Below are 72,089 nucleotides of genomic sequence, written 5' to 3' on the forward strand. Positions count from 1 at the left end.
GTAGCTCTGCTTATGAAGCACAAATCGAAATAATTATTTTGTTAGGGTCTTGGGTGACTGACAGGCTGTCACATTGCAGAACAAACTTCTCACCATTGAGATGAAGTAAGACCCAGAAAAGATTCTAAATATTGTGATGCCTTGTGCCTTAGCTCATTAGAGCTGCCACAATAGATGGGTTTATTTATTTATTTATCATTCATTCATTTGTTTATTTTTGAGACAGTGTCTCTGTATGTCTCTTGGTTGCCCTTGAACTCATGAACCTTGCCTCAGTGTCCTGAATGTTGGGTGTACAGGTATGCACCATATTGCCTGGCAAGGTAATTTATAAATAACGGAAACTTATTGCTCATAGTTCTGGAGCCCAGGAGGTTCGAGAGCAATGTTCTTCCAGATTCAGAGTCTGATGTGGGCTTATTCTATGCTTCTAAGATGGCACTATATCCCCACAGGGTAGAAGGGATGAAAAAGTGCCCTCAAGCCTCCTTTATAAGAGCACTAATCCAATTCATGAAGGTTTTACCCTCATGATCTAGTCACATCCCAAAGGCCCCACCTCCTAAATGTTTGGTTGAGGATTAGGCATAAATGCATGAATTTTGAGGCAATATTGTTATTCAGACCATAGTACCTTGTAAGAACACATATTAAGATTTTAAACAAACACAAACAACACAGTAACAAAACCTTTGAAACATCATGCAAAAGTCCACTGGGCAATAGTGAAACCACCACTGTTAGAGGAGTTGTTAACCCTTTTGTCTACTGTACATATTCTAAGCTTTGGCTATGTTAAGCAAAAATCATGTCTTGAGAAACCCAGCTCTTGTTAAAACTCCATGTACATGAAATTTGGAATTCTAGGCAGGCCTGCTCCTGTCATATGGGAGCGCAAATGGAGTCTGACAAAACTTTGGTCTAAAATTTAAATACTGCTAAATGCACTGTACTCTATTCTCCTTCCATATTATGGACTTTGCAATTATTGGCGTGAACTACTATCACAGGTGACAGTAGTGCTGGAAACCTAAGAAAAGATCAGCTCAAGGGCACTTTGAAATTTGTGTGAAATGAGTTCTAAAGTGCTCAAAGACAGATTGACACAAAACTTTATAGAGAATACACAGAAAATGAGATTGGCATGCATTTTTCTGTAAACATATAATCTCAGAAAAAAAACAACCTTTGGTCCCTCTCTCTGTCTTCATTCTTTTCCTTTTCTTTTTCTTCCTTCCTCCCTTCCCTCCCTCCCTCCCTCCCCATCCCCCCTTCTCTCCCTTCCTTCCTTCCTTCCCTCCTTCCTTCCTCTCTTTCTTTCTTCATTGCTTCAGTTTAAATTATAAAGCTACATTTAAAAATTAAAGAAGTACATACATCAAATATTAACGGTAATAATCTGAGGATGCTGGTATTCTGGGTTTTTAAAGTGTTTTTCTTCTTTATAATCTATATTTTCCAAAATCACTCAACAGACATTTAATCAGTTTTAGACAACAAATTATAGAAAATGCTATGATTCTTATTTTGTTTAAAAATTTAAAAAAATGTTATTTTATTTTTCAAAACTCAAAAGTTTAAACTTACTTAAAGGTCTTGGCATTTGTGTATGCCATGCATAAGTGACTACAGATTATGGTGGTTTGATACAACATGGAAGGTGGCCTGGGGAGAGAGTCCAGGGAAAGCCTTCTAAAGAAGTAACATTTTCACTGAGTCCTGAGGAAAAAGAAGCCAGCCAGTAAAGAGCAGGGACAGAGCATTTGAGGCAGAGCAAACAGCAAAGTTGAGTGCCTTGTGGGTGGACATGCGCTCAGAGTGAGGACCACACAGATGGTTCCTGTGGCTGATGTGTAGTGGTGGGGGATGGAAAGTAGAAGGTATCAGTCAGCCTTGACATGACTTAGATTCTCAATGGCAGGGCTTAAATGTCAGCAAGTAAATATTTTAGGCTTTCTGGGTCATACAGACTCATGGTAATTATTCATTTTGCTATTGTGGTAAGAAGCAGCCACAACCAATATGTGAGCTAAAGAGTGTGGTCATGCATCAATAAACTTTATTTCTTGATCTGTTCTTTGAATTTCATGTAATAATTTTCATGTGTTACAAAACCTTCTTTGGAATTTTTTCAATCATTTAAAAATGGAAACTTTATTCTTGGGTCATGAGCTATACAAAAACAGGCCATGGGCCATGGGCTCTAGTTTGCTGAGTAAAGATTTTTCCTAAGAGCAATAGGAATTTGTTAAGGATTCTAAGGGAGATTGGGAGAGGAGTTTGTTGTTTTAATTTTTTTTCTGTAAAGTCACTTTGGAACTATATGGAGAGAGAATACAAGGGGCTGAGAATGAGGATGGAGGCCTCTGGGATTGGGGACAGTGGTCTAAGTGCAGGACAATGGTGTGCTTCTGTGGATGGTGGCAGGGTCCTCTGATCAGAGGCCAGACAGCTGCCTCTATGAAAAGGATCTAATGAGGCCTCCAATCCGACAATGGATGGCCTGTGCTGCGTCCTTCCATCATGTCCTCTGAAGGAAAGTACAAATCTCTACCTTCCCTCTAGCATCCCTATTTGCAGCTTTAAAGATGGCTGGAATTCTTGCCATTTTAGTCCTGTATCCCAGAGCTGGCATTGTCCCCAGAAGCTCCTGTTACCTGGGAGATTAATGTCTTCCTAAGCTGAAAGAACCAAATTCTTTCTTAACTATAATTTGTCAGATAATTTCACTATAGTACTTTGAAGAGAGAAAGAAACCAAGGAATGATGCATTTCAGGTGGGCGGAGAAGGGAAGATCAACACAAAGATGACTGTGGCATGTATAATATAGAGAAAAGCTACAGATACTGACAGTTAGGGCTGAGGTCTAAACCCCTAGCACCTCAGAAAGTAATTGTATTGGAGATTGGAGCATAGACAGACACATAGGGAAGACTGTATGAACATACAGGGAAGATGCAGCCATCTCCCAGTGTATTAGTCCATTTTCTGTCACTGTTACAAAATACTTAAGTCTGGATACTTTTAAATGAAAGGAGATTTATTTAGTTTATTGGGCTCATAGTTCTGGAGGTTCAACAGCATGGCACTGGCTTCTGCTTGGTTCTGGTAAGGCCTCATAAAAGATGGTGGCACAATAATGGGACTGTGTTGGGAGGAGAGGTCACAAGGTGAGACAGGAGCCAGGGAGTAAGTGGAATCTCACAAAGATACTACGTTACTTACTTCTATTGTCACTGCCTCAATGATCTAATGGTCTCCCACTATACACCATTTGTGAAAGGTCCCATCGCCTCTTAATATTGCCACACTGAGGACCATGCTTCCAGCGCTTGGATCCTTGGGAGACACGCTCAAACCTTATCCAAACCATAGCAACCAGTTAAGTGGGAGGCTTTAGGAAAAACCGGTTGGACTTCTAGCCTTCAGAATTTGAGCAAATGCATTTCTATTGTTTAAATCACCTGGTCTGTGGTATTGTGTCATGGCCGACTGATAAATACACCAACCAAAGGCATGAGCAGGGGGCTGCTTATTATGTAGTGATTCTCTGGGCCAGAGCTGGTTGCCATTATAATTTTACTGAGTTTAATGGCTAGGGTACTGTAACAATTTTTATGACTAAAGATGCATTTTCTTTATCCCTGTGACTACAGGGAAAATGGAAGTGAGTACCAAGTGCAGTGGACTGACAACTAGAGAAAGCATCCTTAACATATTCAAGTCAAGTGAGTCAGAAAGGCCTGGCTTAATTGTCCGTTTGTCAGGCTCTGCAGAATTGTTGGAATGACACTGCTATTCTTTGTCAAAAGAAATGCATGTTGTGACCTCCTTTTGCCTGTTAGAGATGATTCCAGAGCACAACTCCATTCTTCTGTTTTTAATCCACCAGGGTGGCATTATTGATAATAAATTAGAAAGAACTTCGGCATCAGCTCTTGAAAGCTGATACAAGCTGGTTCCAGCACATCACTGTCTTTCTCAGCTATAAACAGACTGAGATACACACATTTATATTACAGTGGGGATTTAATTGGTTAAAAATTACAGTAAAGTAGTTTGTTGGGAAAGTCTTTGTGGGACAAAGCGAGGGTATTAATTAGTCAGCAGGTGCACATAAATAGGAAGCACAGGTGTGTTCGTGTTCTCAGTGGATGGCCCAGTGCAGCTCAGTCACTGCAGGTTTTAAAGGTGGAGGGAAGGCAGTCTCGTGATCGAATCCTGATACATGTCACAGTTTCTCTACTATTGCTCGTGTTGGCTTATTATTTAAATCTTGAGTTAGAGGCTTTTTCTCTCCTTTCTCAAATCGTTTTTGTGTCTAATTAGCAACATTGAGAGGGGGCAGTGGTGAAAAATTAGCAAACATTGATAGAGCAACCAACATGGTATCATTGAAGTGTTCTCAAAATTATTCTTGAAATGGGACCAAAGTTACATAACCAAAACTTGGAATGTGGAACCCAGAAGATAACCTTTAATGCTTGAAAGGACAAGGTGTGAAGAAAGCAAAAAGTTCAAATAGTAACCAGATTATATTAAAGATATAGTACTTATAACCTTTAATGTGATGAAAATAAAAATAGGTTCCAAAAGCTGTCAGAGAAATCCTGGGATGAAAGGAGTACCGGAAGTCATTATGAAAAACTAGTTAATTTTAAGTTAATAGCAAACTCTTTGAAGCACAAGTGCCAATCATATTCTCTACAGGTAATATCTTTAGGTGAAACTGTCAAAAATCCAGCAGAATTCATTCCAATGTATTTTTAAACTTGTGTGCAAATTGAGTTTCTACAAATGCATGTTTCAATAGGTCAACTAGTAGAACTTAGTGGTGGACCAATGGTGGGCACTAGGAGAGAGGGGGCAGCTCTCTATGTAGCACGTCAGAGATGCATTGTCCATAGAGGACTTAAAACCAGGAAAAAAACTGGTGAGGGATAAATCATCCTGCTTTTTATCATCACCATGTGCTGGCAATTCTAAACCATGCCTGTGATGAAATACTCCTTGAAGAAAACCTGTTATTGGTTTTAAGCTCCAAAGTAATATTTATGACAACTACTGCATTTCAATAATATATATATATAGCTAGCTACAAATTCATGTATATTTATTAGTTGTCATCCAATAAACATTTTATTCCATATGGAAGTTAATTTGAAAATTTCCAACTATTCACTCAGCCCCAACATGTATGGAGTTAGTTACACATGGTTGTTTCTGGAATAAGTTCATAAGTGCATGGAGCTCTAGTTCAGTTCTGGCAATGCTTATGTCTCCAATCCCTGGGATACCATACATTCCTGCATTGACACAGTAGATTTAAAATAAACAAGTTGTAAATACCCAATATACACAGTATATATATTGAATATATATCATATATTGGATATGGTAGAGATTATAGTATAGAGATTACAAAGATGAAGAAAAAGAACTTAAATTATGTCCATTCTTCAATTTTTATGACCACTTTTGTGTTTAGATTGACCCAAACATTGTGTGCACATATGAATAGAAGAAATAAAAAAAAAAGTTAAATAGCCAAAGGACAGGAGATAAGGAAGCACAGAGGTGTTCTTCTAGACCAGTTGCTGAACAGCACGTGCATGCATAGACACACATTTTGGTAAGACAGCATTTTTCATTCCTCTTGTCAGTAGTATTATGCAATGTGAGCCCTGTTCGTCTCTAATTCACATATGAGCCCCAGGAGGAATCAGTTTATCTCATCACTGAAAATATTTGTTATAGTCTGCTTTCTCTCTCTCTCTCTCTCTCTCTATATATATATATATATATATATATGGAGTCCCTTACTTATAACTAATAAAAGAAATGAATAAAAATAAAATGTCACTGCTATTGTATTTCAAATTTGCCTACTTAATCTGCTAGCATTTTTTTTTTCGGCTTCTTTTTTTTATTGTTTTATTCATATGTGCATACAATGCTTGGGTCATTTCTCCCCCCTGCCCAAACCCCCTCCCTTACCACCCACTCCGCCCCCTCCCGCTCCCCTCACCCCCTCAATACCCGGCAGAAACTATTTTGCCCTTATCTCTAATTTTGTTAAAGAGAGAGTATAAGCAATAATAGGAAGGAACAAGGGTTTTTAGCATATGTTTTTGAATGAAAATCACTTTTCATGTCCTGGATGAGGACAGGCAACTGTGCAAAACTGGACTCAACTATGGGAAAAAAAAATTAGCTGTGCTCAAAAGCTGTTTCTATAACAAATTTTAAAAATTGCGTATTTAGGCCTGGCGTAGTGGCTCAAGTGATAGAGTGCCTGCCTAGCAAGTCTGAGGCCCTGGGTTTAAACCCCAATACCACCAATTTTTTTTTTTTTTTTGCATATTCAGAAAGCTTAAAATTGGGTTTTGATTTAAAACTTTTATTGTCCTTTCTTTTGAAGAAGTGTGTTTTGAGGCAGGTTGTTTGGGTTCCTAACTTAAGGTGCTTTACTTTAATGACATATGGAATTTTTATTGTTTTTTTCTAAAAATTAAACCTACTGGAGGTTGTTGGTATCATTTTGACGCTACATCTTAAGAAAAAATTAACTCCTCCATGTGTCAGACTATTTTTTAACGGTGGAAGATGGGAGCTTTTCCTGTAAGTTTCAGGAAGTATAATTTCTATTTCTCTACTCTCTTTCCCCAAGTAATCTTTGAATGTACATTTAGAAGTTCAGGACTAAATGAAGTGCTTTTTTTTTTTTTTTAAAAAGGAGGTATCTTATAGAACAGGTCATGAACCATGTATCTATTTTCTAAGCCAAAGGCAAACTATCAGATCATAGTTATATGGCATGTCGATCTGATCAGATATGCCTTTTCTGCCTTCAGGTTACCAACTTCTCTATCTTTGATGTTACTAATGGTAATGGGGTAGAAAACTGCTCAGGTCTTAGAGCAACCTGATGGAGTTGTTCAAGTAAGACTGATAACTGATGTGAATGTTTAAGGAACCATTCACTCTATAGATTGTGTGATTGTACTTCATTTGGGTGGGAGAGTTAGAGAAGTTATCAGAAATGTACTTGAGAACAAAGACAAGTTCTTAATTTTCCAAGTTTAAAAACTACAGGTCCAAGTGCAAGGCAGAGAGTTCCAATAGACTTTTATGTCTACTTTAAGAGTTGTTCTTATTCCCTCTAACTTCCTCAGACAAGAAAAATACCTCCCATGCTGGGCCAGGAGTGAGAAGAGAGTAGGGAAATGAAAGAGTGGGAATGACATATTTTGAATATTTTTTTTTTCTATTTGGAGATCTGAAGGTTGAGCATTCACGGTTAAGAACTTAGGAACTGTGAGAACTCTGGCAAGAGCTCCTCTACCTCCCGCCCATGGTGCTCACAAAATGACTGCCATATGCAAAAATGGTAGCAAGCAGATTCTAAGTTGGGGAAGCCACCCCAGGTTCCTTGATTCCTGGGGTGCATGGGATGATATTTGGAAATTTCTGGGGCACTTAGTTAGCTCCAGTGGAGTGGGAGCTCAGTTCAAACCTTATTCTTGATTCATTTATTTTATTTTTTTATTGTCATGCTGGGTTGGGGGTACATTGAGGCATTTATAAAGATTTTTACGATGTATCAAATACATCATACTTGAATTTACCTCCTCCACTGCCAATTCTTGATTCGTGCTTCATAAAGTTTATACAATAAGGGCCTGGGATATGGTTAGTGATAGAGTACCTGCCTAGCAAGTTCAAAGCACTGAGTTCAAACCCAGTATGCCAAAATAAGTAAATAAATAAATAAATGCATGAATGTTACACAATAAGTAGCTGATGAAACTGTGATGAAGGCCTGTCTTCTAATTCATTCTCCAGGACTCAGATGACACATGTGAACTTTTAGTGGCTCTAGAAGAGTTAGCTAAGACAAACCATAGAGAAATTGTTGGAAAAATGAAATCTGTTTATTTTTGATGTAATGAACCCTCACCGAGCACACAGTGTCAGCAGATTGCTGTTTATTTATCATGGACATACCACTGTTACCTGAGGGCTTTGTGGAAAGTTCATCGTGTTTTGGGCTGCTACCATACAATATTGCTGATGTGCAAAGAAGTACAAGCTTAAAACACTCTTTTTCAAGTTGTAGAAGAACAAAACTTAAAACAGTTATGTAATTCGTGGGTTTATAATTTCAAATGGGATGGGGGTATTTGTAATTTTTTTTTCTCATTGGTTTCCCACACATATAGAGACTCTGAGCACTGTCTAAGGTAATGTTCTGTGTTGATGGAAGTGGCAACATCCACACTGGGTAGCCTAGCAACTACCTTCTGCATGTGACTGTGAAGCCTTGAAATGTGGCTAGTGGGACTGAAGAACTGAAATTTAATCGAATCAATTTAGTTTGAATAGTCATGTGACTAGTGGTCTGTCATAATTGAGCAATGTAGCTCTAAACTCTTTATTTTTTTTTTCTTTATTTATTTTTCCTTCCAAAGTCTATGTAGAAAATAATAATTTGTGAAATAGCCATAATAGTAATAAAATGTACAAAATTTTTTTACGAAATGTGTTCTACCACTCAGCTAATATTGGCTTTCTTCGTTATAATTTCATATACCAATGCTTTGACTCCCTGGTAATTCATGCATTCTTTGAGGGAAGTTATTGCAAATTATGTTCTTTGCATACTTCAAACATCTGCCACAGGACCATGTGGCCAAGTGTAGGCATCAGTAAGTATTCATTGCATCATAATGTGTTTACAAAATGCAAATGTATACATACATATGTAATGTATACTGTATAGTTGATCTTCATTATTTATAGATTCTGTATTTGTGAAATTTTCTACTTGTGAAAATTTATTTGTATCTCCAAAATCAATACCAAATTGCTTTTTTCAGTCATGCAGTAAGAAAGTTAAGTTGACTGTTGTGCATGTTCCCAGCTGAGGTCAAAAAAGGTAACCCTCTGCCTTTCCGTTTCAGGTCTCATATCTAAACAAGTGTGTTTACACTGTATGCACGGTTTATTTATGCCACATTTTTCGCATTTTTGGGCTCTTTGGTGATCTTAATGTTTAAAATGGCTCCAAACATAGTGCTGATTGCTGTCTAGTGTTCCAAAGCCCAAAAATGTGCCTTACAGAGAAAATACTTGTGTTAGATAAGCTTCATTCAGATATAAGTTATAGTGCTGCTGGCTTTGAGTTCAATGTCAATGCATCAACAAAATATATTAAGTAAGGAGTCTTTAAACAAGTAACCTTATAAAACAAGGTTCTGTATTGATGGAGTAACAAGATATGAGAAGAGGCAGGCAGGAATGTAACCCTGTGTTTCCCCTTCCCTGCTAATTTAGGATTTGTATGCAGAGATTTTATAGACTATCAATACTATGAATAGTAAGACTCTATAGCATTTGCATACACACACATACATAATCTGGGCATATGAAACAAGTTTATTACTTTCCAAGCCCACTGTGCACATTATTGTGAGGTAATAACAGTCCAGCAGGTGATTTGTAATAACACTGAGAAGAAGAAGTTCTTATAGAAGACATGTCACAACTTCATTTGGCCTTGAGGTCACTGCTATTAATTTCATTTGTATTTTCCTCCGCACTCCTTAGGTTCTCACCCTGCACACTTGTTTTCCCCCCATTAGGCTTTGTGTTGATGAACAAGTTGAAAGAGCACCTGATAGTGAGTACTGAATACAGAGGCCTGGCCAGCCTGCATGGTTTAGGTTCATCCTAGTGGGGTTTGTGGCAAAGGTAAACTTACCTCAAAGGTATATCTTTTTGTCAACATGGTACTTATTGGTTTAACATCCCCTGGGGGAAGTAGGATTTACCCGGTCTTACTTTAGTCATCTGGTTTTGATGGACAATCAGGACCCTGCAGTCTTAGCAGCTGGGTAGCAAGGTTCCCTAGAATAAGTCATATTCTCATTTCCTCCCCAGAACACCTCATTTGTGAAAGGAATGAAGGCAACAGTCATGACTGACTTTAGTATTTGTGAATCCTTCATCCATGAACTCAGATTCTGAGGATCAAAACAAGGAAATTTTGTCTGTAACAAGTTATAGAGCCATAGCAGAGAACAAAGTAGGTATTTTCCCACCACAGTGGTGATGTGCGTTAAATGCACTTGAAATTTGGAGAGAAGCTTGCTGCTTTTTTGGTCAACTCCAAAGTCACTGCTATCCTCAAGTAAATCAAACTTTAAAAATGACTTTCATTTGAATAAACATGATATTTATCAGCAGTGAAGAATTTCTAGAAGACCAACCAATGCTCTCTCTCTGTATAAACTCAGAGCCTCATGCATGCTAGGCAAGCTCTGTGCCACCTGAGCCATAGTCCCAACCCTTCTGCTTTCAGTTGTTTTTCAGATAGGGTCTCATGCTAACTTTGCCCTGGCCAGCCTTAGACAACGATCCTCCTACCTCTGCTCCTGATGAGCTGGGATTATTGATGTGTACCACCACTCCCAGCTGAACCCATTCTCTTGATTGCAAACATTAAAACCCATATTGTCTGCCCCACAGCCCACAATTATCAACACCTACCCAGTATCAATGCTTATATTTGAGCAATTTCAAAGTGAACTAATTTTAGTGTCTATCTCTCATGTTAGATGCTAACTGCATCTTACCCTTACTATTCATTTGCCTGGAAATTGACAATCTGTCATTGCATTTGTGTTTACTAACCATATTTCATTTATTAGGGACTTTTTTTCTTGTAAAAGTGCATATACATATTTTTGTGACCTTGTTTTTTATTTTAGAAAGGCATCTGCTACTTTAAGTCTGGATATAATTTCAAAAGTTAGTTGTCAAATTTTGTTAACAGCCTTCACTCACCCTTCTGTTTCTCTTTCTCCCCCAACACTCCTGAAGGTGGGTAAGCACTGAGCCAGAATCTTCAAGTGGAAAATTGTGGGTCATTCAGCCAAATTTTCCTGGGTAGAGGTGGACTTAACTGTGAAGTGAACAGAGCCTAAGTTTATAGCCCCCTACAGACCCGCACTGTTTGCAAGAGAGTGAAAAATTCCTTAACAATGTGTTTATGTATATTACATGAATATGTGAGTCTGAAAATTTATAATTTCATATTATTTTCCTTAAAAAGTCCCCCTCCTATGGTCTAAGCTTAAAATCTCACAAAACTTGGGTCAACTTGCACCCCTGTGTCCCCTTAGACCTGCAGGCAGCCCTCTCCTGGTTTGGGAAAGCAAGGCTGGTTCTACATTCTGTTTGTGTTGCTTCATTCTTATGATCTGGGTTAGGTTGGCAGGCCTATCTTGTTCAGATAGGGACTGGTACTAGTTGTTAATACTGTTTTAATTTTTTCTGTGTATTTGGGTTATCTAGAGAAATTGAAAAGACAAGTTTATCTATCTATCTCATCTGTATCTGTATCACACACAAATATATATCATATATAGGATATATACATGTTAGAGAGAGAGAGAGAGAGAATTAGGAATCGGCTGACCATGTGATTATAGAGTTGGCAAATCCAAGATCTGGAGCGCAATGTTGATGTTGATATTGCAGTTCAAGTCCAAAGGCTGGCAGGCAGGAGAATTCCCTTTTGCCTGAGGGAAGAACAGCCTTTTGTTCTACTCAGACCTTCAAAAGCATGGAACACTCACATTGTGGAGGGCAATCTGCTTTACTCAGTCTGCTGGTTTTAATATTAATTCTCCAAAAACTTCCTCATAGAAACACCCAGAATAGTGTTTGGCCAGATATCTGAGCATCCTGTGGCCCAGTTATGTTGACACGTTAAATTAATCATCATACTTTGTCAACTGAATTAGACATTATTTCCATGACCTGTTTATAGCTGGGTTCATAATGACCCATTTTTTAAAACAAAAAACGTATACAATTTACATTTTATTTTAGCAAGAATGTAAAGTTATTGTGTGTCCTATACACAAAGGGTAGATAACAGAGGGGGGACTCGTCTGGTCTTTGAGGAATTTGTCATCTGCTCATTGAAACTGCTCAATGATTCAAAGTCAAGGCAATGATCTGGTTCAGCTCAATGTGTAGATCCCAAGGGGTCTTGCAGGGAGGCACAGTATGTTTCATATAGTCAGACATACTCAGGAAAACTCCTGATGACTTTTAAAGTTAAACTAAAAACCAAACCAACTTAGCAGCTGACTTGGTGGACACCAGGAAAGAGAGATCTGTCTGGCATGAATAATATCTGTTCAGATGGCCTAAGCACAGCATGAGGCCTGGTTGACTGAAGGGGTGGGGTCGTGCCGGGGCTGCAGAGGCAGCTGAAAAAAGGGAAGGTGGGTCATGGACAGTAAGAAATATTCAGTGTAGTTACTGTGAGGTTTTAAACTAAGACATGATATTTGCTAGACCTTCTAACTGAACTAAAGGGAATCACAGCTTTGTAGAATAGACAGAACTTTTATGGCAGTAATTTTGCTCTTTGAAAGACCTAAGATAGTTCTTCCATACAATGTTAGCCTATGTCTGTCTTTGAGAACTATGATTTTTTTTCCCCGAGGCTAATTGGAAGTTTACCACATATAAAATTAGCCATTTTGGCTTTAAAATGCTTATAGTGTCATGCTTCCTGTTGTCATTAATAACTGCGAATTTAAATGTTTAACACACTTTTCCATGTCAGTGGTTTCAAACTCTGTTTCAAGGATATCACTAGGAAGGGGAAGGAAAGTACTTTATCCAACAAGTTGAATTTCTGTCTAAAGAGTTATTTGAAGACAAGACCATAAATTAAAATTCATAGTTGCAGAGAAAATAAAAGCTAGATTAATTAAATTTAGAAAAGTATGCACATGCTTGTGTGTTGGGTAGAGAGGAAGGGAAGGAGACATAGGTGACACAAAGAGGTCCTTTGGTTGAAACATTTAGACACAGAATATTATCTATTGTATCTGTAAAGCACAGCATGAAACCCAGTTATACATTTTATAAGTGATACAGAAACTCAACAAGACACAAGCTAGCCATCAAATTTGTGGGATTAGAGCAGAAGTTTAAGAAGCAGATTTTTTTTTTCATTTCTTATCAGTAATATGTTCTAGAATACCCAAAGCAAAATTTGGATCAGCTTTATTATTTAGTCTACAATTTAGTTTTAAATGTTATTTTGTCAATTATTTAGTCTAGAAAACTATACATCTTAAAATAATTAGTACAATTTATCTCATGCTTTCAGATAAGTCAGGTTCTTGCAAAACAAGACTATGAGGCATTGACAGAGATTCTGGGTTAGAAATTCCTAGCTTTCATCCAAACCCCACTATTCTTTCATTTCTGTAAAAAATGTGATTTTTGATGATGACTAGAAATCCACTAGTACCTGACTGACTCAGGTACCTTATCCCCTCCCCAAATTCTTTTCTTTTTTTTTCATCTTAACTAGTGGTTGTCAACCAGGGATTGTTTTACCTCCTAGAAAATATTTGGCAATATCTGGGGACATTTTTGTTTGTTATGACAGGGGGATTGCTATTGGCATCTGGTGAGAAGAGGTAGGGATGCTGCTTAGTAGCCTATAATGCAGGAAAATTCTCACCAAAGAATTATCTGACTCCAAATGGCAATAGTTTAAGGTTGAGAAACTTGGGTCTAAATGGCTCTGTCAATGCCCATTGTATACTAGGTGTCTGGTCAGTGGTCCATTTTTTAATGCATTCTTTTGCTGTGAAAAGCAAAAGACATGCACACAAGTATTTAGTTTCAAATTATGGTGCTGAACCTCTTGTAAGTACTCTCAAATTAATAAAATCAAATTGCTCCAGTGCTTGCAGGATGCATTCCCCCGCCCCCTCAAAGAGAATACTGGTCAAGGAATTTCAAGGTAGTGAGAATGGCAGATTCCTAAATCCAACATTAAAAGACAATTTGCTGCCTTATACCCTTTGTCTATTGCCCTTTAGCTGGGATTGTTGACAATTCTTATCTAATACTCAGTAAGAAACGATCACTCAGATTCTTCGAAAAGCAGAGGCTTGTTTATGTAAAACTCCACCACCTGCTTCAGTGCAAAGGATAGCACCAGCAAGCCTCCTCCTTACAGGATTCAAGAGGAACCTTTGACTAGTTGGATAAGAATCAACTTAGAAAGTAACACATATGTACATGGAAGCAATACTAGGAATCTCCCTATATAGCTATCCTTACCTCAACTAGCAAAAACCCCTGGTCCTCCTTATTATTGTTTATACTCTCTCTTCAACAAAATTAGAGATAAGGGCAAAACAGTTCCTGCTTGGAAGTGAGGGGGTGGGGGAGAAAGGGTGGGGGGAAGGGAGGGGGCAGGGGAAGGGGGTAGTAATGACCCAATCATTGTATGCACATATGAATAAAGGAAATAAAAAAAAAAGGGGGAACCTTTGTGTTTTGCCCTCCCAGCAGCAGAGAATTAAGTCAGTGTCAGTGGCATTGGTGTTTGATAAGTATTGTTGAGATATAAACTTTTTAACATAGTAAAGGGGTTGAGATTTTTATTTTTGATTATTATGCGCAATAATTGAAACTTATATTTCTTCTGAGAACTGTTTGTTTAACTTCAAGGTTGTTTGACCTTGTTCTGACATCATGTGCATCCTCTTATCTGCCTCACGATGAGAATATTTCATCAGCTTTTGCAAAATATTTTGGCTACAATGAAAGCTGATCTGTCTCTCTTTGTTCAAATGGACTGGGAAACAAACTCACGTGAAAATATCAAGGACAGAAAGGAAGCCCACATGAATCGGGGTTTGCTTTTGATGCACAAGTTCTATTGGTGTAGGTCACTGTTTAATCTCAGAAGGCAGGTTAAATGTGTTTGCCTGTCAATGGTGCAATTTACAGATCTGTTCCTGAGTTTTCTCAGTGTGCTTTGGAGTTGCAGTTCCTGAAAAGTTATAAAAGAGGGCAACACCCAGCCTTCCAAGTAGGTACAGTATGTACAGTAGGCCTTATATCCTTTTCCGTCTGGGCTAGAGTGTAATGTGATCTCACTGTAATCAGCAGCCTTGGTACTATAGAGAATGAATGTCCAGAGATCATCACTGGGTCCTTTGATAAAGAGGGCCGACCAAGAAGAGAGAAATGCCAGTTGGCCTGAGTAATCATGTAATCAGAGAAAGCACATGGCCAATGGGAGACTTAGCCACTGGCACGAAAGGCAGAGTCCACTCAGGTAACAATCAACCTTTTCCATGTCCTCAAATAAGGAAGGGCAATGCATGACCCATACAAAAGGAGCCCAACCCTGTGTCCATGTTGTAATTAGCTCTCTGGCGCACAGTTTGTTTCGTGCTCTGTCTACTCCTTCCTGCGCTCGATCGTCAGCCTGCTTGGACCTTAATACCCTTGGAAGGAGATTGGTTTTCTTAGAGAGGTGACAGAATGCTCAGCCCCTAGGACAATAACTGAAAAGCAAGGGTGACAAATGTTTCACTGTGTTTAATCATGAATACATTAAAAATCGCTGGCTATTTTAATATCATATCCTTGCATGAGTAAAGACCAGTGACTTTCTGGAAAACGAATTCAGTTTTCAAACCATAAACAGAAGCTCAGTGGGACTGAAGTAGAGGAAAAGAAACAAGTCACAAGGAATGAATAAGCCAAGGTGTTTTGGGTCCAGGTTCACTGCTTTTTCCTACACCATTCTGAGCAAAATTATGTACTCCCATAGAATCATCAGAATAAGACAAATATTGTCAGTGAATTATACCCAGGTGCTCAAAAGACCACGAAGTATATATTTGGCTTTGAAGCATTTCCGTGAACACGTATCTTTGGTGCATTTTCCTAAAGCGCAACTCCGGTTGAGCCCAGATTGGGATTCTGTTCCTTGTGGCTCTCTTTGTGGCTCACTGGCCACCTCTGGGAAGAAGCCTGAGAATTCAGAGGCTGATGCCACCTTCTGTTAACCTGTGGCTCCCACCCTCCATGCTATGATTTTCCTCCAGGGCACTATGCCATGAAATCTCAGGACTGTGAGAAACTCAGACCTTTATATGCTTCTTAAATTTGGGAACAAATTGGAGACATCTTTCATTCTGCATTATTTCTTTCTCTCTCTGAGAGCCACGTTGGGGGTCTTCTTCTTCATAAGCAATTAAATTGCACTCTGGTCAAAATCACACTACTGGTGTGATTTAAACCTGCAGAAGCTCTTAGCTGGGGCTCTCTGAGCTTGAAGAAGAGTATATCATTTCATGAAGCTTCTGTCAGAAGTCTCCTCCCATAGGTCAGGTCTGAAGAAATTGGTTTCTTAGCAGGGAAGACAATTAGGCAGTAATGAAATAGTCACCAGGGGAACCCTGCAGACCTCTGTAGCCAAACCCAGGGAAGGAGGAGGTAGAACAATAGGCCTGCTGCTTCACATCTCTTGTGATACGGGGGCTGGAAAATGAGCTTCAAAGCTTAAAATGTTTCACAACCCCACATCAGGCTGCGCCTCCTCCTGTCAGCCCACGGAGAGGCTGTTACTGAGAGCAAATGCAGCTGACACTATTATTTGGGGGGTGGGTAGGGAGGGGTGGTGGAATTCTGTTAGTTTACTTCTAATGTATAAAGGCTTTTCTGGTTCTGTCATTCTCACAAAGGCCATAGATTTCATGATGCCATTTATATGAAATGTCTCTAAATGTCTCAAGTCAAATCTGCTTGAAAGTAGATTGGTGGTGTGAGAGGAGAGCATGGGGAAGAGGCACTGGAAGTAGCTGCGTTGGGTAAGGCTGCTTTAGGGTGGATGAAAACATCCTGGTAGATAGTGGTGAAGGTTGTACAATGTAACATATACACTAAAATAATGAATTGAATACTTAATGGTGAATTGCATGTTATGTGAATTATAGATCAATAAAAATTAATATAGAGTTGTGTCATCTTGAGATGGGGACCAGTGAAGAGTGTCATTGGAAGTGACTGGTTACCAAATGGCAGGTCATACTTATTATGCACGAGCCATTGTTCTGAAGGTCCGATGTGTTCACCCATTTAACCCTTACAACATCTTCCCTCTCAGAAGGATGTGTTCCTTAGCCCCCGTTACAGATGAAGGAACTGAGGCCAGGGAGGTCCAGTGGCTCATTCATGGTCATACAGCTGGAGCATAGTAGAGCCAGGTTCCCCACCAGGCAGTCTGGCTCTAGAGTTGCATCTGGCCCCTGGGGCATGGCTTTCCTGGATTCTAGCAAGGTTACTGCAGGCAGAATCAGCATCCTGGCAGTCAGGAGAGGTCACAGATGTGGAGGAGCTCAGGGTGGCTGAGTCTGCAGCCAAGGTTGTCTAAACTAACAGATTAACCCTCCTGGCTGTTGTGTCAGCACTGTTGGCTGACGTCAACCCATGCTGGCTCCTATTTGTTTAGAGCTGGGGCCCACCACCATCTCTTGTAGCAGATTGGTCTGTGTGACACACTTCTACTGAGACACCACAGAGGTCCCTCCAATGGGTGGAATGAAAGAAGCACGGCCCTCCCTTTTGATGCAATATTGGCAGCTGTCTCAATGCACTGTGACCTTGAGGGTCATTGTGTGCATACACCATTCCCTTTGGTCCTTTGCACATTGCTTTATGTTTTAAAATCAGACATACTGATCTATGAATGAAAGAAAATGAGTCACTTTGGAGATCTTAAAAGATCTTAGAAGATCTCCAAAGAGATACATAGAAACAATATTCTATTTTGTTGAATACTTCAAAATACATAATTTCCAGTGTTCTGTTTTTTTCTTGAGATTATCTTTTCTTCATTTTTCTAACAAGTGAAATTTAGGGACATGTTTGGCGCTAGAGATCTATGCCCCGGGGATGATGTGTGCTAGAGGGGGGGCCAGGAGCGCCGGTTTGTTTTGTTTTGTTTTTAATTTTTTTTATTGTTTTATTATTCATATGTGCATACAAGGCTTGGGTCATTTCTCCCTCCTGCCCCCACCCCCTCCCTTACCACCCTCTCTGCCCCCTCCCTCTCCCCCCCATCCCCTCAATACCCGGCAGAAAGTATTTTGCCCTTATCTCTAATTTTGTAGAAGAGAGAGTATAAGCAATAATAGGAAGGAACAAGTGTTTTTGCTGGTTGAGATAAGGATAGGTATACAGGGAGTTGACTCACATTAATTTCCTGTGCGTGGGTGTTACCTTCTAGGTTAATTTTTTTTGATCTAACCTTTTCTCTAGTTCCTGGTCCCTTTTTCCTATTGGCCTCAGTTGCTTTTAAGGTATCTGCTTTAGTTTCTCTGTGTTAAGGGTAACAAATGCTAGCTAATTTTTTAGGTGTCTTACCTATCCTCACCCCTCCCTTGTGTGCTCTCGCTTTTATCATGTGCTCAAAGTCCAATCCCCTTGTTGTGTTTGCCCTTGATCTAATGTCCACATATGAGAGAGAACATACGATTTTTGGTCTTTTGGGCCAGGCTAACCTCACTCAGAATGATGTTCTCCAATTCCATCCATTTACCAGCGAATGATAACATTTCATTCTTCTTCATGGCTGCATAAAATTCCATTGTGTATAGATACCACATTTTCTTAATCCATTCGTCAGTGGTGGGGCATCTTGGCTGTTTCCACAACTTGGGTATTGTGAATAGTGCCTCAATAAACATGGGTGTGCAGGTGCTTCTGGAGTAACCTGTGTCACAGTCTTTTGGGTATATCCCCAAGAGTGGTATTGCTGGGTCATATGGTAGATCAATGTTTAGCTATTTAAGTAGCCTCCAAATTTTTTTCCAGAGTGGTTGTACTAGTCTACATTCCCACCAACAGTGTAAGAGGGTTCCTTTTTCCCCGCATCCTCGCCAACACCTGTTGGTGGTGGTGTTGCTGATGATGGCTATTCTAACAGGGGTGAGGTGGTTTGGGTTTGAAGCCACTGACTACTTGGCCACTAGACACCCTAGGGTAGGCCAGTTTATTTAGTCTCTCTGCGCTTCTGTGTTCTGAGTGTAAAACGAGGACAATCACAACACCTACTTCTAGTGTTGTTGTGAAGTTTAAATGGCCTGTTGAAGGACAAAACTGCAATCATTTAAATACCTAACTTGATTTTATTTTCAATTCCAAAATTGGGCAACATGTCATCCCATAAAAGAGAGTAAGTGTTCTCATGGGCTGCGCAGGAGAGGGCTTTTTTAGCTTTGTGAGGTGGGGCTGGACCAGTAAAAATATAATTCGTTAACACCAGGTGACTTCAGGTTACCATTTGTAAGGTTTAGGCAGAGGGAACATTATTATCATGCCAACTGAAACTGGCCAGTTTGGGAAATTTGGCTGTTATCTCTCTCCTGACTTCTCAGGAAGGCCAGATAATGACTTAGATTTGTTTGGTAATGTGTAACTTTAGTGTGAGTGACTCCATTTTAATTTTTAGACTGTGCTGGGGTCCATTGCAGGAGCTAAGCAAGTCCATGTAAAACCTGAAAATTCACTATGCTGGTCTGCTCTCAATCTGGTTCCCTTTCCCTTTTAGTAGATTTCCTCTAGTGGGCAAAGGAGCACACTCAGAATGCTCCTGGAACTGTGACAGAACCCAAGAGAGCTTTTTTTCCAGTCTCCCTGTGCATTTCTCTCCTACTTCCTTATGTACCACACCATGAAATGTGGCTGAGATCTGCCTATGATGCCCGGATCCATGGACACATAGCAAGTGCACGTGGTCCTCTAACCCCTGGGTTAGTTACAGCAAGGTCCTCTCTTCTTGCACTTCCAGCCCTCTTGTGGCATGTTTAGCTAATCATTAACTTCTTTGTGAGTCACTTTTTCTACTTATAAAATAGGCACAACTCTACCCATTTCATAAAGATTTTAAGAAGGCGAAATGAGTTAACAAGTGTACAAGGCTTGCCATAGTGTGTGATACATAGTGAGATGATAGAGTTGACATTGTGATTTAGGGATACATCTCATGTGAATGTGAATTCTTGGTGAGAGTGAGGACAGGGATTTGCTCTGGACTCCAAATTCTTCTGGCAGTACTCCCATCCTCACCCCTTTCTGTTGAATCCCTAAAGGAACTAGCTTGCTTTCTTCTCTGATTGGAAGGTATGAAAAGTCACACACAGAACTCACCAGAATGATAAAGAGAACTGGGAGGCTCTCCTGTGGAAAAGAAGCATCTGCAGGTGAGCATTGAGAGGCTCTGGGAACTGTGATGGATAGGTACACTTCTGGCTATATCCAGGCCCTTGGCGCTGAGAGCCTCCTGTCTGTCATAAAGCATGTCCTGATGTCTTGTGTCAAGGACCACATGCAGGCCAGGCCCGTGTGGAGATCTCCCCATTCTCGTGCTAGTTCCTTCCAGCAACAACAACACCTGATTATTTAGCCCCGAGGGATGAATAATTGAATGGCCCACTTGCTTGCCAGGCGTCTCCTGCTAGACCGGGTGTCCCTCATTAGTAGAGATTATTTTGTTCATCTATCCTTGACTAGATGAATTGCAAGCAAGGGAAGCATCAGTGAAGAGGGAACAAAGGCCAAAGCTCAGGCTTTGTCCAGGCTTAGAAGACAAGAATTGGCCTGGCCTGGCTTTGCCTTACTCACACCGCTCTCCTTCTTGCCTGCTGTGGGACCAGGATTACCCCCCTTTCCCTTTCCTGCACTCATCAGTTCCATTTCTGCCACACTGGCAGTCAGGGTGGGTAGTGCCCTAGGCCACCTCATCAAAGGGAGCACCAGTATTTTCAGTAGAAATGCATAGGGCTCCAAACACCACAAGCATTATTTAAAAAATTCTTGTAGCCATCTGAAAAAAGTAAAAAAGAAGCAAGTGAAATTAAGTATGAGGATATTTTATTTAACTCTATGCACCCAAGGAGTATCATTTTAACAATCAATATAAAATTCAGATATTTTATATTCTTTCTTTCCCCATGCTAAATCTTTAAAATCTTAAGTCTATTTTGTATTTATACCACATCTTTACTTAGACTAGCCACATTGTAAGTTCACTGTGGAATTAGGCAACACAGCGTTATGCCACGGCCAGTACAGATAATGTAGATTTGTATAAACAACAATTTTCTGAAAGTTTGTAGGGAAGCATCTCATTTTAACACAAAATTAGTAAATGATGACAATTTTTGCACAAACATGCTGTCTGAACCAGTGGTGGCCTTGTTACCACAGGGCTTTTGCACATGTTCCCTCTGCCTGGAAAGCTATCCACCCCGCTCCCCCCACCCCAACTATTCAACATCTGCTCATGTTTCTATTACACTGGAACTACTTCTGTGAGGCCTGGACACCATCCTCTCATAGAATCTTACGTCTTTGCTCCCTAGCATGTGTTAGGATGTATAATGATATGTTTATGGGTGAGATAATTTGATTAAATTCTGTCTCTAATACAAGCTAACTCTAAATGGGCAAGTTCACATCTGGCTTTGTTCACCATCAAATCCACAGCTGGGAGCAGAGCACTTGGCACACAGAAGAGGCTCATCAGAAATGCCCTGAAGCCCCACCTGATTGACCTCAGGAGTTCAAGAAGCCAGCTCCAGCAGTTTGAGACACTTGTGTCTCTGTGGCCCTTAGTGCAGATACCTCATGCTCTGCCACCAGGATGAAGCAGAGACTAGAATGTGAACAGGGTCTTTCTGGGAAAGGAAGTTGACTGTCCCCCTTTCACTACCCTGACATACTTCCTGGTCAGGCCGTGTCTGTGCATTGCCCAGTGTCCCCTCTCCTACCCCCATGATGTTACTGTATTTCCCTACAGAGATGAGTGACCCCAAGTTTTATCTTTGAATACTCATTTAACCTTTAATGGCCACTTTAAAACAAATATTTTTAAAAAGTAGGTCATTTGGTGATATGGAAAGCTAGCAACTCAGGCGATAAAACACAGCATTTTGAAACATACAAGATTGTGCAAGTTCTTATCAGAAGTCTGGGAGTTGGCAAACTGAGAACTTGACTCAATTTCTCCATATACTGTCTCCTTCCTTTCCATACTCCTAGTTCCCATCAATAAATAAAATCCACACATGGAGAGTTACAAATAAAAGCGGTAAGATCTATGATGGGTCGAAGGCAAAATTCTTGTTAATCAATAAGCATTACTTGTCTGTGTTTAGTGCTTACTGTAGTGATTAAGATTTGTCCCTCTGTCACTAGACTACCTGATTCAATTCCTGGCCTTGCCACTCACCAGCTGTGCCACCTTGGTTAAGTTACTTAAACTCTCTGGGGCTCAGTTGTCCTGTCTATAAAAGGGAGGACTAAAAGAAGAATCTACCTCATAAGTGTGTTCTGATGCTTACAAGAGCTACTGATTATATGGTGTGTGCATGCTTGGTGCATAGGGTATTCAGCTCAGAAGTTATATTTATTTTTTGAAAGAGATTGTCTCTATAGGACTTAAAAAGATTGGACACTTCAAATAACTACTGTGCAGATCCAGCCACGATTTGAGGGAAAACAAACCAGGCCCAGAACTCATTTACATTTTGATAATTCCCTGAGTCTTCTTTAATAAGACCTTATCAAAAAAATGCTAGGAAGCAAAGACCTTCCATGAATGCAGTAAAAATAGAACTGATGGCTGCATGATGTTGGGCGAGCTCTTACTGAGGCCTCTTCTTAGCACTGAAATTTAGATATCTGACTCTTGGGGCTGATAGGGAAAACACAGATGTATTTCATAAAATGAGAGCTACTCAGTCTCAGCTTAGCCGATTGATTCTAATAGGACTCAGGAGCCTGGAGGGTAATTTGGTTCAGTTGGGGTGACAAGCAACACAGTTAACACTTCCTTCTCTGTTTTCTATCATACTTGGCAAGACGCATGGAAGGTGAGTTCTTTTACTGTAAAATTAAGAGGGAGCTGCCTAAAGGAGTGTTGTTCAAGATTGCATCTTGGACAAGTCTGCTAAAGATATATTCCTTTGGACTGAGGTTTTGGATCTCCAGCAATACCATGTTAAGATGAAAATTTCTCTCCCTATTGTGCCCCCACCCCAAGAGAAAGCACTCACTGAGCTGTTCCCAGATGCAACCACCTTGGTTAACCTTTGACATTTGACCGTGATGATGGTGAAAAGATGCAGGATTTTAGATTAGAGATATATGGGTTTAAAACTGTGCCCTTAAAAATAAAACTGTAATATTTTTACAAATTCTTCAAATTCTGGGGTTTGTTTCCTCACTTCTGAAGAGGAATGATAGTAATAAGCTCATTTAAGTTGTTATAAGATTAAGTTATGTGTTTTAGTGAGTGGAGCAGCACTCACTAATAGTTGTCATTAGTCAATTTATAATAGTTGTCATTTACCTAAGAAATGAAGAGGTAAATTATGATAGAGGAACTCAAAAGTTCATATGACATAGTACTGATGCTCCAGCAGACAGGATTGGGTACAAGGTCATAGGTGCATGAGTGTGTAGGGGAGGAGGAGAGGAGGAAGAGGAGAGGGAAGGGCAGAAGGTTTGACCAAGGAGGACACCAACACAAATGTTACTGCTTCAGATTTATGGTTGTGCCTGTGTGATGTGCAAGAATAAGAACATAGAAGGGGCATGATAATGTCAATACTTTAACCATGATTAAGGTAGGAGAAAAATAATGCACTGCACATATGGGAAAGAACTTGATAAGTGACAAGTACTATATATAACTGGGAGTAATGTGTACTCCAGATTTCAACTTAAATTCCCTTATTCATGCAATGCATTTTGACTGCTTGCCCGATGCCTGGCACTGTGCTAGGCAACAGGGGGAGGGCAGTGAGAATAACAGCTGTTATTATTAATATCAGCATAACAGCAGACAGACAAAAGCCAATAAAGACACACAGGTCATTGTGGCTCATACCTGTAATCTCAGCTACTTAGGAGACTGAGGCAGGAGGACCATGGTTCGAGGCAAAATTCACGAGATCCTATCTCAAAAATACAAATAAAAGCAAAAGGTCTGAGGGGATGCTCAAGTGGTAGAGCACTTGTCTAATAAGTGTAAGGTCCTGGATTCAACCCCTTGTGCTGCAAAAATAAAACAAACAAGGAAAAAACCAAAACAAAGACATACAGACTGTATCAGCTGAGAAGAAAAATAAAGAAGGTAAAGATACAGGAAGTGTTGAGAGAAGGTATTTTAGACATAGTGATGTGCAAAGTTCTCTTTGACAATGTAACAACTGAGTTTTTAAAAAGATTTGTTCATTTATTCAGCTTATGTAATATACCTTTATTGAGTATTGGTTACCTGCTGGTTCTAAGAGATGAGAACATAGAATAAGACTGACAGATTCTCTCCCTTCCAGGGAGAATTCATTCTTGTGGAGAAGGGGAAAAATAAACATTTAACAAATAAATAAGCAAATAACTTTACACTGTATAAATGTAACAAGTCAATAATAATAAAATTAAGGACTGATTGTTTGGAAGTATGGGCAAGGAATAGGGGATGTGGGTGACCAGTTATAACACAGAATTAATGTCTCCAGAGAACCTTAACATACAAATGTTCTATAAATGTTATAACTTATTCATCACTTATGGTATGTATATTTGCAGCTCTAAAACATCTTTAAGACACCAGAGTATGTTTATAAAAATTTAGTCACAATTAATTTCTATGTGGGGGAGAATAAAAAAGTTTTACATATTTTCCTGCTTTTTTTTTTTTAAACCATCTCTCTATTGATGAACCCAATTTCTCTCTCTTCTTTGCCCCATGCTTTGGGTATTTTAGAGTCAACATCAATATTCTTCACATGCTTTGCTTATTTGGATTTCAGCACATCTACCACTTTCCCTCAGCAGCAGCTGAAATAGTGTGCTTAATTTTGTAGTTCAAGGCTCTGTGTTTATGGCCAGCATTATCTTGAGATTTTTACACAACAGAGCTATCCTCATTCTCCCAAAGTAAAGGCTTCAAATTAGCTTTCTCAGACTTGCCCTCTGATACCAGAATAATGTTTAAGCCATCTGTAAATCCCAAACACAGAGAGACCACTGACCCCTTTTCTTAACAGGACTGTCTAGAGAAACGCAGGATGGGTTCATTTGGGCCATCTTGAAATTGACACAACATCTCTTCTTTAGAGGGTTATTCTTAAGATACTCTGACCTCACAGCTTGGTTATCTAAACACATAGTAACCTACCCTCTTTAGGTTATTTCTACTTTCCAGGTGAGTGCATCTGTTTCCACAGCTCAAAGTAACCAGAAGTAATATGCTTTTGCCTTCCTTATCAGCAAGACCAGCTTGTACCAGAGTCACTTATCAATAGCTTACTAGCAGCTCTGCCTAGATATTCCCTCAGGCTGTGAAACTCATCATTGAAAATGATCTTATTTCTCATCCAATTGGTTTTGCTTCCTGTGTTTCTTCTCTTGTCAACAGTTCTCCCATATCTATCCCCGCAGCCAGAAATCTAAAGGTCATCAACTCTTATCTTTTTTTTTAATCCCCCACCTACTATAAGAGGCCCTGTCCTATCAGTTCTGCTTCTCTAACATCTCTAGGGTCTGTACTCTCCTCCCTATGCCCTGATTATCTCAGCTCAGCCCTCATTGATCATCTTGTGTTAGTTTCAAATTCATCCTTCACAGCTAGCAGATCTTAAGATGTGAATCTGATTGGTCAGCACTTTGTTACTGAAAACTCTCCCAGGAAGGGTTTTCTGTCATCACTTTAGGTTAAAACTCCTTGGCAAGGTGTAGAACACCTTCCCTTGCTGGATTCCTGCAGAGTCCAGCAGTTCCTGTGTGCAGTAGTGCCAGGAACTCTTCATCTTTGAACTCTACAGACTGGGCCAAGGAGGTCCCAAGGATGATTTCACTTATTTTTCATATAAATTTTCAACACCCTTACCAGGTAGGGACTATTTGTCTCTATTTTATAGCAGGTATAATGTTCCCACAGGTACACAGGTAGAGAAATCAATACAGGTCTGCCTTCTGGAGACTGAGTTTGTAACAATTTTGCCTTGAATAATTCCCACTTCATGAGGTGGTGTAATCCTTCTTTACCTTTGTGGCTTTTGTGGATACCATTTTCTTTGGTCAGCTGTGCCTCCCCTCACCTTGTTGTCATACTTCCTTTTCAGAGCACTCTTAAGAGCACTTCTATAAGGCAACCTGTCCCAGTGGAATGTACTTCAACTTTATTGCACCCCACGTCTTCCCTACTGTAGTTCCCACAGTATACATAGCCCTCTGAGCTATTTACTGATTCCTGGACAACAGGAATTATACTTTATCATTTGTGGTACTCTGTGCCTAGTATAGCCCTTGAAACATGGCAGGCACTCAGCCAATGTTAACAAAATAAATGAATGGGTATAGGGATGAACAAATAGGTTTGAGACAGGATCAGGGCTCAACTTACCTACCAGCTTCACTAAAGTGTCGATGTGTTACCTTTCATCTGCTAAACTCCTTCCTTGGGTTTCCCAGCAAATACATTCTGTGTTGAATATTTATTCTGAATAAACTTTCATTCTTTCTCTCATTCTTTAAGCATGCATCAAGTGCTATTAATTCGTAGCTAACTTCTGTGATGCAGAGGTGAAGGACAGTGTCCCTGACCTCAAAGGCCTCACGAAATAAGGGAACAAAGACGAACAACTAAGAATTCAATAGATGATGATGGAATATATGCTTAGCAGAAGCATTATGTTATGCGTTAGCTTTGCATAAAGAAGGGAGTGTCTACTCTCTTTGAGGACACTAAAGAGAGATTTGTAAGAGGACCATACGAGTTGAGTGTGAAAGAAATGTGAAAGTTGTCAGAATTAAAACAGAGTTGCTTGTGTCAAGCCTAACAACAACAAAAAAGAAAAGTAAATAAATAAAGTCAGGTGGTTATTATGCATGACTGCCCCATAGCAACCATCACAAAAGACCGCCAGAGCTACAAGCTTGCTCAGAGGCCACCACAACCTTATACAAAAAGTACTTCTACAAGGACAGCTGGCCGGCTCTGACACCACTCCTGTTACTAATCATTGTAGCCAAGGATTCAAAATATTTGATGTTATGCTTCTTATTTGTTCCCCTAGCCTCAACCCTTGTGAATATACTCACAGTTTACTATGTGAGAATACTCATTGCAGAGCTCTGCTATCCCAAACAAATAGCATTGTTCTTTGGAGATTCTCTCTCTGATTTTCCTGTTTATTTTTTAGCTTGATGTATGTCCTGATGGATGTCCAGCAGAAAAAGTAGGAGGGGAAATGACTTCAGAGGTGTAGAAGTCTAAAAATGAAGGGTGTTTGAAGCAGCAGGAACATAAATACAGGGTACAGAAGTGTATGGGTTCATGGATTGCTGGGTGGGCTTCCCAGAGTGCGAGATGAACATGAGAGGTGGCCAAAGTCAAACTCTAGAGAGTTTGAATCCCAGGGGAGCAAGTGAAGTGATCTGTTTTTCTTGGTTTTGTTTTGTTTTGGTTCTTAGAATGACCACCCGGAGATCTAGGGGGAGAATTGATAAGGTCCTGAGTTAGGATAGCTGCTATGGAACTAGAGAAGAAGGGATGGATTTGATAGATGCTCAAGAACTAGAACAAACAGAATTTGGTGGGCCATGCCTAGGAGATGTTTGCAGAGAAGCAGAGGTTGGTCACCCTGACTCAGCGCTATCTCTTCAGGAGGAATAATGATCCAGAAACAAGGGGTTGAAGAATGGTTTTTAAAAATGTACTCATTTAATTGGCTAAAAACATTCCTTTAAACACTCCTTTGTTCAGCTATGCATGGTGGTGCATGTAGAATCCCAGCAATTTTGAGAGGTAGATAGGAGGATCACAGTCTGAGGCCAGCTCAGATGAAAAGTGTGAGAACCTGTTTAAAAAAATAACTGAAGGCGAGTAATAACACACATACGTGGAGATGCCGCAAGGAAACTCCCTGTAGAGCTATCTTAAACAAACAAATATGTCTTTTTTTTTTTTTAACAAAATCAGAAAACAGAAGGACAGACCCAGTCCAGGGAGGGGGGAGGATGCGGGGGAAAGGATACAGGAAGGTGAATTTAGTAAAAATACTATGTACATATGTATGTAAACAGAAAAATGAGACCTGTTGAAACTATTCCAGGAATGGGGACAGGGCGATAAAGGAGGATGATGGAGGGAATTCAACTATGATATATTTGATATTTTGTAAGAATTTTTGGAAGCATCACAATGTACCACCAGCACAACAATAATAATAAAAAAAAATGATTAAAGGCAAAAAGGGGTTGGAGGGAGAGAGGTGGTGGTTCAAGTTGTAGAGCATCTGCCTAATAGTACAAGGCCTGATTTCAAAACCCTAGCACCACAAAAATAAACAAATAGACACTTGTTTGTTCAGATGTTGCTTTTAAATATTTAGATACTTTTGTGTCAGAGACGTCTTCCAATAAGTTTTTGATAAAGTCAGTGGGGTCTTCAGTCACAGTGGTGGGCCACCCTGTGCTGTCTCAGCCACAGCACTTCTGCCCTCATTTCTTCTAACACTGGCTTTCCATACAGAATTCCAGAAATGACTCTGGAGCACTAGCTTATGTATCAATTATTTGGGCAATCTCTTTTATTAAATGTAAGTACTTGACTGCAGTTCTGAGTTGTGGGATCTTTGTTTTGTTCTGCTTTGTTTTTTTTGTTTGTTTGTTTCCACCTTGGAAAACAGAGATCATGTCAAGAGAGCTATATTCATAAATCTAGTACCTCTGCTTGTTTTTAATTGCAGATAAGATTGTTTTACTTAACACAAAAAACATAACTTCAGGCCGCCATGGCCCTGTTTCTCTTAACAACGTCACTGGAATAAAACATCTGCCACCAGAAGAGGCCACAGACTCCTGTTGCTCTTTGTCATGGATCCCAATGAGATGAAGAGTGAATTTGAGTTATGAATCAGCTGAGAGTTAACACATGCTGTGGTTTTGCGTTTTGCAAATATTTTCCAACTCCCTTTGTATGTTTTTTTGTTTTTCACTTCAGATCCCTGCCCACACCTCCTCCAGCGCCATTCCTTCCTGGGTTCCCAAGTCAACTGGAGAGCAAACAAAACTTCCTATCAGTCATTAATCTCAAGGACATGTTTATATGTACTAAAAATGAAGAGATGACTAGAATACATATTTTTACCACTTTTGGGTCCACAAATTCATTTTTTAAAAATAGGACCTTTGCTAACTGAATTTGAAGGATTTGCATTTTTAAGATAGTTTTCAACTCAGTGAATACTCAAAATCATCCAAAATGAAAATTATAGCCCATGTGGAGTTGGTGGGTGTTGAAGTTGAAGAAAGGATGGAGAGAACAAGAGAGTACAGAAAGCAGGCAACCTTTACTGGAAAACCCATAGACATTTTGCTCTTTTCCTGACAGATTCTATGGTCTGCGAATAGAATGCTCTTGGAAAAAGTCTTCCGTCTATATTCCTCTTGTTGAACACTTTCAATTCTTAGTATTCCTTTCCCCCTACAACTATTATTAAATTTTCTAGGTAAAAGTAAGATGATTTCTTTTTCCTACTTATATTTATAGGAATTGTACTAAAATCGATTGTAATAAATCATGTATGGTTGGTACAAATCTCATTTTCTTTCTTTATTACTGAGGCCAATGTAATAGTCCATCTTTGCCAAGGAGATTGATGTCTTAGTTGGTATTATTGTGGGACACCTGGGAAAACTGACCTCTCTCTTGTCCCATAACTCCTTCCTGCTTTTCAGCTCAGGTAGTGCTTGCGACTTTGTTCCTTTATTATAGCCAGAGAACAACAAACCTTGATAATTTCTTTTTAAAAATGCCCTTGAAAAAGATAATCAGATGCAAAAGACAATAGAAACTCATTATAATTTATCCACAAGCCTTTTAAGCATCCTTGGAGAACACTATTGTATTTGACTCAGTTTCCCTCTCCCTTGGGATAGTAAACGTTACAGGCATCTAAGGTCTTCCTAGCACTTGTATTCATACTTATTATGGTTGAGATGGTAGCAAGGTCTTTTCTATAATTCCCCTTTCATAGGTTGTGTTTTCTTATTAAATTCCAGAACATCAATAAAACTCATGACTATACTAATTTAACATCAGCTCATACTGCTTTGAAATAGACATGGTTTATGTTTATGGTTCCTCCATGCAACCAAAAAACAGAGGCGGGGGAAGGAGGACAGGAGAAGAAAGGGACTACTGCTCTGAATTTTAGGCAATTTATTTCTTATTATTTAAATCTGTGTTTCTTTTTATTCTCTTGATTTTTAAACTTGAAATCTGTTCCGTGATTTTAAGGAATGTAAAGCAAGTTTGGGAGGAAAAACAATCTCTGTACACAGTAATATTTTAAGCCTCTTTGGTATGTTATAGATAAACTCTATAGTAGTTGGTGTGTGGGACCTTGATTACGTAGCTATGAATTATTTAAACAAAGTTTATGCGGCACAAAGAACAATTGTCTAAAAAATACGAATAATCATGCTGTTATTTTTGAGGTTGTATGTTTGTTGGTGGTACTGATGTCAAGAAGGAACACTTTATTCTCTCAGGACTTGGCTTTCACACCTGTTTTTTGATTCAGAATTCTGGGTAAGATTGCCAGTCAATGAATTTCCCTAAGCCCAACCTCTTGTGCATGGAAGTAGTGTCATATGTGAAAAACAATGACCCACTTTATCACAAACTTAAGGTGATGTGCAGGCTGACTCTTTTTTATTTATTTATTTTTTACAAAATTATAAAGTTATAATTTTGAATTGATCACCTTTCCACAAGGGAAACTGTAGGAAAATAGATCCAGGCTGTAAAAGTTGTTGGAACTTTTGCTTTGGTTACTTTTATTTTAGGGTCTGGCTTAGCTCAGTACCAATACTACCTTTTTTGTTTATCCCTTCTTAAATGACTCATTATATCTATGAGATTTCTTGACTTGTGGGGTGGAATGAATGCAGAGTGATCTCTGTTTTTCTCTCCTTTGGCTCTCCCCATCCCAACACACACCAAGGGCTTAAGGAGGGATTCATCTATTAGTGATTAAATATTAAATCTTACACTTGTGTTTAAGAGGGTAACTAAAAATATATCATGAGGCAGGTTTGATTTAATAAGTTTTTAATATGAGAAAAAGGTCCTCCAGAGTTGGGGTGGGTTACAAGTTGGATGTGAGTGGTTATGAAGTGACCAGCAGTCTCACAAGGGTATCCAGGTATCTAGGATGGTGTGGAGGGAAGTATCTTTCAGTCATGGGGCCATCTTTGTACCTCTTCAGGCCTTCTGACAACTGTCTTATTTCCAGACCCTATATTCCACATGGATTTGCCCAAGGCTCAGAAAGCACAGAGAAGAGTGACCAGGATGACTGGATTATGTACAGTGGCACTTGAGGGACAATAGAGGAGCCAGGATGGATACTATGTAGGATCATGCCTAATTAGTCTTCCAGATGTTTGAAGGGCTCTGTGAAGAAGCCCTTCAGATTCATTGTGGCTTCAGAGAACAGAATTTTGGCCAGAAGATAAAATTACAGAAAAAAATATATTTTAGTTTAGGGAAGGGAAGCCATTTCTAAGAGTCCTTGCTCTGAGGTGGAAGAGGAGTGTTACAGGATGTAGTGAATGCCTGTCACCTGGGGTGAAACAGGAAGAGGGTGGCTGTTGCTCTTGGAGGGATGGAACTGGACAGTCAGTGGAGCCTGTTGATGGGAAGATCCTCTGATTCTGCTGGTAGACATGAATTCTCTGTGTTTTTATATGCTAAGCTTCACCCTGTAACAGGCTTTCTACAAAAACAAAATGGAAATGCATATTGGGGAGGCATTTGGCCAAGTTTTGGGGTTCTGGAATGGGGCTGCCTGTATTTATACTTAGTCTCCCAGATTCCATGGATATAAAGTAAGGGCAGTATATCTCATAAGGTTATAGTAACAATTAAATTAATACATATAAAGATGTTAGTTCCGGCTGGCACAAGTAAGCTCTCTATATTGGTTAACTGTTATTGTCACTATCTGGGCACTTTGTGGATGGAAGTAGTAAGTTAATGCTATCTCTTAATTGAATTCAAGCAATCATATATTAAGATGGTAGAGCCCTGATGATGAAATTCTACTGGGAAGGCTGGTCCGGGTTAATCCCCATCCTTTTTGGACTACATACGGAACACCTAACTAGAGAATTTTTTGAACCATTAGTTGGCAATTATTTTTCTGACTTAAACAAATACTAAAAAGTAGTTGACCTTTCATTCAACTGTTTGCTTTTGCAAAAGGCCAATAAATAATTTGCTTAACATTTCTTGGTCTCATCTGAAATATCCAGTTTTTCAATTAACCCATGTTGGCTAAACTCTTAATTATTATTTTAGTAATAAAATGGGTGAGAGTTCATGAACTTAGTGTGAAATGACTTTCTGTAAATTTTTCGTGAATAGTGCCTAATTTTAGAGGTAAATAAATTAGTGTATGTTTAGCGCCAGCATGTACTGTAGCAGAAAAAGGATCTAGCAGAAGGAGAAAGGGACACTTTGGATCAAGGGACAAACAATGACATGTGTAATAGGTTATTAACTCTGTACCATTTGCTTACTCCCTTAGTAATGTTTAACAAGGCTTTATTGATCATAATAGCTTTGATTTGTAAATGGGAACAGAAGATCACATTGTGGGCACCAGACCAATCCTTGTATACAGTGTCTGAAAGTCAAAGTCTTCATTAGTAATTGATTTTATGAGAATTGTACAAGCTTATATGGGACTGTCTTTTGCCAGCATGCAAAAAGCTCTATGGACTATAAATTGGTGGACCTAATCAGGGACAGAGACAGATTTTCTGACTTCTGTTGTTAGCCTTTGACACTAAATGTATATGGGCTCTTTCATCAACAGAATCTGAAGCTTGGCTGCAGATACAAAGAATCAATAGTATAAAATATTTCTCTCAACAGCTCACTACAGATGACTTCTAGATATTCTGGGCTTCTTCTTCTGAGCTTCTCCATTAGGTTGACTCTCTATGTCAGAATTCACAAGGGTTGGGTTTCAGAAATTGTTTAGTGAGACACATGTTCCCTGGCAAGCAGGAAATGACCTCAGTGGCCCAATACATAGTCCAGAATTTTATCCAGTATTGCATAACTGACTCATATGGACACTAGAGATTTTACTTCTCACAACACCCAGGAAGTCAGGTAGGATTAGCACATCATGCTGGCTCTGACCCTAACCACCCAACTGTTTACCTCCGAAGGCCATAGTTCTATACCAGCAGCCTGGGGTTCTTGTCCAGCCTTATCTTCTAGTACCCATCTGGCATCTCTGATATCTAACTTCTTGTTTCAAATATTTATGAGTTGTGTTTCTACTTTGCCCACTGTAATGGCTGTTTCACATAGACTTGTTCAGTCATCTTCAGCCTCATGATTTGTGGGCCAGTATCATATCACTCCTAGTCCTTCCTGGCCTGTGTCTAACAACCTAGACTCTTATTTATCTGGGAGGGAAGTTTTGACACTCAATTCCTGACTTGCCAGTAATGTAGTTATTGTAACTTACTTCCTGGGGCTATGGCTATGATTATAACATTGTCCTTACACTGCTCTAGCATTCCTTGCTAAAGATCCATCTTCAACCTTAACTTGTTTCACACATTTGAGTGCTGTAGCTCAAAGGGACACTATGAATGTGATCTTCATCCTTCTATGCTCGAGAGTAGCTTCTGCCACTTCTACAGATAAGAATGGAATTTATGCTGCCCATGGCTTACTGGCATCTTCCAGTTCCAGGGAAGTCAATTGCTTCCTAGGACTATGAAATGCCATTCCTTAACCTGGCAAGAAATGACCAAGAAAATCAGCTTCATGGTTGCTTCATGGTTGGTAAGAGGAGGTTTGTGTATGTGTTGGGGACAAAGGGCAGGAGGAAGAATACACTGCTAAGGCATGAATCCTTGACATAGACATATAGTACAATAGGATGCAATGAGGAAAGCCTTGAAAAGTCCTCCTTGAAATGTTGGAGGATGACCAAATGACCCAAATGTTTCAGCCTTTCCAAAGCTTTAATGGAAATAAAAGCTCTTCTTGTCCCTTTCTGCACTGCGTGCAGGCACAGTGATTTCCTGCACTCTCTCCTCTCCCTTGCTACCTACAAGTATCCACAATCTTCTGACACCCATAGTATGGATGCATTTCCACGAGGGGTGGAATAGTTCTGCTGGGTAGGGCTCACTTTCCCCTTGCCTAGCCTCTGGAGATCCCCCTGCTCCACTGGCTCTTGCTCAGACTGTACCCCAGTCAGACTGTACCACTTCTCAATCTTAGGAAGGGGCATTTCACTTCTCACTGAAATGCTAGACTTGGAGGCGTTGAGTGGTGGTGTGGATCAAGGTCTAGTTAGTCAGACTCTGTTTTTTACTTCCTGGTGGGTACTGACTTCATTACTACCTGCTTTAGGAAACCAGTGGTCTGTGGGAAAACCATGCCACCATGTTTGATCTGGAGTTGGCCATGCCCCAGCATCTTAGTTCATTTTGTGTTGCTATAACAGAATACTTGAGGCTGGGTAACTTACAAAGTTAAGATGTCTGTTTCGCTTATAGTTTTGGAAGTCCAAGACTATAACATCAGCATCTCTCAGCTCTGGTTAGGGCCTTCTGGCTACATCACAATGTAGCAGGTGGCATCCTGGCAAGACAATGTGCAAGATGGAGAGATCACACAGTGAGACAAGAGGCAACAGCAATTGATTCAGGGGCCAACTTGCTTTTCTTATAACAGTCTTCCCATTGTTGTAGGAAAATAACTCCTTCCTTCAGGACCCAACCCATTTTGTAAGACTAGCTTTAATCTACTTGGGAAGGTGGAGCTCCATTAAGCCCCATCTCTAAAGTTCTGCCATTTTAACACTGGGGACCAAACTTATGGCACATGAACTTTTGAGAGACAAACAATAGCCAAGCCATAGCATCCAGCTTATCTTCTGGAGAATCATGCCTTCAGGATCTCTCATTAACAAGGCTCTATCTCCGTCAGCATCCACCTTCACTGGAACCATCAAGCCAGGATTCCAGTCATGCATGACTCTCATAAGAAGGCATTTCCTGTTGTGGAGGAAGAAAATTGACTAGCTGTCTGTAGTGCTATTATGAAACCACATTGGTGCTATTGGCTATTTCCTTGTTGGCTCGCTTGCTTGCTTGCTTGCTGCTTTCTTTCTTTCTTTCTTTTCTTTCTTTCCTTCCTTTCTCTCTCTCTTTCTTCCTTCTCTTCTCCTTCTCTTTCTCCCTCCCTTCCTTTCTCCCTTCCTTCCTTTCTCCCTTCCTCCCTCCCTCCTTTCCTTCTTCTTTCTTTCTTGGGAATTGAACCAAGGTCCTTGCCCATGCTAGGCAAACACTCTACCATTGAGATACACCTCCAGCCTCTAAATGGATATGTTTTTCTGCATCTGAAATTGCTGTTCCCACAAATATGTGGTTTTACCTCATGGCCAGGGTCTGCCAGGCTATCCATCTCCTAGAGCCAATGAATGACTGGGAAGTTGCTTGTTCTTGATTATCTTAAATACCTGTTTGGCATATGACCTCTTGGTCTGAAGGGCCACTGACCAACCCCTTCCTAACATTTCATGAACTTGGCTCTATTAGCTGTGGCAGGGGATGGCAAACTTTTTCCATAAAAAGTCAGATAATAAATATGTTTAGTTTTATGGGCCATACTTTCTCTCTGGCAACTATTCAGCTCTGACATTATAGAGCAAAAGCTGCCACAGAAAATATGTAAGTGAGTGGTCCTAGCTGTGTTTCCATAAAAGTTATTTACTAAACCAGGCCTTAAGTCAAAGTTAGCAGATACCTTAAATACGACATTACTCTTTCCAAAGGTACTAGTCAGACCTGAGTAGAATAATGGAGCCATAGTTTGTAAAGTTAAGCAGGCCCTATATGGCAGATAAAATCTTAGTTATCCTAAATTGGCAACCCTGCCCAGGTTGACCAAAGACATCCAATCACTTCTGGAATTTATTCCTTTATTCCTGTGTCTGAAGAAACTTGATTCCCTCTACCCACTTTCACGCAGTCTCTGTTTAAACATCACTTCCTCTCTGAGGCTCTTACTCATTTAAACCCTAAATGAGATTAATTCCTTTTTGCTACATGTTACCTATAAGTTCCACAAGACTGGACCATTATCATTACCTATTCTGGGCTCATCGTAGGTGTCCATTATGGACATTCATTGAACTTTTCCCCAAAGATGCTTCTTCTAAAAACCAGCTCTTGTGAATGAGCAATTCTTCTTGGTGATGGCACCTACCTTCTACAGATACCTTGGAGGTCTGAAGGTTCTGCCTTGCAGGGTGCAGGATTCTAGGCCACAGTTCTCAACAAACTCAGAATCTCAGTCCATTCAGTTCCACCTTTTTTTTCTTTGAGTGATTAAGAGTTTTCATTTCTTGAGCAGTTAAAATCATAGAGTAGACAATCTCAGAAGGCCAAGCATGGAGATGAAATGTTTATGGATTCCATGATCACTGGCTCTGTGTACAAATAACAGAGGTGATTCAATATGACCACAAAGATGTCTACATAATCCATGCTTCTGAGAGCTGCAGGGCTTCTGGAGGCAGTTCTGGAAAGGGCAGAGTGCCAGGGGAGCTGGTTGTATGAAAGTAGGAAGCTGGGGAGGCAGCCTGACCTCAGGTCATTCCTACCTCCCTGTGGTCAGCCTGGGCTGTCACTTTTCTGGAGGAGAATTTAAAAACGACACACCCTAATCTACAAGTTGACACTAACTGGGCCAAGGAGAAGTTGTGTAACTCTGGTTATCCTTTGTGGTCTGGCAGCTTCAGAGGCCCGACAATTCCTATCCCATTGGGTGCTCACTTGATGAATGGAATGCTAGCCTTGACATAAAATACTATGGTGACAGCACCAGCCAATGCACTGTATCATATGATTTTAGCTTTTAGCTCTATGTGAAATGTCTGGCATTCATTTGGAGAAAAATGTTAGCTAAGACACATACTTTGTATTATGTATTGCCAAGGCTTGGATGATGGAATACAGCTTTGTAAGACCTGACACTTGAATGAATGTAGCTTGTAAGAGAAACAACAGCAGGGTTGTCTTTTGAATCAAGATTTTAGCAAGTGAATACTCTACTTATATAAGCAAAGCAGAAATAGAAAAACACTGACCAAAGACACAAAGTTCTTAAAAAGAAATGATTGCTAGATTTCTAAGCTATAATGGGTCGCCATGATTGTCTTTTTTATTTTAATTTTTAATTTTATTTTTCTTGGCAGTACTGGGGTTTGAACTCAAGGCCTCATGCTTGCTAGCAGGTGCTCTACCACTTGAGTCACTCTACCAGCCCTGCCATGAATGTTGTTTGATGAGACCTACATACTGTACTTTTTTTTCTGACCCCCAATGAGACTATCTTCAAGCCAGTGGAATCAGAATTTTTTAGAAATCTTTTCACAGCTATGCTTTTCTGATGTTTCCAGTGACTTTTTCTTGCTCCTTTTTCATCAATTCACAATGTTTTACATCTTCATTATTCCCTTTTAGTCTGAAAAATTCCTGACTGCTTCCTTTGTTTTTCCTTTGTTCATTTATTCATATGTGCATACATTGTTTTGGGCCATTTCTCCTCCCTGCCTCCTGCCTCCTCCCTCTCCCCCATGACTATTTCCTTTATAAGAGATTTTAAGTAGAATGTGTGTTAAATTGTTTTCTCACTTATAAATCAGAATGAGAATGATATGATTAAAAAAGGACAATTGTGAGTATTCAAGTATAATTTCAGATGATTTATAGAGGGAAAAAATTGGAATTTTTTTCCATGTTTTAATTAGAAAGTCTAACTTAAAATTATTTTATTATTCTAAACATGGTTCATGCTCTTAGCTAACTCTTACTGCAGTGAAATAGATTGGGAGTTAACCTGTCCAAATTCTTGCCCCAACATTAACTAATAATTCATTTTCAAGGCTTTTGTTTCACATCATCAAAATAGCTGGGATGAATAAAGTACTTTATTTCTTAGAGATTTCAAATTGTTTTTGCCGTGGGGCATAATTTTATGGAATCTAATTGCATATAGAGGCCAAGTTCTTCAGGATGGCATCTAAGCAGCTTTCTTTTTTTTAGGGGAGGGGAGGCTACTGGAGTTTGAACCCAGTGTCTCATGCATGCTAGGCAAGTGCTCTACCACTTGAGCCAGGCCCCAACCCTTTTGATTATGTTTTGTTTTTGAGATAGGGTCTCACTGTGTTTTCCTAGGCCCAGAACTTGCCATCCTCCTGCCTCCACCTCTCCAGTAACTGGGAGGTGTAAAACTGTGTGCCATCATGCTCAGCTTCTAAGCATCTTTCTATGCTAATTCTAAATTGTCTTTCCATCTCTTCCCACCTGTCTTCTTCCTGTGCCCTTGGTCCTTTATCATTTAGTAAACTCCTCTGACTCCAGATCTATTGCTTTTCCTCCCCTAACACCCCCAGTATGGCCCATCTATTTCTTATACAACCAAAGACCTCCCTATTTTCAAATATCAAGTCCAGTGTTTCCTCTTTTGTGCAGTATTTTTCTAACTATAACAGAATCAATTTCCTCCTTTCCTTTGTACTTTCTAATCATTATTTGTTTACATATTTTTTTTCTACCCCCAAAATTAGAGTCTTGAGGCAGGAAAACATTTCTGGGCCCTCAAACACAGTGAGATTGTAAATGGCCAGTATCATGAAAGACAAACGCATAGATATACTTGACCTAAATTTGTCCTCACATTTGTTCACAGAACTTGTCCTGGACAATACCTGGAATTATTTTAAAGGCAGCCAGAGTCCTGATGTATTATATCCATGTGGCTAAATGACAGAATAAAAGCATTATTTATACCAGAATAAGGAAGGATGAAACTTTGATCTGACACTTTGCTTGGTAAAAGACTTGATGCCATGGTTAAGAAAACTTGAATCAAGAAACAGTCAGAGGCCAATAGCCACCATGAATGTGTCCTTCCAGGTGGGTGATTCCTGGTGCCATATTGGAAAGTTTGGCTTGAGAAGAGTTTGAAAAATGAGGATGGGGAGGGTGTTCCCTTGGAATATTAGTGGACTTTGGATAACCTGGGGAAGAGAATATTGTCTAGAAATGTTGTCTTGGGAAATTAGGGAACACAGATAGGAGAGTGAGATGTTTTCAGTTGTTCTGTGTATAGAATTGAATCACAGCACATCTAGAAAACTAATAAATTGCCACTAGGTGATGCTGTTTCCTCATTTGGCAAATGTGACTTGTTACCCCAGAGGCAAAAGTCTGGTCTCAGGCCTGGGATCTGGTTCGGCTCTATTCCCCCATGTCACTGGAAAGATGTCTAGAAGGAACAAACTCCGAGTCTTCCTGAGATTCCTCTCTGTAAAACAAAGTATACCGGAGAGGCTGATTTCTCAAACATTTTCAATATTTTTTTAATTAAAACTTTTAAGATATGTCATATCTTTTATGTAAACATACATACTTGTACACAAGTATCAATTTTTATTTAACTAAATCTCATCTAGTTAATTAGACTCTATAAAACTCACGGGACAAGAATCAAGTGAACAATGACACACCTGTATGCATTGGTATGCTTCCTGGGCCCACACATTTCCCATGCAAAATCTTATTTATATACTCAGTGAATTGTAGAACCAGAAAGAACAGACAGTACAGCCTTTTACATATCTAACATGAAGCACACTCTTCTGGGAAAAAATCTGTTCCCTCTTTCCATTGCCACTCCTTTTTGAGACTCCGTATTTCTGGAATCATGACCCTGGCCCTAGGTCAGTTGCACACTGTACTCTCTTGTCTGGGTTAATTAGATTTAACACATGAGTTTCTGACATACACTTATGTCCTCCTGAGTTACTGAGTCATCCCATGACATCCACACCTCTGTGCTGTGTTTGAGCTACTTCCTTGCATACTCTTGTAGCAGAGATCCACAAAGAGTGCTTTGCTCTGTGTTTGCTTCAGATGTTTTCAGTTATATGGAAATTAAACTCCAAGGCAAGAATATAGTGGTGGAGCCAGTAATGTCACTGTGCCAATTCCTACCCCTCCCCCAACTCAGAGGAAGCATCCAGCCCCATGTCACTGCCTTATGCTGACCTTTAGTGGAGCAAATCTTTTCAACACATAGATTGCTTTTTCGGGTGAGTCATTTGTCTGCTGCTCCTTGCAGGAATTGTAACAACCACTTACTCTTGTAAACAAAATAGCACACCCTTAGCCTACATACCACCTTTAAAACATTGTCCCAATAGGATAAGAGAGTTGCTGACTGTTAAAAAGAATTGGCAAAGGGAGGAGGGAGAACCAAGGTTTGAAAACTCAAACACTTCCGTTTATTACTTACAAATGCAGGTTGTATCTTCCATCTGAAAGACATGATGGATTCCACCATCTCTTTTGTTTTCCTACTTTTTTTGTATAGTCTGAGGACAGGTTTTTGTTAAATACTTAAGTTCTTTTACTTTAAGAAGAAAGACAAGCATGTCAATGATGCTCAAATGTGCCAATAAATGGTTCCCCTAACCCCAAACCATGGCCCAGCAACTCCTCTCACCAGATCAGTTCCTCGCCAGCATTCACAGTTAACGAGGTTTTATTAGTGCTGAAAAAAATTTGCCTTTGCTTCCAAACATGGGTTTGAGCTCTGATATGGCCTCAGCAGGGAACTGATTTCCCTTTTTTATCTTTTTTGCCTCCCTGGTGTATAATCTTGTCTTTTGAAATAGTTGCAGTCAGAACAAATTACCTAAAGAGTGGGGAATGAAAAGACTTCACAGTCATTGTGGCTATTTTTTAGTTTTCTTTAACAATTGGCACCTTTTCTTAGTAATTGAAAATGATCCAGGAAGTGTGTATGTCCTTGGCAATCCTTAAGTGTGGGAGCTCAGCTTTTAAGGAGACAGCCATTGTTTTAGCTGTGCTGGAGAGCTCTGGAAAACCAGAAACCTGCCTTATCACCTGGTTCCCTCCCTTAACAGGGACTGTGTGGAGTTTCTGGGAAAGCTGCCGCTGGGTCAGATTAGGAAAGAGGAGAGTGCTCTGTAGCTGAGTTAGGTCCAATTTCCACATGTCCCAAATCAGGGCATGTGTAAGTGGGAGTCAGTGCAGGTCATCTCTGCAGCTGTATTTAATCAAAATGAGGCTCTGGGGGGCGGGAGTGTGTAGGGTCTGAGGCACCACATTCAGACTTTCTTCAGCCCAGAGGCTGGGTGCCTGCCAGCAAAGAGGAGAAAGGATGGTGCATCTCAGAATCTGTCCTCAATTATTTCTTGGCATACCAGTCCCACATGGACCAAAGTTGCCATCAGAAAGATAGCCTCTCCTCACCTCTGAAACACACTGGGTGCTCTGCACTGGCTACTGCATTCATCAGTCTATCCCATGAGCATTGGAAAATGTTTGCTTACTTCCTGGGGTCAGAGAGATGAGGAAAGTGCTTGCATTCCTAGCACTCAGCAGGTGTTTGACCTCTGGGGAGAGATTCTGAAGGGTCAGCATGGGAATTTATGATATCCTTGAGGGATTATGGGAGGAACACCTGCCACTTCAGGTGTTGTTTCTGATCATATTGATACGCTAGAGATGTGTGGAAATAGGGACAACTTATTTGTGAGGTTACCTTCCTGGACTAAGCAATATTGACCCAGGTTCATTCAGAAGGCCACGAGAAGTGTATACACTTGGAGTCAAGGGAAGGTTGACATCCAAGTCAGGTGCAGAAGAGTTAACACAGAACAAGATATTATCCTTCTGCATCTAAATCTCTCTTGCCCTTTCGTAGGGCTGTAAGTGTATATCAGTTTATAATGCCTTGAACACATTACCATTAAATAAATGAATAAATGAGCAGAGATTGGAAGGAAGGACTGTCACTGAGACTTAGGGCGTTCTGAGCTGCATGTTATCCAAGACTAAGGAGTTTATGGCATGAGCTGTATCTGCAATGTCTGGGGAGACTTCAAGAAGTGATATGGCTCAGCTGTATGTAGTGATAGGGATTCAAACAAGAAAAAATTTTGGACAGCAACTTAAAGTGGATCAGCACTTTTTAATGAATAAAGCTATGATTATCTTAAGCAAAGTCCACATGACAGCCTCACATTGGGGTATATGTAAGTGGGAACCAATGCAGGTCATTTCTTGAGAGATATTTCATCAAAATGAGGCACTGGGAGCAAGGAACACATAAGGTCTGAAGCACCACACTATTTGGGTGCCTGCCAGCCATTAGGGGACATAGTGTAGGGTGGAAAGGTCAACCACTGGTTGTTGTGGACTCCAAGGTCAGAGCACAGTAGCCAATTTTAGTAGACTAAGTTCAAGATAAGGCCCAATGTCCTCTCTTCTTCCTTGGAACAATAAACTCTATGTCCTCTTTAAGCTACACTAGCAGTGAGTGTTTCAAATATTCATTTTTGTCTTCCTTTTGCCAAGTCAGTTTTTAATATGCTTGGGCAAAAGCTATTGAAAAATGAAAATAATAGTCAGGGTTCAGAGTAGTTTCTAAACTATAGGAAAAAATATAAAAATGTCTGGATTGTACCTTGAACATAAAAACAAGTAACATTACCAATACCAACTCAAACAGAGATCACAAAAGGAGTGTAATTGTAAATTTTAGCAGCTGCATCTGAACTACATTTCACATCAAGCAGCCTGTGCAAAAGGGGAGATGATGAGTCACAAGCATGTCTGTATCAGCCTATGACTAATAGGTCAATTTCTAAAATTGATCTTGAATGTGTTCAGGTCAGAGTCATCCCAAGTTGCTTCTGGGATGACTGGACTGTTTTGGAGATGCCCTAACTAGAGTGCTCAGAAATCCTCCCATATTTGTAGCAGCAATGGTACAAAGTGTGGTCCACCCTGCTTCTCAAAAATCAGTTGATTTCTGGGTCTAAGGAATGCTGGTAGAAGAGTAGAAGAATGGGCACCTCTGCTGATCAACTCCTTGAACCTGACCTGTATTTTGCTCTTAAGTTTCCTCAGAGAAAAGAATAGTGGCAGAATATTGACTATAATGAAGCTTGGTGGTAGGTAAAAGGCATTCATTAGACTATCTTTACTTTTGTTTAAAATATTCTATTGTAAGAGTTAAAGCATTTCTTCAAAGTAGTTCCTATAAAATCTTTTTTAATAAAAAGAAAACAATTTAAGGAATTCTCATTGTCTTTCTTAACACAATCAATGAAAAAGAGAGAAAAAGGTATACATTCAGTTATATATGTCTATTGCTTTGCTTGTTCTACACATTTGCATATGGTTATCATTTATATTTCTTGTACATAACAGAAAGTGGGCAAGTGGATAACTTCCCCCAAAAGACTTACACTAGTGTTGCTTACAGTTTGGAAACGTCCACTATGATGTGGAAAATAGACTTTCCACTTTATGGGATAGGTGTAGGAAATGACTTTTAATTACAGTCACAGAAAACACACTTGTCTTTTATTATATCAGCATCTTTCATGTGAGGTAACTCCAATAAACATTGAGTTTAGTCTTTAGGTGAGCCCTGAAACGTACCACACAGCTAGTTTTCCTGGCACCTCATTTTCCAGAAGGAAGGATGCTTGATTTAGCCACATATAGCATCATTTTAATAATTAATTCTAGCTTGTAAGGTACAAACCACAACCTGACTTGTCTGGTTAAGTATTATTGAAGATCTCTGTGGAAATTCATTAAGGCTGGTGTGTGTGTGTGTGTGTGTGTGTGTGTGTGTGTGTGTGTGTGTGTCTGTGTGTGTATTTGGGTGTGCTCTCCTTTTTTTTTTTTTTTCATTTTTCTTTTATTATTCATATGTGCATACAAGGCTTGGTTCATTTCTCCCCCCTGCCCCCACCCCCTCCCTTACCACCCACTCCGCCCCCTCCCTCTCCCCCCCCAATACCCAGCAGAAACTATTTTGCCCTTATTTCTAATTTTGTTGTAGAGAGAGTATAAGCCATAATAGGAAGGAACAAGGGGTTTTGCTGGTTGAGATAAGGATAGCTATACAGGGCATTGACTCACATTGATTTCCTGTGCATGGGTGTTACCTTCTAGGTTAATTCTTTTTGATCTAACCTTTTCTCTAGTACCTGTTCCCCTTTTCCTATTGGCCTCAGTTGCTTTTAAGGTATCTGCTTTAGTTTCTCTGCGTTAAGGGCAACAAATGCTAGCTAGTTTTTTAGGTGTCTTACCTATCCTCACCCGTTCCTTGGGTGCTCTCGCTTTTATCATGTGCTCATAGTCCAATCCCCCTGTGGAAATTCATTAAGGCTGGTGTGTGTGTGTGTGTGTGTGTGTGTGTGTGTGTGTGTCTGTGTGTCTGTGTGTCTGTGTGTATATTTGGGTGTGTTCTCCTTTGGTGCAGGAAGTACAGTGCTTAGGGGAACAAAATTGTCTATGTTTTACAGAATATTAAATAAAACTTTAAATCATCTATTAATTTAATGAATTCATTCAGTGAGGAAATATGAAATACTTTTATGAGTCCCATACTGCAGTAGGTGCTAAAAATACAGTAAAGAGCAAAGCCATGTGGTCATTGTCCTCATGAGTGTTTCAGATTCTTACCGGAGCAAATATGAATCTTACTAACCACACAAGTGACTGTGTAATCACATATGCCACTGAGTGCTGTGAGAGACCATCAGGGTGCTTTGAGAGGATACAATAAGGTGTCCTCATCTAGCTTAGGGGTCAGGGATGCCATCTAGGAGAAGATGGTACTTGAATTGATATCTGAAGGGTAGGAAGAGTGCCAGATCCAGGGAAATACACTTGAGATGGCTCTGATTTCAGGCAGAAATATGGCACCTTGTAAGTCCTATGAAGCCAGGGTAGCTGGACAGTAAAGGGTAGATGGAGAGTGGTGAGCAGCAAAGCTACAGAGGCACTTTCAAGTGGAGCCCTGCAGGGCTCCACAATCCATGGAAAGACTTGTTCTTTAATCTTAGGAGCAATTGGAAAGTTTATTAAAGGTTCTAAGCAGGAGGATAGTATGATCTAATTTACACTTTTAATGCAAAAATCACCTTGACTGCAGTGTGGAAAATGGGGTAGTGGAGGGCAGGAGAGGCTGCAGCCCTGGGAGGCACGTGATTTGAGCCAGCCTCTGGGTCATGTTCTGGGACTGTGGAGATGAGTTGAGTACTATCTCATTTTCTTTAAGATCACATACTGTGGCAGGCAGACTTGTAAGCAGATGATGAGATGGGATGACCAGCCTTGTGTCAAAGGTGAGTAGAACACACCATGTGAGAAACATATAAGGCAGGTCCATTTGACTTGGAGGATCAGGGAAGATGCCTGAGGAAGTGCCATCTGATGTGGAGACTGAAGAATAAATAAGAGCTAAAAGGGAAATTCATAGTTATTCTAACAAAAGTAGGAGCAAGAGTAAATTTCAGACTAATTCTGAAATGTTCTGAACTTGAGGGAATGGTAAGTAGTCTCATGTGGCCACCTCACTGTCATACTACAGTCCTTCCAGATCAGTTTAGGACCTTGTCTCCAATAATTCTTGGATCACATGAGGCCACAACCCATCAAACCCTCCAGTTTTTCATGGTGTTTTGTCCCCATTGTGTTCTAATCAGTTACCTTCCCTAATCACTTCCCTGAAATTGCTCCTACAATCTTCATCCATCAAGACCTGCCTGTTGCTAAACTCTACAGAAGATTCAGTTTTCCTTTTACTTTACTATCAGTAACATTTGATATAACTGATCATCCCTCTTCCTTAAAACATTTTTTTAATACTTCTGGAGTCCAAATGCTGTTGGTGTTTCTCCTTTTTAATAACTTGCTTTTCCTCAATCTCCTTTCTCCATCTTCCACCAAACTCTGAATGATGGAAGGCCTCAGGGCTCAATCCCTGAACCATTCTTGTTTCTACTTACCTTTATTTCTTACATGGTCTTACCTAGTCTCATAGATTTCATACCATAATGCACTTCAGGTTTTTTTATTTTTATTTTTCTCTTTTCCATCTTGTATCTCTCTACTGAACTCCAGGCCCCCAAATCTGCCTACTTGATACTTCCATTGGGATTTTTGAGAGGTAGTTCAAACTTAGCACTCTGATTGTTACCTTCAAGTATGTTCCTGCCTTTTCCTTACAACTCCCTTCTAACCCATCACCCAGTCCCATTAACTATATACCCAACAAATACCTAAGATCTGGCCATTTTCTTTCACTTTCACTACCACTACCCTAGCTTACCAATGTGACTCACTTGGGTTATCGCAACAGCTTTCTAATTGCTTCTACTGTGGCATTTCCATTCCCTCACAGCACAATTTCCACTCAACATCTAGAGTAGTCTTATATAAATAGCATTTTGTCACTTCTCTGCTCAAAATCCCCCAATAAAATTTCATCTCCTCCAGAATGACATACAAAAACCTTAAAATGGACTACAAGGGCTATGATGAACCTGCTGTTTCCTCTCTGACCTTCATCTCTTATCAGCTCCCCCTTATTCACTACACTGTGGGTACCTTGGCCCCTTGATGTTTCTTGAACATCATAAGTATGTTCCTTTCTCAGGTCTCTTGAGCTCACTATTCTTTCTTTTTGCAGTTTTCCACAAGGGCTTCACTTGCCACACTCCCTCACTTTCTAACAGTTTCTGCTCATGTCACTTGATCAGGGATCTCTTCCTTGACTACTCTATTTAAATTAGCAAATATCCCTACCTGTTACATTCCTCATTTCCCACCTATTCATTATTTTTCTTCATGGTGCTTGTGGCCACCTAGCATATTCTGTTAGTTAGGCTAATGGGACAACCTAGTGTTTCTACAGTTGAACACATTTAGTTCATTACGTGTTTCTTTAGCAGATCAGTGGTAGTGTTCCCAGCTAATGGATGGTTTTCCTTTGCCTGGGATTTAGGTACTCAGATCCTTCCATCTTGAGGCTCTGCCTTCAGGACTCCAGAGTCTTCTATACCTAGCACTAACTAGGGGAAGAATAATTAGAAGACAACACACAGTTCTTAAAAATCCTGTCTTGGAAGTTGCACCATTTCTGCTCATATTATATTGGTAAGAGTTGTATGGATGCTGCTGGATATAAGGGTGGCTGCTGACTGACAGTGACAACTCTACCCTTGAAATGTGCCAGAAGACTGCCTGCCACACACACTATACATTTACTTGTCTAGTGACAGTGGTCCTTCATTAGAATGTAAGCTGTATGGAGAAAATGACATGTTTTTGTTACTATTGCTATTATTACTGTAGGACACAGAACAGTTTCTGGTTCATGGTAGGTCCACAGGGATTTTGTCGAAAGGCCATAGATTGGAGGAGAGAAGGGGTTTATAGGCAGTGTGGGAGTTGAAGCTGAGCTTACAGGGTCAGATCATGAAGATCATAGCTGTATATACTTGTAGCCATCATAAATCTGACCAGATCACAAATTGGACTAGAACCAAAGCATTTGACCACATTCTCCCCGACCTCCATAAAACCATTTAGACAATATTGCACAACAGGAATTTCTCTATTGCCATCCTGTGGCTTTGGAGATAAGCAGCAGTGAATCAGTCAGGACCAAAAATGTAATTCTGTTTGACTTAACTGCACTTGTATACACATGGCCTGCGTTCCTCCATGGGAAGGTTTTACTTTGTTCAGTGGACTGCATGTCAAATCTGTGGCACAATGCCACATTGTTTCTGTGGCTTTTTCTCTGCATTCTCTCTTAATTTAGGTTTGAACTGGCATAGCACACACAAGCATGAAGCCTGAAATACCATCAATGCACTTGGATTGAAGTAGTGTTATGGAGGTGGCTTCAGACTTGAAGCCAAGTTCTGAGGCTGTTATACAACCTTCCCCAGTCCACCATTTGAGACCAAACATGGAATTAGATGTACTGTGTTTTGTTTTAATTCATGTTAGATTCTTTTAATGTAGTTCATGTTGGGTTCCTTTCAAATACAGTATGGCCATGACATGACAAACTGAGAGCAAACACACATAAATAGTTGGTCAACATGTGGCAAATATTCAGATATTTGGAAATGTGATATAATTAGGCAGATACCAGTTATGTTGACATAATCTTTTTTCAGTTTCAAATGTTTTTAATCAGTCACAGAGCTTATCATTCATTGTAAAAGCCACCCATGAGATATGCCCCCAATTAGGTTATACCAAATAAATGATGAAAATATGCTTAAAATGCTAGTTTTTATAAAAATCTTTGATTAAATATTGGAATGTATGTATATTATTTGAAGAGAAATAAATCCAAAGGACTTGACAACCAAAACAGTGGGCATGAGGTTTCAAAGATGTCATACAGTACAGAGCTCTCTGAGAGCGAACTTACAAATGTCTTACAGACCACTCATGCTTTTACTCAGGAGTTTTAAAAATTGAAAAACCAAAGTGTGTTAAGATTAACTTATTTTAATAAATAGTTTGCATCTTGAGGCAGAGTTCTTTTGGAATGTCTCTTTGGTCTTTGGACAATCATCTGATGTTTACCATATAATTGAGATGTAGCTACTTCTATGTTTCAGATTAGGAGATCGGAAAAAATGAAAAGCCCATCATTCCATAAGCTTGGGAGTAACAGGACAGAACATTGGGATGTGTAGGATAAACTGTTGGTCACTGATGATCTATACCATACAACCCCCTTATCACAGTTATCTGGATGAATGTTTTTCTGCTAAATAATAGGGAGAAAAAGGCTGATCGTGATATGTACAACTACCCCCCAGTTTCTCCTTCTCCTTCTTGTTGCTAGCATTTTTCTTCTTCAAAATGTCAGAGTGTAATTTGGACTGAGAAAGCTATTTCTCTGAGTTAATTCATTGCAGAGATACTTGTATCTCCTAAAGCTGTAACTACTCCAATTGCTTTTAGAAACTGTCAATGAGAAAATTTCTTTATTGGTTTTCCCCATCCAATACCAATGGTAACTAGTAATCCAGGCGGGAAATGCTTCCTCTCTGTGTTAGTTTTCTAGGGCTCTTGTAACAAAGTACCATAAACAGGGTGGTTTACAAAACAGAAATATATTGTCTTAGAGTTTTGGAGGTCAGAAGTCTGAGATCAAGGTATTACCAGTGTTGGTGCTTTTTGAGAGCTCTGAGGAAGATCTGCTCCATGCCTGTCCCCTACTTTCTGGTAGTTTGCTGGTGATCTTTGATATCCCTTGTCTTATAGAATTGGCTTGAAGTCTGTATTCATACCTGGTATCCTCCCTGTGTGCCTGTATCTAAATTTCCTCTTCTTTTTTTTTAATATACACACTACTAGGGGCCTACTATGCTCCCATATGACCTCATCTTAACTAATTACATACAACAACCCTATTTCCAAGTAAGGCCACATTCTAAGATACAGGGGTAAGGATAAACACATGAAATTTTAGAGGATACAATTCAGCCCCTAATACTATCCAACCAGTGCTTCCAGACAAAGGAAAGGAGGAAGGGAAATATAGCAGGTGATGTTTATACTCTCAATGCTGTATATTCAAATCTAGTTTTGTTTTGCTTAAGAGGTACATTTTCACTTAAAATGGTGAAAGAGGATACTTCAAGTTTCCTTTCAGCATTGATGTTGGCTTCTGTTTGCATCTAAGGAAGCTGAAGTATCTACTCTACATTCTACCCAGCAGGTGTATACTAGGATGAAATGAAATAAAGGATGTTATAGAACTTTGAAAAAAATTATAATGCATTGTGTGTCCAAGTGATTGTGCTGTGTTTTTTGTTACTATTGTTGTAAGAGTCAACGTTTCTCTAATTGGATGATTATGAAAATTACCTTGAGAGCTTTGCATTTACAGAGATTCCTGTGCCCATCCCCAGAGATTCTGATTCAGTAGGCCTGGAGTAAGGCCTAGGAAATATTTTTTAAAGTGCTCTCATTATAATTCTGGTAATTTGCCATCCTTGGAATTACTGGTCTTGGACATTTTTCCATTTAGAATAAGCACTATCAATAATGTATATTTAACTATATTGCTTATTTAAAAGGGAAAATATTGATTGATGGTTCCAATAATTGCATTATCAATTGTTTTTAGGGAAGCAGTTACGTATTTCATGGAAAAGTTCCAGGGTGTGTGCTCCTGGATTTGAATCTTGATACTATAGAGTATAATGTTTATACATGTACTCAGTAAATGTAAAACTTGGGGGAAGTAAATTCTGTGAGCCCCAATTTCATTATCGGTAACATGTAGATAATAATACCTACCTTTCAGAGTTTTGGGGGGAACTAAATTGGATAGCTTGTGAAAAACCACTGTAATTAAATGAATCATTAAAAAATAATTTCTTTGTTACTCTTCTAATGCTTTGATGCTATTTTGAAACATAATCTTTTAATTTTTAAAATTGAGCAAGTTAAAATCCATTAACTATAACTATACACCATGCTCCCTTTTTTTCTCCCTTTTGTCCTTGTTTTGATTAATGTATCTTGTATTCAGAGGTTTAAAAGTGAAATTATGATTGTTGGGTGTTTTCAAAGTACAACAGGTAGCTATATTAATTTGTGCAAAAATGAGAATGTTGACATTCTCATTCAGAATGTCCTGAATTCTGGGGAAGTGGGTGAGTTAAGACAAATCCAGTGTGATGAATGACCTATTAACTATGGAAGGTTTGGATACATGCTGCAGGGCAGGACAGAACTGAAGGCACTGGACCATAGTGTGGTTAAGCATTAAGCTTTGAGTAAAGTACAGAGGAGGTCTCTATAGCATTCCTGTGGAATGTTTTAAGTAAGCATCCAACTTTCAACAAGTTACAATTATTAGTGAGTGACTGGTCTTCTCCCCTTAGAATTTTCATGTTATTGATCTTCCAACAGTACCACTGGCATACTGAGGATTTTCAAAATTGGAAAGAAAATAGTGGAAAAGTTTGTTTACAATTATTTGAGTCTTAGAGACCAAGCTATGAATCTTTTAATTGCAGAATCTATTTTCTTTCCAAATTTGTTCAGATGTGCTTTGAGACACTCAATTTGAAATTCTAAGAAAATCTTCGACATCACTTTCCTTCTATGAACATTAATGGCAGATGTTAGCATGTGCTTTGTGTTCCAAACCCTCTCTTTAGATATTTTGCCTCTTGAGGCATTAGACATTCTTGCACAAGCCCAAACAAAACAAGCAGGAAGTTTGCCTGAGCATGGACTAACAAACTATTTTATTACTGATCATGAGTTAATTATAATTTTACCATACAATCTCAAATACTATAGAACCTTCCATTTTTTTGAGCATTTCTGGATTTCTAGTGTGTATTTCTTCTCCTTTCTTTTTGGTGACACTGGGGATTGAATTCAGGGCTTCATGTTTGTTAGGGAGTGTTCTACCACTTGAGCCATGCCTCCAACACTTGCTGTGTATTTCAGAAGTTAGTGTCCCATGTGTGGTCCCTAATGATGGATGCAGTAGCACTGTGTTTTTGGATATTAAAAGTCTAGTCAGGTTTCTCTCCAGCTGTAGACAGTCTATATTGGTTTTTCCTTCCTGCTGGCAGATAACAGCAAAGGGATAAATTTTGTAAAGGAAATGATGAAAGAAAAGAAAAAGAAAAACTACAGAGAAAGAGTCTGGTTGTGTTCAGGCAGACAGTCTTTTTAAAAAGACTCTGAACTTTTTCCCTCTATGAATCTACACAGGTAAGATAAACAGCACCCCTAGATATACTGAGGAGAGTCAAGCAGGCCACAGGGACCTGGAATCTAGAGAAAGTTCATACTGGTTACTGACCACATTGGAGATTAGAATTGTCAGATCAGGAAGTAACAATCATTGGGAAGCAAGTTTTGAGAAGAAATGAGCAATGTGTGGTAACCACACATTTCAGCCTGAATATTTGGGGTAGCACCAATTGGGGAGAGAAACTTGATCACTGAAGGCCTTGAACCCACAGATTGAGGCATGGGGTGCCTTGGTTGACCAGGTTGCCTGCTATTTTTATCAGATGGGAAAGATTGGAAGCCAATGCTTCTCATGGAGATAAAAAGAGCACACAGAGGAGTCTGAGACCACAATAGAGTAATAATGTTACTAAGCTGAATTTTTCTGTTATTCTGAACACCAAAAGAAGAGAACTTTCCAAGTTCAGGCTCATGAACGGAAAATGGGGAAGCTGAATCTCTTGCACTAACCCACATTCCAAAGATGGCTGGCAGAGGTTAGATAGAGGAAGAAAGAAATCTCACCCAGTAACAGGTCTTAGAATTTTGTTTTCAGATATTCACTGGCTTAGAAAAGCCAGGGCTTAATATTCTTGATTTCAGAAAGATGGTATGACTGATTAAACAAGATCCTGATCATCCTGTGAGCAAATACTGAGAATGCTGCAAATGCAGCTCTTCTGCAATGCATACTGGTGCCTGGAGTGAGTAACTTTTGCTCAGCTATCTGCTATAAAATGCCTGCAAATGTCTGTAAAATTGTACTATAGTCTGTGGTGGGGTGGAGGTTCTCCATAACTTCCTGGCTTTATATATAGAAGTAATATCTCTTCGATTAAGTGTTATCTGGAAAATCATCTCTTATTATTCCCAAGTAAGATACATTGTTGGCTACAAAAGCTCATTTTTATTGTTGCATTCACTCATTCATTCAACCAAAATCTGGATGCTCGCTGTCTAGCAGGAGTAATGGTTTTCATGTACTTGCATACTGCTCTTGCACTGATTGTTGCCCTGTGACTGGGCCTTTAATTCCATTTGGACAGAGACAGAATGTAAATGTGGCAGTAAATTATAGATAAAGCTGTTTCTTTTTAGGATAAAGGATTCTAGAGATATAACAACAATGATTATTTCTATAAAAAGCCACAGCATAAAAGGCTGTCCTCCATCAACATGATTTGAAGAAAGAGATTTATTTATAGGTTACCAGGGCTCATGTCCTGGCTGATGATTCATCTTTTTATAATGAAATCCCAGGAGAATCTGCCTGATTTCTAGTCTTTTCATATCTACAATGGGAGGAGGCATTCAATTTATGTTTACTTTGTACATGTCTCTCAACTCTGCATAGTTTTCCTAGAGTAAAACTTTCAAAGATTTCCCATGCCTCTAATGCAACATTAAGAGAGAAAGAGAGAGAGAGAGAGAGAGAGAGAGAGAGAGAGAGAGAGAGAAATGAAGGAGAAATAAAGAATTGTTTAAATTCTGCATTATTTTTGAAAGTAGCAACCTTTAGTGGCTGAAATGACAGCATGCATGTCTCTTCTGGTATAATAATGGCTGGTGTTAATTGTGGTTAGCAATGAGCTAAGTGTTTTATACATATAACGTCTTTTACTCCCCATAATAACCCTTACAGATTGGCACTATTTCTTTCCCTATTTTAGATGAGGAAATACAGGTGCAGAGGTTGGGAAATATGGACAAATGCTCAAGTGGTAGGAAGTGTGAGCTTGGCCAATCTAACTCCAGTGTGTATTTTACTGCTTCCCTAGGTTAGGTGAAACAACCAGGGCAAAATAGGTGGTTATAATATATTGATTCTCTTCTGTGCTCCTGTCTTGATTTATTTCCAGTCATCATCTCTGTTTTGTTTAAAACAAGAAGAAATTGAAATATAAGAATTAGAACAATCCACAATGTTCCTCTCACTCTTTGCTGGAGGCTGGATACAGGGAGAGAATGGAAGTAGAAACAGAAAGCTGTCCAGGTCAGATGCCAGCTCCAGAATATGATAATACGAATGTGAGCCCTGAAAATTTAATAAATAAGTGGCAGTCCTGGTTGTCAGCTCATTTCCTCATCTCTAACTCACCTCAGATTTTACTCTGGTTGTAGTAGTGGTGTTGAGAGGTCAGGAGAGAAAAACCATACAGGAATGAATTCAGAACAAATGCCCTGAAGAAAACACACACACACACACACACACACACACACACACACACACACAAACACACACACACACAGAGAGAGAGAGAGAAATATGAAAAATTTAGGTGGAATTTTAGGTCCAAAGAATGGTTTGTTTTGGACTTAGAGGAGTTGAAATAAGTCATTGGTGAGGCCTTATATAGCCCTCATTTGCCTAGGAAGAGAAATCTGTGTGAGGAGAGTTAGGTCAGGGAAATGTCTTTGGGTTACACAGATAGTGGGTAGACATTTGGGTAAGTATGGAGCCAGGGTCATGTCAGGCTGACTTGCTAATGGCTGAATAAACCACAGCCAGAAATCCTTCTTCCAACAGAGGACTTTGTGAGCTTTGCTATAGAAGTGAAGGAAAGCTGAGAAAGAAATGAGGTTCTATCTTGGATACTCTTAGCCTGTGTGAATATTATACCAACCCCCTCAAAAGCTTAGCCTCCATCTCCTGATGACTTCATTGCCTGGGTTTGTGAGCAGAGATGTAAACTTGAATTGAGGGCCTTGAATGAAAAGGAAACCTTTACTTTGTTTGCCACCCACACAGTCAATGGACCTCTAATAGAGAGGACTTCTATACTTTGCCTCTCACCTTTATTCCTGTAAAAGGAAATTTTTGTTGCCTGGAAAGTCCTACCTATGACCCGTAAGAAGACAGCCTTAAGTCTGTGTGGGTTCCTGAATGAGCTGAGTATCACTGAATAAAGACAGTAAGTCAAATGTTTGCCTATTTCTTCATTAATATCTTCAATGTTTGCCCTTTGTCATTTAGATTTTAAATTAATATGCTTAATGATGGACATTTACGTCAGTCACTTTATTGTTTCCTCAGAGAGTATTGAGCCTATGGGTGGGGCCAGAATGAAAGACAACTGTTTTATTGATGTCTTTCTTCTTCAACTGTCTCTGATGGTCTCTGAGCTGAGATTTGCTGTGATATGAAAAGTTAACTCCCAGTCACCAAAGCATGTCTCACTTTAGGACAAAGGAGACATTGTAGCATTTACCAAAGACGTCTTTGCTTTGAAGGTGTTCATGACAGGTCTGCTCTAAATAAAGCCTCTAAATAAATCTTTTGCATGTTCTTCTCAGAAATAAATTTGCTTCCTATGTGCTGCTTGGACACCAGGGTTTATCCTGAGAAGAGAGACAATGTATAAGAACTGTGGTGAATTTCAAGGACATTCTGATTGGTCCATTTGTTTCAATAATAAAATCCCCATGGATCTTATTGAAGCATTGTCCTGCTGTCCTTTCTGACCTGGCATTTCCATCATAACAAGTGCCTCTCTATGGGCCTAGAACAGGTGAAGAAGGGAGATACAGCCAGAGGCCTAGGGGAGTACTACAAGGCATCAGCCTAGCTGGGGGCTTCAGCTGTCCTGAGGGCCCATACCCACTACAGACTGGATGTGTAACTGCAGGTAATTGTTTCTAATCCCTGTAAGACTTGGTTGCCTTACTTAAACCAGTTTCACAAACTTCATAAGACTTAAGACTAAGCATCTGCTTCCCTCTCGATCCCCTTTGGCTAACACCTGCTCAGCCTTTTCCCTCCCGCTGAAATATAACTTCCTCTGGAAGCCTGACTGGATGTTAATCCCTGCTATGGGTACCACCTTCACTTTTTCCTCCTGCCTTAACTCTTTTCAGGCCATTATACAGCATCTCTTGCTCTGTGAGGACAGGAAAGAGATATGTCTTTCTATCTATACCTAGTGCAGTGATTGGCATTGTCAGCTCTTGCTATTGGTGGACTACAATAGAATGAATGCATGCAAAATACCTAGAGCAAGTGTGCCCATGTGCCCTTTCCCATTCTTTCTCTCTCTTTAAAATGTAACAACTCTAGGTAGACAATTAATACTTTCATAGCCATTTGCTGGATTTATCTTCTGATTAAATCAATGCCTAACACTTTTTTGGGGGGTCTTATTGTTATCATGCAAGTGTTCTGTCATTTGAGCCATACCCCTACTCCTTTTGCTTTTAGTTTGTTTCTCTTAGGGTCTCATGCTTTTGCTGGTGGCCTGGACCTCAAACCTCCTACTTCCGGCTCCTAAGTAGCTGAGATTAGAGATGTATACCACCACACCCAACTTTCTATATAATAGTGCTTCTAGTTCATATCAGTTTTCTTTTAAACATTTCCAGAATTTTTATTAAAAACTGACTGTTTAGCTGGGTGTGGTGGTACATGTCTATAGTCTAAGAAATCAGGAGGCAGAGGTAGTAGTACGTGAGTTTGAGGTCAGCCCAGGCTATAGCAAGACCCTGTCTGAAAAAAAAAATTTTTTAAAAAATGACTATTTACTGTTATCCTCTAAGAGAGATAACCTTAGTAACTAAAGATTTGGTAGTTAGGTGATCAGACTCTGAATAAGTCTCAGTGATGGGAAAAGAAGACAGGGAGAAAGGAAGGGAGAGAGACCTGATTGGACTGGATGGGTGATGGAACCAAACAGAGGGGCAGGAAGGAGATTTGGCATAGAGAATACTGATCTAGCACTCACATGTTCAGTAAGTGAAAACATTGAAACTAACAGGGTTCATGATGATTTATCACCTAATGTATGAATATATACATTTCTGAATATATAAAAGTGAGGAAGAGGAGACATAGGAGAGAGGAGCTATGGCAATGAGGAGGCAGGGTATCGCATTGCCACCATTTGTCCTAAATCCAAGTGGGCCCTGTCATGGAATAATTATGATCCATTATCCAGGCTGTGGGACCCCCCTAGGCTGGATACCCAGCCTTCAGACTGTGGGTCCCCCTAATTAGACCATGTGACCTCACCTGGACCTGCCTATTCCTGTCACATGGCTCCCATGACTACAAAACTTGGCTAGGTTTGAAGAATTTAGGTTCTTTTGAGAAAAAGGCCAGTTCTCTTGTCAATTTTAAGTTATACTGATCTTCTTTAACAGTAGTAATTAACTTCATGGCTATCACTGAAACATGAAAATGCAGTTAATTCTTAGGCTATAAAAATCATCCCTATCTTTCACTACAAATCCTAGAGAAATTCAGTGAGGAAAGATAAAAGAGAAAGGCAGGTAAATCAATGTGCTTTCTGAATATGGAAATAAAGGAGTGTCTTTGTAGACATTAAGATTCAAGTATTAAGAGAAGGTGTAAGTTGAAATTTTTCAAGCCTCAGTAAGTGGGATTTCAGTGAGCAGTGACTGAGGGTTGAGTGGAAGTACTCAGCTGTTGAGTGAGAACAAACAAAGTGTGTCTGTTTGGTGATGTACCTTCCACCTACTGAAATAAAGCATAGGCAAGACCACCAGGCCAAGCAGCTTGTTTGTGTTTTGTGTCTTATCAGTTTTTTGTGCACTGCCAAGTAAGCTGACATTCTTATGTACATTTGTTATACATTCCAAGGATAGTGGCTTCCCAAGCCCAATGTTCACCATTATGAGCCCCTAATTGTCACCCACCTGCATTGACTTAGTGCACAATTCCATCCTTTCCTCCTTGAAGTGTCACCTGAAGAAATTTGCTTCCCTGTGCTTATGGTATTACATATGGGCTCCAACTTAATTCCTCGTACTGACCAATACTTTCAGCTCTTTCCAGCTTATCATCACTGTAAATGAGCTCACTGGATAACCCAGATCTAGGTACAGAGAGAATGGGTGGGAAGGGATGGAAAGGGTCAGGAACCTAGAATTGTTCACATGCACAGTGCAGGGCAAAGTGTGTAGAATGTGCTGTGATCAGCATAAGAACTGGGTGCCAGATGTGAGTTGGAACTTGGTCAAAGAGCACTGAGAGAGAAAATGTGGGTCAGTCAGCAAGAAATGACCCTGCCTTGACATTCCCCTGTAGATTGACCTTTGCTTTTATATTAGGGAGGATTAAATGAACATGGCCTTTCTGACTACCTAGTTGGACTCTGTTATCCTCTTGGTTTTGAGTGCAAAGAATGAGGTGGATAATAAGGACAGAGATTGAAGGAGATGAGGGAAAAAGTTCAGAGAGAAAGGTTGATGGCATACTCCCTACTTGGCATAATCCCAGAGTGAGGATACACTGCTGCCAGAATTGACATAAAGTGGTTGGGTGGCCTTTTGTCCCATAAAGGCCCTCAGCTTCTCTAGGTTGGGTCTTTGTGTTCTAAAGTATCCTAGACACCTACTTCGTTATTGAAACAATATTATGCCTTCCTTAGCACCAGTAAATACACTTTAGAAATCAAAGCATCATTTTCCAACTAAAGTATATAAAACATAATTAAAAGAGTTTAACTAAAATATAGATGATAATTAGGATCACATCTGAATTTCTACCATTTGTATTGAGGGTGTAGTAAACATAATGAAATAGCTATTTTTGCTTCCACCTTAAATTTTCTTTTTTTTTTTTAAATTTTAAAATTTTAGTTTTGATTTATGATACATTAATAATATGAGGGAATTTCATTGTGACAATTCTATACATGTGTGCAGTGTTCCTTTGACAAGTTCACCCCCTCCATTATATTCCCATTCTCCCTCGCCCACCTACCCTTCTTTCAAACAGTGTTTGGTGGATTTCATTATGCTGTCTTCATATGTACATATGTGTGTACTTCCATCTTCTTTACCCCTCAGTGTCCTTTCCTTTTCCTCTTTCCTCTTCTGCTAATCCCCCCACACACTCCCCCATGTACATTCATGCCCTATTATTATCATTATTGCTGTTATTATTAGTAGTAGTAGTAATAGTATCACCATGATTTTAGGTCTAGGTTCCACAAATAAATGAGAACATGTGGTGTTTGGCCTTTAAGCTTGGCTTATCTCACTCAGCATGATGAACTCCATTTCTATCCATTTTTTCCCGCAAATGACATAATTTCATTTTTTCTTATGGCTGAGTAAATTTTCATTCATTCAGTCAAAAAGTCTTCATTGACTTTCAGGAGGTGCCCGACACAGTGCAGAGTATAGCAGTGTGCAAAAGAGAGACCATTTTCACCCTTTGCTTTCATCTGTTCTGTTGGAAAGATGTGAATTAAATAATAATAATTAGTATAACTAACAATAATATAATAAATATGAATTAAATAACCACTCAAGTCTGTGATTACCAACTGTGACATGAGCTATGAAGGAAAAGTGCTATCTATTCATATATTTCCTTGCAAAGAATAAGACAAAGGGTTCTGATGTAGCAATGGCAGGCCCTGGATCAAATGTGCTGGACTATGTGGAGACCTCTATCCAAAGGTTAGTCTTTCTGCTGTGAGGTTGGAAAGAGGAAAATGAAGATGAACTCAATTGCTGGAGACTTGATTGGACAGTAAAAATTTTATGAGACTCAGGGCAATGTTCTTTTGCCCAGTAAAGTTGCTGGTTATCCTCTTCATGGGTCACTGAGCGTTCACAGAAAACTGACATGACTTTGACCCCAAATCTATGAGGTTGAGACATTTTCCATTCTTGGAGAAAAATTAACTTTATGAAGGCGCCATAGAATTTCAGATAATAATAAACCGCTTTCCTCTAGTTAGGAATAACAGTTAATGCATTAAAATGAGCACAAGTAGTAAAAAAAAAATTTAATTAAAATACTAATTAGTGTGACTGCCAAAATAAAAAAATCTAATAAATTAAGAGTGGCTATAAACACATAATTTAACTCTTCAATGGGATCTTAAAAATGTCTTCAATGAATTCTCAGGAAATTAGATTTCCAATCTTATGGCAAAATGCTAAATTCTAGGTAATACAAATAATGAGGTGTTTTGTTTAAATTACAGAATTTATACAATAACTTTGCTATAAATTAAATGGCAATCCAGAAATTTTTTTTACAAAACAGTCATGAGAAAATTGAAGATAAACCTGTGACTTTCTTTACGATCATATTCTCATAGGATTTCAGTAGTTTTAAATTTTTAATGTTTGTATTTATAATTAATTGTTACCCTATGTTGATTTTTCTCATAGTAGATACTGTGAAACTTTCTGTTTCTTTTTCTCCTGATATAAGGCTCCCCACGCCTACCACCTTTCACTGTTTACTCATCCCTTTGCTACATACATCACACATTAATCTGTAGAAGGTCTGCAAACTATTAATGCAGTAAAGGAATTTGTAATTTATTTGAGTGATAGATTTCCTATTGATATTTCTGTCTGCAAGAGGCATTATATTAGTGCTCAAATGAGGGTTTAAGCCATAACTACACATGCCAGCGTGGGCTCCTGTAGTAATGCCTCACTGTTCTGCTTTGATTTTTCTCTACCATTAGAAGCTTTGTGCTGGCCAGGCTGACATTTTATTTATCACATGAGTCATTTACATAAATCCAGAATGTCTGGTCATTATCAGGAGGCCACCGGTCACCAAGCCAAGTTTGTCAATTCCTTTTAACTTTTGCATCATCCAGTCTCCAGGGTATAAAGAAATAAATGACTTTCTGCCAGGTGCTGGGAACTCATGCCTCTAATCCTAGCTACTCAGGAGGCAGCAATCAGGACAATCATGGTTCAGAGCCAGCCCAGGGCAAATAGTTAGCAGGACCTTATCTCAAAAAACCCCATCACAAAGAAAAGGACTGGTGGAGTGGCTCAAGTAGTAGAATGCCTGCGTAATAAGCATGAGCCCTGAGTTTAAACCCCAGTACTGCCAAAATAAATAAATTAATAAATGACTTTCTAAAAGATGGAAGATGAAGCTTTCCAATCAGACAAATAGTATCACATTGTAAGGATTAGCCTTAATATGGGATCCCATTTCTTTTAATCATATCAATGAATTTTGTTTTTTTTTACAGCTTGACAAAAAGTCAGATAATCAAGGAACAGTAGACCTAGGGCTGTCAAAGAACTTGTACATGCCTGTATTTTTCTTGATGGACAATGTAGGAAAACAATGTAGTTGACAGTATTTCCATTTTTACTTTGGGTCACAAGAAACAATTTGCAAACCAACCATTGGTCCTCTATTGGATGTTTTGGTCTTTAAATTGGAATCCTACTTTTTCCCTTTAATTCTAACAATGTGTTCTTAATTGTATCGTTCTTGGCATTTTTTATTTTACTTTCTTATGTGGTATATCATTTCTGTACTTGAGGACCTTGCGACTTTAGGAAGATTATCAATCGATTAGAAAGCTAGGATAGGCGTTTCCAATAATTTTTTTTAAGTCCAGTTTTTTGACACCAAAAAAATGGTCTGGCTGTAGGTGTTTTACAATCAACATGTCAGGAGAGGAGGTGGTGGGAAAAAGTCAGGTTTCTGTTAAGTTGGCTTTTCTTGACACCTCTCATTTTTTAAAGAGCAGTTCACTTGCTTCTGAGCCAAATGCCAAACTTCTGAGAGCCAGGTTTCATTGACTTGGAAGTAAAAGAAGCCAGGTTTCAAACAAGCTATTTACTCTTATAGGAAAGCAAAAAGATTTAACTTTTTTAGTATACATTTTGGGGAAGTTTTAGGATTATTTTGTTTTCCTACTTCTATAGGCAATCTAAATTCAAAAAGTATGTTTTATTTGAAGAGAAGATCAGACTTATTTTTGTGGTTTCCTATCTTCTGTAGAGTTCCAGTTTTTACAATGTAATAACTAAAATATATTAGACCAAATGACACATTTACAGTTACTGTTCCAAGACATCCCTCCCTTGCTCGTGGAGGTCTGGAGCCAATTCTTCAGCCTCCCACCTCCACCCATGCTCCGAGAGTATGATATCAAATATCAGATAAAACCCATTATTTTTTGAGACTACAGGAGAAAGGATAAAATTTTATATTTTAGTATCTTCAAAGGCACTCTCCCACCCCCTGGCTTTTGAACAAGGGGTACTATGCTTTCATTTTGCACTGGGCCTCAGAAATTATGTACCTATCTGGGCCTGGGAACTTATAAGAAACTAGAATCTCCACCCCCATTCCAAACCAACTGCTGTGGTTTGAATGTGTCCTCTAAATTTAATATGTTATAACCTAATCCTCAAATTCATATGGTGATGGTGTTTGAAGGTGGGGCCTTTAGTAGGTAATTAGGCTGAGGTCATCAAGATGAGGCCCCCATGGTGGGAATGGTGTCTTTATAAGAAGAGGGAGAGACCTGAAATTGTCTTGCTGTGTGGTACTTTCTAACATGTTCTGATGTAGCAGGAGGCCCTCACCAGATGTGCAGCAGATTCTGGTGTCATGTTCTTAGGCTTTCCAGCCTCCAGAAAGATCAACTAAATAAATTTCTATTCTTTATAAGTTACTTAGACTCAGGCATTTTGTGACAGAAACAGAAAATGGACTAAGACACTTATTAAATCAGAATGTGCATTTCCAAGATTTCAAGGCAATTCATATGTACTTAAAGTTTGAGAAGCATTAATTTAGATGTACCTTGTCCATATGGTAGCCACTGGCATATGTGGCTGTGTCTCGCATCCCGCAAGAGCTTGTCCTAGAAATGTAACTGGGTGGCGACGGGAGATGTAGGAAAGACAACAGACAGCAGACAAAACATGCATAAAGCTGGGGCCAGGTAGGCTTGTGTGCTGGGATGGAGACACATCAGCCCCACCTCCGACCTCCAGTGCGTTTATTATATGCAGTAGCAACACAGGGGAGAGAGGCATTTCTTGGGGGAGGGGGCGTGGCACTGGGATCCTCTGGAACAGGAGGAACCTCTGACAGCTTCTCTCCAAACTAAACATTAAAGGAAAAAACAGCTGTACTGCATCTTGCCCACTTCTGCAGCTGAGGCTGTGCCAATCAAGCGTGCAATTTTACTGGGCATAAGTATATTTGCTCCCTCTGTGGTTTGGGGCTTTGCCAAACTCAAACATGCAGCTTATTCAATACACCTGTCGGCTCCCCACAGCTGTGGAGCCTTGAACTATGTCTCGTGCAAATAAGATGTGCTCCATGTGCAAAATACATACTAGATTTTGAAGCCTTAGTACAAAAAATGTAGAATATCATCTTGATAATTTTAATATTGATTAATATTGAAATGGACAATATTTTGAATGTATTAGTTAAATGTCATTTTACCCATTTAAAAATTCTTTTTAATGTGGAGACTAGAAAACTTTGTATTATGTAGTGTTTTGCATTTGTGGCTTACATTTGTGTCAAATAGTTGTGTCAGACAGCACTGGCTAGATCTCTCCTTCATTTATTTTTCCATCTACACTTACTTATCTTCTGTCTCATTCTTTAGGTACACTTTAAATACTTAATGTATTAAAATGCCAAGGTAATTCAGCCTAAGGTGCTACTGTCTATCTAGGTTGATTTGCACCATTTTATCAGTGATTTTCCACATCACACAGGAAGACAATGGGAGCTCAGGGCTTCCTCTTCTTTACCTTGGAACATCTCTGAGAAGGCCTTAGTGTGCATAATGGTGAAGACCTGGGCATCTCAGGTTTCTCTCTTGTGTTGTCCTTTGTGGTTCCCACCAATGAGTATTTTTCAAACACATGGTTCTGTCTGTGCCGATGTACTTGGGGAACCTTGGTATCAAATGAAGTTACCATTTTCACTTGCAAGTCTGGTGTGTTTGTCAAAAAAGATGCATTTAAAAAAATAATTTAATCTCCTGTGTTTGCCTTCAAGCACGGGGAAACATGAATATGAATTCAGTTTAACGATGAATCACAACTTCGCATAGTCCTAGATTTGACTCACCCAGTTTATGACTCATGTGTTATTGGATTTATATTGTTTAAAGATAGTTGGCCATGACTCCTGGAACTGCTGTTTCTTTCTTAATTTTTGAAAACCATTGTTTATGGTTTATAAAAATAAAAAATAATACAAATAATAATGAAATATTACATATATATGTATATAAATGTACACAAAGAATTTGGCAGGAAGAAACACTGTAATTCTTACAGGTGGAGTAGGCTCTTCACCTTTAGATCAATACAAATATGGAGGATGTGCATGAATTCTGACCCCTAGGACACACACTGAAGTTGAATGAATTTGAGTGATAGTTCATTTGTCTTTGCTTTTGTTGCTCTGTTGGCAAAGGATAAAACTTCTCGAGGTGATTGTGAAGATGAAGTATGTAAGCAGTTTTTAGTTTGGATTCTTTAGGTTTGTTTATGGAGTTTTGGCTTAGTTTCAAAGGTTATATAACTCTCAATAATCAAGGGCATCTGTATTACTTTCTCTTCTTTCTTAGATCTATACAAACCAAATTCCATGTTTTCTGGGTTCTAAATTTAACACCACACTACTCCATTGTCTGCAATTCTTTCTAGCAAAGCTGAGACATAGACTTTGAACCAGACACACTCAAGCAGCTCTGGAGCTGCCCATGGCTTTGCCCTTTGGATCAACGTCTGTCTTGAACCTGAATGGATACTTACAACACATCATGGTTGGTTATAGGATGGCAGAAGTCAGCCTTTACATGAAAACATCCAAAGTCATAATATGCTGATAACTTTAACAACTTTTATAAAATGATTGGAAATCAATATTCTTTTCTTTGGGCAACTGTGAAATAAAAGATATTTTAGAAGACTTGATTTTTCCAGTGTTAGTGATGTGGAAGAAACTCAATTGATTTGGGAATCTAAAATAAGAACCCTAATGATCTTATGCAAAATATGTAACCCCCTCTAATATGGTGGATAAGCAAAACCTTTAAATAATGCAGAAAACTCATTTTAACTCATTATATCTTGAGATGCTATTTTGCAAAGTTAAATAAAGACTTGGAAATGATTGGCTTGAATTTTATTCCCCTTTCCATCTCTATCTAAACTTCTATTGATCAACAAAATGTTTAAAAGACTTCTAGCAGTTATAGAAAGCGCCTAAGTATATATTTGTAAGTACATAATTTAGATTTTTTTCTGAGTTTGAAAGACTTGGCACATATCATTAAACCAACTCAATATAAATAATTTGTGAATAACACTTAGAACTGGGAAAATGATCTGGAGAGCATCTTTAAAATCTGTAAGCTACATAACTGCACAAGCAAGGCAATGTCTTTAATTCTCCCAGAATGTTTTTTGTTGTATTTGTCTTCTGATCTGTCATCCGTTGGGACACTTAGTTGCAAAAACAGAAACCCAATACAAACTCTTTTAAAGCAAAAAAAGAAATGCTTTGAATTCTGAAGCTCAAGGGCTGTTTCAGAGCTCTGCCATTCTCCATCTTGCATTCACAGACTTCTCTTCATATATTGGCCTCATTTTAATCTGTTACAGACAGCTTAATTGTAATGGTTAGGAATGATGACAGCAGGCAGCTCTAAATTTCATGTATTTTACAACTCGTCACCTTAGAGAGAGGGGATCCTTTCTTACTACATCTACTTAGGAAATCTCAGCAAATATCTAGGCCAGGCCTGACACACTCTGGCCTCCCCAAATAGATACAGGGAGAGTTTGGGTCAGTCTCATTGAAAGAGCATAATCTGTGTTTCTTTTGGGAAAGAAGCATACATGTTACCCAAAGAAGAGAGGGGACACTGGACACACAAATTATAACACACATCCACTATTTGGCCATTTTAGTGTTGTTTTTATCAACCATGAATTTAGTAGTAAATCTGTTTTGATTTGCTGTGTGCAAGCATATTTTTGTTTTGTTTTGCTTTATATCAGTAATTGTATTCTCTAAAGGAATGTTCCTTTCTTATTGTGAAATATATTCACTAAAGTCTTGAACTCTGCATAGCCCTGGAGTTTGTCCTTACTCTTTGGAAGTTCTGCATTGTGAATAATCTGCAATAGATCCACATGGGGATGGGGAAGAAAGAAGTAAAATACAGTGTGCAAAGAGAGAGATTCTTTGTTGGCTTTATGACACTACCTTTAAAGAATCCTAAATGTATTCAGCCTCTTATTGAAAGATATGAATTATCTTTCAATCAAAAATAGATAAGCAATCTGAATATTACAGTTCTTTTTTTTTTTTTTTTTTTTAAGAAATTTGACCTCAGAACACTCTGGGACTCTGAGGAAAGTATAATGTGTAGCCAGAGGTTAAAAATGTTATGATGGCTCCATAGAAAGTTACTTCTTGGGAATGGAGGAAAGAAAGCAAAGATGAGTAGTCTGCGAGTGATCATAAGAAGTCCTGGAAATAACTTGTCCTGGGGAGCAGGAGCATTTTTCCAAACTGGAAAGGGCAAACATGAAATGATATTATAGTTTAAGACCAGGGGAGACCTACAATGCTTGTCTCAAAATCAAATGTAGTAATAAAAAAAAAAAACAACCCAACTCTGCCTGAAAATTCAAATTATACCGAGCTCACATAAGTAATTAGAAATGCCGAGCTCAATAGCATGTCCTAAGTGTATTTTATTAACCATTAAAAAGAAATATTTGTGAAGCACACAGAATAAAGAGAGAGTGATGGTCTTGCATGGCAGTGCAGAGGAATTGCAGGACAATGGAGACTCATAGGAAGGGGGAGTGGTCAGAGCACTCTGTACTGTACTTGTTCATGACCGTGTCAAACTGCGTACAAGAACTAATATCAGGAGCTTAACTTCAGGTTTTGTTGCAAAGCAATTAAAAAAACAAAACAACATTCAAAGAAAATACTGGAAAGGCAAACATACTATTTTTAAAATTTATGCATATATTTCTAGTTCCCCAACCTTATAATAACTTCAGCAGATTAACAAACTCCTTTGGAAAAAATTCAGTGTCCAGTGTGAATACCCATCAGTCATTTTCCGTAAAATAGAAGAAAACCTGAAACATGGAGGATGGAGATATCGAGCCAGGGAGGTTGTTAGCACTCACTGACATGAAAGGCCAGGATTTGCTCTGTCCTTGAGGATAGAGAAGTGTGCCTTTTCCAGTTAATTCTTTCCACTTAACTTCTCTGTAAAGAGACTCCAGCAATGATCTCTATGGCAGAGCCTGTGAATTGACGACCCGCTATCCATTTCCTTCATCTCCCTAAGTAAAAAAAGTCAGTTTCGTTCTGAGACAATGTGTTCAACAGAAGACTACATTTCCCAGTCTCCCTTGAGGTTAGAGGCTGCCTGAGGGGCGGTACATGTCATTGGGTAGGGTTTCTAGGAAGCCTTTAATTTTATGCAGCCATGAAGAAGAACTAAATGTTATCATTCGCTGGTAAATGGATGGAATTGGAGAACATCATTCTGAGTGAGGTTAGCCTGGCCCAAAAGACCAAAAATCATATGTTCTCCCTCATATGTGGACATTAGATCAAGGGCAAACACAACAAGGGGATTGGACTATGAGCACATGATAAAAGCGAGAGCACACAAGGGAGGGGTGAGGATAGGTAAGACACCTAAAAAACTAGCTAGCATTTGTTGCCCTTAACGCAGAGAAACTAAAGCAGATACCTTAAAGCAACTGAGGCCAATAGGAAAAGGGGACCAGGAACTAGAGAAAAGGTTAGATCAAAAAGAATTAACCTAGAAGGTAACACCCACGCATAGGAAATCAATGTGAGTCAATGCCCTGTATAGCTATCCTTATCTCAACCAGCAAAACCCCTTGTTCCTTCCTATTATTGCTTATACTCTCTCTACAACAAAATTAGAAATAAGGGCAAAATAGTTTCTGCTGGGTATTGAGGGGGGGAGAGGGAGGGGGCAGAGTGGGTGGTAAGGGAGGGGGTGGGGGCAGGGGGGAGAAATGACCCAAGCCTTGTATGCACATATGAATAATAAAAGAAAAATGAAAAAAAAAAAGAGAAAAGAAAAAAAAAAAAAGAGGCTAAAACATCTGTGAAGCATCTTTTTGCCCTCCTCTTTGTCCTTTCTGTAGCTGGGAACCTAGATGTGATTGCAGGAACTCCAGTAGCCATTTTTCATGATCAAGGAAACTCGAGGATGAGTACGTGCTAGTAATGAAGAAGCATCAGCTCCAGTCTATGTATTTGATGAGTTTTATTTTATTCCCAGTTCTTTCAATTTCTTCTAAAAAAAAAAAAGCTAAAACTTTTGCGTGTTAATTTTTAAAAAATTTTTATTTTATTCATATGTGCATACATGTTTGGGTTATTTCTCCCTCCTTCCCCCCACCCTCTCCCTTACTCCCCCTTATCCCTCGCTACCTGGCAGAAACTATTTTGCCCTTATCTCTAATTTTGTTGACGAGAGAATATAAGCAATAATAGGAAGGACCAAGGGTTTTTGCTAGTTGGGATAAGGATAGCTATACAGGGAGTTGACTAGCATTGGCGTGTTAATTTTGGATGCAGCTTTGGATTTCTTTACTTGAATGTCCTATTATCACACTTGGAGTTACACTTTTGTGTACATGGTATGTAGTTTTAGGAGAGGCAAGACTTCCAAGTGTCACCATACTTGATTTGTTTCTACAGGCAAAGTAAAAACAGTTAGATGCTCTGGACTTTAAATCAATTTCAAATATATAAATATTTTTCCGACAATGGTATCTGACTATTCCTAATTTTTTCACTGAAGTCAAAAATGAGAAGAAGGAGGGATTTAGGAAGACTTGAAAATAAATCCTGTTATACTACTTTCACCTGATAATAGAACTATTTCATTTGGCCATAACCTTGGACTTACCTATGAGCTACTCGTTTTCAAGATGGGAACAAAATTGAAGCAGTCAATATTTCTGGTTCTCAATTATGTGCCTTGCTTGGTAGAATCTTGACAGAGAACTGGTGTTAGTGGGTATTTCAATCAGGATATTTTGGAAACATTCATTTAAGTATGTAGCCATAGTAAATCACATTCACGTTTTTTCAACAAACTTATTAAGCATCTGGTATATGTGAGTCACTGGGTATAGGTAGGTGAATGGTTTAGAGTGATAAACCGTACAAATATGGCCCCTGTCATCATGGACCTTACCATCTATTGGAAAGATTACACATTAAGCAATCAGACAGGAGTACATTGTTTTCATAAATTGTGATAAGTGTTTAAAGAAAAACAGTGTATATCAAAGGGAAAAAGTATATTGGGTAAAAAGGTTTCTTTGACATTTGAACTGAGACTTAAAAAATGGGAAAAATTTAGCTAAGAAAATGATGGAGTGAAGTATACTCCTGGAAGAGGTAGAATATGCAAATGTGCTAGGCAGAAAAGTGCTTAAAAGCACTGAAGGAGCAGTCCTGGGGTATAGGAAGCCAGGAGAACACCAAGCAAAAGCAACAGACAGGGCCAGATTCAGCAGAGTTCTATGTGCCATGATGTGTCAGTCATCTACTCCTGGATAACAAACCACCCTAAAACTTAGTGGCTTAAAAGAGTAACCATTTATTTGTTTATGATTTGGTAGGTAAGCAATTTGGGCTGAGTCAGATGGATAGTTTTCTGCTGATCTGGCCTGGCCTCACTTATACAGCTGCAATGAGCTGGTGACAGGAACAGCTGATGGTCCAAGATGGCCTCAGTCACATGTCAGGTAGCTTGTGCTGGCTATTGGCTGGACCTTTGTTTCTATGTAGTCCTTCATCCTCTTGGAGGGCTAGCCTGGGTTTTTGTGACATGGCTATCTCAAGCAATAAGAGGGCAAGAGCAGGTACTGCCTGGTTTCTTGAGGTCTTCCTTGGAAGTTGTACAGTATCACTTCCATTTCATTTTATGGGTCAAAAAAATGTCACAAGGCCTCTTTTTCCACCCATCCCCATTCAGGTTCTGGTTTTGGAGTTTCAAAGGGAAATGGAAAGGACTCAAGGTATATGTCATAAGCCTTGAAAGAATATATAACATATAAAAGTCAGTTCATGATAGCCTTGAAGGAATATATAACATCTAAAAGTAAGTTCATGATATCTAAAAGTAAGTTCATGATTTTAAATAAACTTTTTATTAAAGTATAATATGTATGTGGAAAAGTATACAATAAATCAAAGAATAAAATTAAAAATGAACTTCACAATGTGAGCATACTCATATTACTATTCTCAGATAGGAAATAGAATATAACCAGGACTCAAAAAGTCTGCTCCTTCCTCTCCTAAGGCAACCCTATCCTGACTTCTAGCACCATAGATTAGCTTTACCTATGTTCTTCATTTATGTGAATGGAATCATATACTATGGCCTATTTTAGTCACATTTGGCTTATTTTCGTCAACATTATGCTTATGAGATTTGATCATGTTGCTTAATGTACTTTGTTAATTTTCATTACTCTTTCATTCCTGTTTTGTTGTTGGTGGATATTTGGGTTACTTTCCATTTGTAACTCCTGTGAAAATGTACTGTGTGCATTTCCCCATGTTACTTGGCAAGCATTTATACACATTTATCTTGTTTATATACTTGAGAGAGAAATTACTGGTTTAAGTGAATGTGTACACTTAACTTTAGTAGATGGGCCAAATTGTTTTCCCAAGTGGATGTGTTAGTTTGCACTTCTATCAGCAATAAATGAGAATTTAAATTTTTGCACATATTTACTAGCAATCTTCATATTGTCAGAGTTGTAAATTTTAGAAGATAGGCACCTATTTCTTATTGTGTTTTTAATTTGCATTATCCTGACTAATGTAGTTGAGTATCTTTTCATGTGTTTGTTTTCTTCTGCAGAATGCTTGTTCAAATATTTTGCTCATTTTTTTCTACTGATTCTTTTTTTCTTATGAATCTGTAGGAATTCTTCATAGATTCTGGACACAAGACTTGTGTATTTATATGTTTCACACATGCACACATACATATTTGTGACTTGCTTTTTTCATAATGGTGTTATTGGATGGAGGGAAGTTATTATCTGACTATAGTTTAATCTGTCTTTTCTTTGATCATTATTGCTTTGTACATCTTCTTCACAGTTCTCGTGGGTATTCCCAGACCTTTGCATCTTCATATATTGCTTGCTGGTATTCAGATTGTCTTGAATTTGAATTTTAGGTAAATATTAGACAGTCACCTGGAGGCTTGGACTTAGAGTCAGAAGGAGTCAGTTATGCAAGGAGTGTGAGAGTTGGAGGAATGGGGAATTTTCTAGGGCACTGAGAACATCATTTGTAAAGATTCAGCATATAAAAACGTCATAGCTACATCAAGAGTAGAATGGTGGCCTGGTTAGCAGGGGGAAAGGGACTGAGGTAAAGTGATTGAGAGATGTGAGTCAAAGCACAGATTCTATGGTTTTGAAGGTCAGAGTGAGCAGTTTTGATAAGCATAAATTTATGCTTAATTGGTGTTTTGTTTGCTTTATTTATTTGCTATGAAAATGTAGGGGTTTTTTTTGTTGTTGAAACAAGATTTTACTTTGGCATTTATTCAACTTCTTTTTAATAGGTAATTTAACTTGCAAAAGCCTCAGAAATTCACTGTAATTTCATTTTCTTTGACTAAAAACAAGAATTATAATATAAGTTTTGTTAGTTTCTTTGATTCCAACTTGGACTGAATACATCCGTAGGTACTTTCTGAACCCTGTATGGAATTTGGTACACTAAAACATTTCATTGGAAACTACTAAAAGGTCCTCAATATGACTCAGTATATGTTCACTTCATTGCTGATTTCGTTCTTCTTTGTTCACAGGAAGAGTCACAAAAGAGATGAGTCAACTATATATGCAGGAGTGTGAATCTAAGCCCATTATCTGCAAGCATTCATAGAAACACTTGTAACTAAGAATTCTTTATCAAAAGGTCTTTTTGTTATTTCAAGGGCATTCTAGCCTGCACAATGACTATATGTTTTTGAATGCTTCAAAGAATCTTTGCTATTCTCTAGAAAGAATACTGCTGCCTTTGCAATTGCAACACCACTCAGTGCATAAAATAAGTTCCAAACAGGTTCAAGCTGTTATATTCATGTCAAATTGGGCAACTTTTACAATTGTAAATTATATCAGAGTGATTGTATGTGACTCTAGAAAGCACAACCTGGGCACTTTGTCTTCATATCATAAAACATGCAGTTCAATAGTTGAGTACCACTATGGACAAGTTACATTTTGGGACCATTCTGAGGATGCAAAGATAACCAAAGCTGAAAAACAGTATCAAAGTTCTTATTTTCTTAAAGTAATAATGTAGGGTGAGGAGAAAAAATAGGCTAGCATACTAGTAAGGGAGAATTTACTATGCAGAAGTAACTTAACCATGAAAGAATGATTTCAATCCTTGATAGTATCAGCTCTGTTTGGACTTGGTAGCCTTGGCCTCACCAATAGGTATGGTTTGGAAAACTCTTGTCAACTGAAAGTCAATGACAGTAGGCAAGAGTCACTTTTCAGAGTGTATGGTTACTATTGGATCTGAGCTCAACTCTGAATTCCTGAGTCCTTGTTAGGGGCTTAGCTTCAGAGAGTA

At 39.1% G+C, this 72,089-nt stretch overlaps 1 long non-coding RNA gene across 2 annotated transcripts; it reads right to left on the reverse strand.

Moving 5' to 3' along the window:
- Positions 1 to 31,057: 31,057 nt before the first annotated feature.
- LOC141423330 (uncharacterized) lies at positions 31,058 to 57,485 on the reverse strand. Of its 2 annotated transcripts, XR_012448110.1 has the most exons (5): positions 57,311 to 57,485; positions 39,227 to 39,338; positions 36,234 to 36,456; positions 34,492 to 35,020; positions 31,058 to 31,704 (listed from the first exon to the last, which is right to left on the reverse strand). It is a non-coding gene; the product is annotated as an uncharacterized lncRNA (long non-coding RNA). The 2 variants fall into 2 exon arrangements; XR_012448112.1 differs by lacking the exon at positions 39,227 to 39,338.
- Positions 57,486 to 72,089: the final 14,604 nt, after the last annotated feature.

This window comes from Castor canadensis, chromosome 1 (genome assembly GCF_047511655.1).
Source record: "Castor canadensis chromosome 1, mCasCan1.hap1v2, whole genome shotgun sequence".
In the NCBI taxonomy this organism is placed as follows: domain Eukaryota; kingdom Metazoa; phylum Chordata; class Mammalia; order Rodentia; family Castoridae; genus Castor; species Castor canadensis.